This window comes from Lolium perenne, chromosome 7 (assembly GCF_019359855.2).
Source record: "Lolium perenne isolate Kyuss_39 chromosome 7, Kyuss_2.0, whole genome shotgun sequence".
Taxonomy (NCBI): Eukaryota; Viridiplantae; Streptophyta; class Magnoliopsida; order Poales; family Poaceae; genus Lolium; species Lolium perenne.
In genome coordinates, this window is record NC_067250.2 from 99,785,122 (window position 1) to 99,857,210 (window position 72,089).

Here is a 72,089-nt window from a genome sequence, read left to right on the forward strand (position 1 = left end):
TGCTCAATTGAGCTAGACCCTTCTGAGCCATTGAACTTTGAGAACTCAGGGAGCCGATACTTGGGTGGCAGTGGAATCAAATCGTATTCGTTGGGGTACGGCTTGGAATAGCCGATTGTTCTCCTCTTCGGCAGGATGCCAAACTGGTCTCTCAAGATTGTACTGATTTGTTCCACGGTATTAGCTGCAGGGGCTGAGCTTTCATGACTTGTTCCGGTGGCATATTTAGCTAGCCACGCCTGTTTTTCAGCGTCCGCTCCAGAAATTCCTCCTGGCGCAATCTGGTTCGTGCGCGCCAAGTTATTGCAGTCCGGCACGTATGTGCACACGTATCCATGTGGGATTTCTTTAGGCGGCTCTTGCAGGAACTGGTAATCGCCAGGATCGCCTCCAATCTTGTAGACGGCGTATGCCGGTGAACCCGGCGGCTCTGGAGCTGCAAGTGCGAATGGCAGCTGCGGCCTGGTTTGGAATGGTATCTCTCCCTGGTGCGTTCCTAGGGCAGGCCCTGACGGAGAGTACTGATGCTTCATGATTTCCTGAACCACGCGAACCGCAACGCGCTCGAAAGCGTTTACCAGGATCTCAGAATGACGGTGTAGAGAATGAGCCACCATGTAATTAATTTCCTGGCGCAGAGCTCTGGTACGTTCTTCTGAAGGGATAGATAGATCTACCTCGTCGAGAGCGCCTTCGGGTGAGAACCCTTTCCACCTAATGCCATGTGTACGGGTCCTCTCGAAAGAGCCGATGAGATCGGATTCGAAGACAGCTTTAATCTCATCATATTTCTTCCTGTGCTCCTCAGGCAGTTCTTCATACGTGATTGGTGTCTCCGCCATCTCAGCTGCAGATGTTGACGCGTTTGCTGTAGAATGTCCCACCGGGCGTGCCAGAATGTGTTGCCTGCCAAAACCCACCGGCGGGCAGCGACGAGCAACACGAAGAGCCGGGAGGCTCCCAGAACTGCTGGTGGGCCCTGGTCCCTCGGGCAACGGCCCGCAAAACTCCGGCACACGTCCTGGCTGTTGCGAGGGCGTGCCACCTGACCTATACCTGGTCAGGAAGGTGATGGATTGCTTCGATTAATTTCCTGCATGGCAGACACGTAAACATTAAATCCGAGCCTCGATCGGCTCTCAGGTTACCCTGCGAATCGGCTCAAAGAGCCGATCGACCCATGGTTCGTGTTGGATCCACGATAACATAGGAATCCTGCTTCATCAAAACCAAGTTAAAACGACCTACGATGGTCTAGGGTTTTCACCGCATAATCGGAACATCCTACGCGTAGTTGAGCCTGACAGATACGAAAGATAACAGAAAACTAGTCCTGGAAAAGGCCTAAAAACCAACATAAAGTCGATTCCCGGAACAACTCCTCTAGGATCAGCAAACCGTACCTTACGCATTACTGGATCATTCAACCCGTTTGCAAGACCTAATCATGCGGATATCAAACTAATCCTTGGAGAGCAAGGAACAACCATAACAGATCAGATCTACTAAATAAAGACTAAGCAAGTTGCTGTCTTTGCACCGAAGATAGGTGCAACGGCAGCTAGATATGTAGGGGTAGCCTAGCTAAGCAAGCATATCAGAAGAAAATCGATGCTAGCCCTAAAACATCTATGATAACGGTGTTGCTCGCCATCAACAAGGCTTCAGTACGAGCAACACAAAACAACGAATAAACAGATACTGCCTAGATCGCAAGATGCGATCTAGGCAGCATGACGCTTACCCGGAAGAAACCCTCGAAACAAGGGGGTGGCGATGCGCCTGGATGGTGTTTGTTGTGAACGTGATCGTACTCCTTTCTCAATAACCCTAGGTACATATTTATATTCCGTGGACTTTCTATCTTGGGAATAAACCTAACTGTGTACGAGCTAAACTCTATCTCTTAATTCTAACAAAATCTACCATAATGTACAAATACACGGGCAATCTAGCCCAAACTCTCGTACGAGGCCGATTCAGAAATATTTTACGTGCATATCCTCTAAGCCCATCTCAATCACGGCCCATCTCTTGATCCGGTTAAAATCCGGTGATAACAGGTTGTGAGTTGTAATCGTACTTAAGTAGTATCTTAGGGTGTTCTCATAGGACCTGTGAGAATGCCAACTTGTTAAGACAATGTTTGTAATAATTATATGGAGTGTTATGACCTGGAATGTTTCTGTTGTACCACTCTGAGGGATATGGCAATTGTGAAGAAGTCCCTTCACAAAGATCATATCAATGACTTGTATACTACAACATGCAGTGGTATGTTGGGTCTTCGCATTGCGCCAATGCCGCGCCGCCGCGGGCGGCCTCTCCGATGTGGAGGCCGTCGCGGTTTCCTCCGGCCCGCAGCGCCGGCGGAGGACGGCGGGTGCTGCTGGCCTCCTCGTCGTTGGCTCCGGGAGCGAACCGTCGCTTCGGGGCCATGGCGGCGGTTGCGCTCGGGGAGTGGACAGTGGAAAGGGGAGTTGACTGGAGGGACGTTTGAGCTTCCATAGATAGGAAATTGGGAAACTCTAGCACATCGGTCCGACGCAAACTAACCGACATGTCTACGCCGATTCATTTGTGGCCCAAATTTATGCTCGAAATGCGTTGGCGTGTGTGTGCTAGGCCGCCATTACTGGTGACCGGTGTTGTTTCGGTTTTCTGCGCCGCATTAATGGTGGTTGCCCCAGCTTTCGCGCGTGGGTGGCGCTTGGGCATCCCGCCAAACATTGAAGGCGAGGGAGTGCCCCAGCCTTTTAAGAGGAGGAGGCCGCCTTTGTTCTAGCCACTCCTCTGCCAACAGCCAGTGCCACCGCCATCGCAACTCCTCCCGTCCAAAAAAATGTCAAACAATAGCCCCGCCATGGGCAAAGGCTGGCCATTATGCAAGATGAAGAACAGCCACGAGGTCGGATCGTCTCGTGGCGTTAAGAAGAAACCGCGAGAGCGCCGGTATGTCCCAGTGGACTTCGTGCGCCAGCTGTTCGACGAGAACCCGCAGGCGCCCTGGCGGGACGTTAGACTGTCTTGCGGCTGATACCTCAACTTCCAGCGTGTGTTGGTGCCTCCGGTGCCGCACCACAGACCGTGAGCGCCGTGACGAGATCCGACGCCACCCCTTCATCCCGTCGCCAGATATACGCGACGATCCATCCTATCCCTCAACTCCTACAACTTGAACACCTTTTGGACCTAGAAGTTCCACCCGCGCCGCCAAGCGGGTAACCTTGGTGACGTTGACTACTTCAATCGGGAGCTCGGCGTTGGCCTCGACGAGGAGGAGGAGGAAGATCATGAAGGCCACAACAAACGCCGAGGACCATGAGGACGCCATGTTCGACAACGGTGGGTGCCTTCTTGGCTAGTCATTGACTTTGAGATCCAATCGGCGGACTTGACCGAGGAAGAGGCGCTCGAGCTGGCAATCACCCACAGCATGCTCGACGAGCTCGGTCAGTGGCATGGCCTTGCCACGCAGATGCGAACTTCGCACTAGCGCAGGGTAAAGCCGGTCAAGCCGACAGACACTCCTAAGCGGGCCCTCCTCCAGACCTGCATGTAGCAGCAACTGCACTGCCACCATCTCTTCCCGCTATGCCCGCACCAGCATTTGTGCCACCAACACCATAGCCGATGTCATACTGGTTCTGGCCACGGGCGCCTCTGGTCTTCGTGGACCTCCGACGAGCATGAGTAGTTTTCCATGGCGCGGCCCTAGTAAGGGTTTTAGTTTTAAGTTTTCTTTTCTTTTTTTCAGCATTATGTAAATTACTTTCTATTATTGAAAAATTTGTTTTTTCCGTTGTGGCAGATCCAGATCCAAACGAACAACCGCTGAAAACTTGCTATTTTCGTTCCCTTGACCCAACCCAAAAAGATACAAACGGGTATAAATTGTATCTGAAATGCCTCGTCAAGTAGACGAATAACCCACATCATGCAGAGGAACAGCAACATGATGCATCGATGCATGATAACTGCTCCTGCTGCTTGCTTGCCAGTTTTTTTTTTTTTGCAACTGTTATAAATTTAATAATAATAGGATTAAAAGCACGGGCAAGAGTGTCAACGAGAAAATTCAGGTTATGGTTGATCCACAGCCATCTGCTTCTATCACTACTAGCTTATTTAACATATAAATGAGGTCCATCAGCTGGAATTGCCGGCGCACGAGCAGTTCAAGAAAGGCGGCTGGTCATTCTTCATAGGGTATCTCGTTTTCAGCAACGGGTTCCGCTCAAAGAAGTTCGCCGGCCGGAGCTCGAACCCGCCGCTCACCGTCGGCATCACCGGGAAATCATCCTGGTACGGTATGTGGTGGATGCCCACCGTGTACCACAGCACGATGTCCTCGTTCCGTATCCCCCTGTCCCTCCCGCTCCAGGCGGCCAGGCCGTCGTCGCCGGTGCTCTGGTCGGCGTACAGCCCGGGTGCCCACTTCTCGTTCCTGTTGTACGGCGTCACCCACACCTGCTTCTTGCTGTAGCTCGCTCGCCGCTGCGGGTAGTCGTCGTCGTCCAGCACCGACGCTGCCGTCGCGCCGCCCGGGACGACGCGGTACCCGACCTCGTTGCCCATCCTCGTCCTCTTGTTCGGGTTCACGATCAGCAGGTCCGCGGGCGCCGCGTTCACGTCCACCTGCGCATCCCCCTCTGTCTCGGCCACCTCCCGGCGCATCGTCCAATAGCTTTTCCGTGGCGTGCCGGCGGTGTTGCGCCTGGTGGTGATGATGTTCTTGACGAAAGAGTTGTTAGTGCCGTCGACGTCGAGGTCGAGATGGTAAGTGACGTAGTGGTCGTGGTAGACGGCGAGGGTGTTCTCCGCCACCAGCGTGCCATGCGCGTCCTCCCTGATCTGGTCGGCGTGCGTGTAGTCCGTCCCCTTCACCTCTAGGAGACCTGTCAGAGAAAGCTGCAAACCCAGTGTATCAAGCACACAAAATTAGTGCTTCTCTTTAATTCGATATGATTTGCTTCAAATCACTAGCGAGGCATGTATACCACGAATTTGATGGAGCCGCTTGTCTTGAACTCCCAGTCCAATATGTAGTCGTAGTTCCCGCTTGACACCACCATCCTCACCACCAAGCTCACGTCAGGCCGGACTTCCGTGATCTGCATCAACCGAGCAAAACACCTCAGTCCATCATGTGTGTAGAGCGGAAATGCACAAATCGAGGATAGGTGATTGGTTACCAGTCGGTCGGGGAAGGCGGACTCGGTGTGCCGCCACGCGACGTCGCCGGCATACCGCTCGAATACACAGATTATGTTCTTGTTCTCGACGGGCTTGCCGTCCTGGCCGGCGTAGTAGCCGTCGAGGTAGGCGGCGTTGGCCGGACAGTCAGCGCCAGGCTGGAGAGGGAAGGCCGAGAGCCCCAGGCCGTACTCGCCGGCGTCGAGAAACGTGCGGTAGTACCACTCCTCCGCCGGGTCCATGTACGGCACGAAGACCTCCGACACGAACCCGCGATAGAGCACCCGCCGCCGCGCGCCGGCCTCAGCGTCATGGATCGAGGCGAGTGAGATGACCGTGCCGGCACGCATGTCAAAGCCTACGTGAAACTCCCAGTTCGCCCACCTGTGATATTATTTGCAAAAGGCGTCTGCTCCGGTACAACCCCCCACCTCCCAAACTCAATCTAAAATTTAGCAAACTCAAACACAAGGACGGCTGAGATCGCTCGATACCCCTTTACTTTTAATACAAAATTGTTATATGTATCCATATACAAAACCCGTATGGCCCAATTAAATTGTACGAATACGGTATACGAGTAACACACCGTGTCTTGCCTTATCCGCGCCGACTTTGCCGGACGACAGAATTGCTGCCTGGCCGGCGAGAGGCATAGCAACGTGGCGGCGTGCCTGCTATGAGGGACAACGAGTGATGCTGGCCGGTGGGCGGCGGGAGGCACGATAACACAGCGGCATGACGGCTACAAGGAATAGCGATCGGTGCTCGCCGGCATGATCAGTCAAGACGGCGGCGTGCAGAAAGTGTGATGCGGCGGCGCGGTGTGCAGCCGGACAAGCCGGCGGACCTTCTTCCAGACTGTCCGGCATGTTTAGGATGAAAGCAATGACATGCCGGTCGTCACGGCCGGCCAGCCCATCAATGATTCATTGGTACTACAAGGCCGGCGACAAGTCTGGCTACTCCGTTCCTTATTTACTCCTCTGTAACTACAGATTCATTGGTGCTACAAGGCCGGACAGGCCGGCTTAAAGTCTGGTTGTTCTCTGTTATCTGGAACTACATGGACGGACAGGCTGGCGCTCTGGTCCGGTCAGTCCGTCGGTGGCACGGGCGCACGGTTGCCTCGCGACTGGCGGTCACCTCGCCAGTTTGAGCTGCGACACTCACGCCGAAAATGAGTGGGTAGAAGACGGAGACGATGGTGATCGGAGGTGTAGTGGGTGGCGGACTAGATCGCAGCAGCGGCGGACCTAATCGGCACTGACGTCGATCCTGATCGGCAGCGATGGATCGGCTAGAGGAGGATGTTTAGATCGTGGAGGTTTTGATGGAGATCGTTGATGTAGTCTCTATACGTGTACGACGTATGGGTATACCGGGTTTAGATATGGGTTTCGGAGGGCTCACACTTAACCCAAACTGAGTTTGGTTGGGGGGGGGGGGGGGGGGGGTTGTACTGAAGCAAGCCCCTTTGCAAAAAGCATGTGAGCTAGTCGATCTGGTCAGGTATTCCATACAGGGCGGAACGGGCGTGCGAGCTGAGCTCCCGTTGTTTGGGGTCGAGGCATGCATGCATTGAGCAAACAAAATCGTGATCATTAAGCTCTTTTGCAAATCTTAAAATTTAAATGTGTTATCTCTTATAAACCATGCATGAATATGAACGAGGAACGTGATGATTCACTTTTCTTGTCTGTTTTGTCTCTACGAGATCTTTGGAGTGGAACTTCGACGATATACTCTTCGAAGTTGCCAGTTTTTTTAAATTATTACCATCACTTATGCTTAAACTAAAATCTGGTAATAAAAATAGGTTAGCAACTTATATGTTACTGCCGGGCAATACAAATAAGCACGCAATAAATTGTAGAAATGCTCACATGCGAGATCTAAATTCAAAATCATCGCTGATATATGCATCTGATGGTTAAACTTGGTATGAATTAATCGGGCTAACATTTTGAGCTACAAAACATTCTTATATGTGATATCAGACTGCAATGTACCGATGTTATTATTTTCCTTTTGCACCTAGCATCATTCTTTCTATACATGTGATCGAGTGCACTTAGCATTGTACTCAACCATGCATGCACCACAAAATGATTTTCTCGCTAGCTAGGGCCCGTTCAAGGGTGCGACGCCACGTCGAAAACAAATAACTGGCATGTGTCATATTTATCGTAAATTGAACCGACCTAAATCTTCTTTCTTTTTTCTTCTCCCCAACGAACATAGCTAACACTTCTTCCTCTTACGTATTATCGCTACGCTCCTTCGTCTTCTTGTTCCACATTGCCAACTAGTACACTTCACTCACTTTGCGCACGGAAGAATCACTAACCCTTTTATTTTCTGTAACGGCCCCGGGTAATACCCCTATTGGATTTTGTTTGTTATTTTCCTTTTTGCATAATCATGGCATCATGCATATCTTCGAACTCCAAAACTATTTTACTAAACCCTATTTCATTGCTAAAACTAATCCCTCTCTTTTTATCTTAAACCAAAATATATTTCTTCCTTATTTTTCTGCTCTTAAAAATCTGTTTTAAAATGGTTTTAAAATAAACAGGAAAAAAATAAATAAAAGAAAACCGTTTTTTTTTAAAAGAGGGAGAAGACCTCCCAGCCGACCAGGCCAAACCCAGGCCCAGTCGGCGGCCCAGCAAAGGCCATCCGGCCCGTTCGGCAGGAACCCTAGGGTTCCCACCGACAGCCCCTGGCCATTTTGCAAGACGCCCCTCCCGCCGCCGTTTTGTTTCGCCATCGGGTCCTCCCACCATCTCTGCCCGCACACGACCCGCGCCCCCTCTCGACCTCGCTCCCCTCTCTGCACGAACGGCGCGCCGCCTCAGCTCGCCCCGACCTCGTCTCGTCCTTCTGCTCTACCGGGCCGCAGCGCCTCGCTGCGTCGCCAGCCTCGCCCTCCTCAAGCTTCGGCCGCCGCGCCTCCCTCCGGTCGCGGTTCCGCCTCCCGTACGCGCGCCCTTCCTCGTCGTCAGCGTCGCCAGGAGCATCCCTCCGCCGTCTCAAGTTCGTCCGGCGCACGCCCGAGGCCGCCGTTTTCCGCCGCTCCCTGATGCCGCTTTGGCCGCAGTAGGCTCGGGCCTGCGAGCTCCTCATGTCGCCGCTGCAACCAGCCTCCTCCTCATGCATCGATTTTGCATCGGCAGCCAGCAGTTGCATGCGTGCGGCTGCCTCACCATCTGCATGCTTGGTCTCCACCCGCGCTCGTGCTCAACGCCAAGGCCTGCCGACGACAAGTGCTGCCCGTGTGTGTTGCTGCGTTATGACGTGAAGATGTCCCTGTGTGAAAACCTTTGAGTTCTCCTTGGCGAAACCAGGGCAACCAGTCTCTGTTTTGCTTCCAAGTTCTCCGACGCCGGTTGCCAAGTTCTTCGTTACATCGTGTTGATGTTCGTCGACCAGGCTCGTCGCTCTAGTTCGCCATCGACACCGAAGACGGAACTACAAGTTCTCCTTCACGGATTCGAAGACCGAACCTCGACTTTCTTCTTCCTCTCCGAACCCAAATCCGGCGACCACCTTTTGTTCCGATACCGTGAGACCCCGACCCTAAGCCAACCTATTTTATAAATGTGCCATATATAACTTGTTGCATCGAATCATACTCGCATCACATATCTTGTGGGTTCGGGTAAATAGTGAATCACCTAATTAAATATGGAATTGTGCGGGATTGCTTATATCTTGTCCCGGTTCCATTTAAATTTGCGTAGCGCACCCATGCCATGCTTATGCCATGCTAATAACATTTAATATGCGGGGTAGATAAATAACTTGAACCTAATAATTGTTTGTTCGGGGTTCCGATCCCGCTTAAATTGGATAAGTGCATCGCACCATATCTGCCATGTCATGCATATCATATCATGATCATGCCGATTCTTTTGCCGTAGTTGTAAATTGTGCATTCGTTGTTTGTTCTAGTGCCTCGCTTCTTCACGGATAGGGCGTTGAGTTGATGCGAGCAACGACAAGTTCTCCGGATGTTCCTCGTCAAGCTTTAACAGGCAAGCATTTTCCCTTATACTTCTGCCCTGCAGAAGTCGCTTACCTATTTTATTTTGCCTTCTCCCTCATGCTATCCTTAAGTTGCGTTCTTGTCACGTGTCCCTTCCACTTGTTACCTCAAGCAGCCTATATTGCCTCCACCAACCTCCTACAGCTGTTGTTTGGTTATCGGGTCTGCCTTGCGAGTCGTAGTGCATGCTAGTGATGTTTATATCTCGTTACCGTTACTGCTATCTTATCGGTTATCTGTTGGGAATCATGACACATGCTACACGGTTATATCTGTTGAGGGAATCATGGTTACTTGTTAATAGTTGCTAGCGGAGGCATCGGTGGGTCAGTTGCTCGTTTTATGACGGCTCACTTGTGTTTCCATGAAACCTAGGACCCCGAGTTCTTGTTATCTGTTCCGAGACTGAGCGCTCTAACCACACGTGGGTATGTTTCTGGGTCTCCCCTCGACCACTGCCGGAATCTACAGCTTTGTCCAGTGGCCACAACTAGTTTGCAATGTTTTACCATTTGTTGTTGCGTGTATGCCAGCCTGCTACTTATTTATTTTGGGAAGCCCCTGGGTGCCTTGTATCCCTTGTTTCTGGTATGCACGTATAGGTCGTGGAGCCTCTGCGAAGTGGTTTATCGCCCCAGTGTGTGTTTAAACCACCTAGCACGTTGACACACATAGCTAAGTCCGCTTCGGAGATACGGCCGGACTTCGATACGGGTTCAACTTGGTTAGGTGGCTTCCTGGACATTGTTGTCGTGAAGGAGAGTGCGAGTCGTGATTTCCACCTGTCGCAAGTGGTTTGATCGTGCGTGTGGGCACATTTGGGCACCCCTGCAGGGTTAAATCTTATCGATAAGCCGTGTCCGCGGTTATGGACGACTTGGAGCTGTATGACTCGACCATAGACAACTTACACCTGTTGTTTCAATACTAATAACTTGCATAGTAAGACAGAACAACTTAAATAATAACTGGTTAAAACTTGACAACCGTGTGAGTGCCTTTGCCAGTACCTCTTTGCGAAGGGGGAACACATCGGCTGGGTTATGTTTGCAGAGTATAGAACTGCTAGCTTATGCGCGCTCTCATCTTCTCTGATTAGACGAATGTTGTAGAGTGTCTCTATAGGTTTTTTTTAGTGCTTGCGCGCTGCCGCTTAACCCCACCATATTGCCTATGACGTTCCTCTTGCGTCCTCTAAGTCCCCTGCGTGCCTCAAGTACAAAGGACGACTGGTTGACGAATGCTTATACGTCTTGAAGTCTTGTTAAGTACGAACCCGTACTTATTGCTGCTTCTACGGGATATAACCGGGCAGGTATGAAGATGTGTTCGATGAAGACGACGTTAGCAAGGTTACCCTTCCGGCTTGGCCTGGGCAGGGTTATGGACGCCACTGGTTATCTTCAGGACTCTTAGTCCAATTTGTATCTTGTCCGTACTCGGATGTATTTGATCTTTTGTATGATTTGGATCTTTGTATTGTATATTTGTATCTTGACTCGTTTGAGTCGTTGTTGTAATATATATGTATCTTGTGGGCTCTATTGTAATCTTGTTGTAATGTTACCTCTCGTGATTGATTCCACCCGCATCGCGTGCATGCTTCGGCGTGTACGAGGCGCTTGGTGGTGCGTCTCCTAAAATCGATATCGTGCGGATTTCGGCGGATTCGCTGGGATCCTCATGGTACCGGTTTTGGGGCGTCACAAGTTGGTATCAGAGCCTCAGGTTGACGGTACCCCACTAGTCCAGCCTTTAGGATAACCTTGCCAACGGTCGTTGAGTTTAGAGAGTCCAAACTATTTTCCGAAATTCGTTGGATAGTTCTGAATAGCTCTGATTTTTCTCCTTACCTCCATTCTTTCTCCTCTTATCTATGCGAGTTTTGAGTCTTCTCTCTTATCAGAGTTCTCAGAGTCTTAGGTTATGACGCGGGTTGGACGATCTTTGCCTTTATCCTAATAGGTCTGATCTTCGGAGGTTTCAACGGAAGCGCATCATCGATAGCGGAACAACGAATTCTTGTTAGTGGTGTCGCCAGATCAACATGGAGCAAGGAATCTTGTTAGTGGTGTCGAGACGATCGACACGTCGCCTGAAGATTCGATAGTTTAACCAACTTCCCCTTAGGTTGACGTGGAATCTCGGGGCGAGATTCCTTGTTAGTGGTGTCGATTGTAACGGCCCCGGGTAATACCCCTATTGGATTTTGTTTGTTATTTTCCTTTTTGCATAATCATGGCATCATGCATATCTTCGAACTCCAAAACTATTTTACTAAACCCTATTTCATTGCTAAAACTAATCCCTCTCTTTTTATCTTAAACCAAAATATATTTCTTCCTTATTTTTCTGCTCTTAAAAATCTGTTTTAAAATGGTTTTAAAATAAACAGGAAAAAAATAAATAAAAGAAAACCATTTTTTTTAAAAGAGGGAGAAGACCTCCCAGCCGACCAGGCCAAACCCAGGCCCAGTCGGCGGCCCAGCAAAGGCCATCCGGCCCGTTCGGCAGGAACCCTAGGGTTCCCACCGACAGCCCCTGGCCATTTTGCAAGACGCCCCTCCCGCCGCCGTTTTGTTTCGCCATCGGGTCCTCCCACCATCTCTGCCCGCACACGACCCGCGCCCCCTCTCGACCTCGCTCCCCTCTCTGCACGAACGGCGCGCCGCCTCAGCTCGCCCCGACCTCGTCTCGTCCTTCTGCTCTACCGGGCCGCAGCGCCTCGCTGCGTCGCCAGCCTCGCCCTCCTCAAGCTTCGGCCGCCGCGCCTCCCTCCGGTCGCGGTTCCGCCTCCCGTACGCGCGCCCTTCCTCGTCGTCAGCGTCGCCAGGAGCATCCCTCCGCCGTCTCAAGTTCGTCCGGCGCACGCCCGAGGCCGCCGTTTTCCGCCGCTCCCTGATGCCGCTTTGGCCGCAGTAGGCTCGGGCCTGCGAGCTCCTCATGTCGACGCTGCAACCAGCCTCCTCCTCATGCATCGATTTTGCATCGGCAGCCAGCAGTTGCATGCGTGCGGCTGCCTCACCATCTGCATGCTTGGTCTCCACCCGCGCTCGTGCTCAACGCCAAGGCCTGCCGACGACAAGTGCTGCCCGTGTGTGTTGCTGCGTTATGACGTGAAGATGTCCCTGTGTGAAAACCTTTGAGTTCTCCTTGGCGAAACCAGGGCAACCAGTCTCTGTTTTGCTTCCAAGTTCTCCGACGCCGGTTGCCAAGTTCTTCGTTACATCGTGTTGATGTTCGTCGACCAGGCTCGTCGCTCTAGTTCGCCATCGACACCAAAGACGGAACTACAAGTTCTCCTTCACGGATTCGAAGACCGAACCTCGACTTTCTTCTTCCTCTCCGAACCCAAATCCGGCGACCACCTTTTGTTCCGATACCGTGAGACCCCGACCCTAAGCCAACCTATTTTATAAATGTGCCATATATAACTTGTTGCATCGAATCATACTCGCATCACATATCTTGTGGGTTCGGGTAAATAGTGAATCACCTAATTAAATATGGAATTGTGCGGGATTTCTTATCTCTTGTCCCGGTTCCATTTAAATTTGCGTAGCGCACCCATGCCATGCTTATGCCATGCTAATAACATTTAATATGCGGGATAGATAAATAACTTGAACCTAATAATTGTTTGTTCGGGGTTCCGATCCCGCTTAAATTGGATAAGTGCATCGCACCATATCTGCCATGTCATGCATATCATATCATGATCATGCCGATTCTTTTGCCGTAGTTGTAAATTGTGCATTCGTTGTTTGTTCTAGTGCCTCGCTTCTTCACGGATAGGGCGTTGAGTTGATGCGAGCAACGACAAGTTCTCCGGATGTTCCTCGGCAAGCTTTAACAGGCAAGCATTTTCCCTTATACTTCTGCCCTGCAGAAGTCGCTTACCTATTTTATTTTGCCTTCTCCCTCATGCTATCCTTAAGTTGCGTTCTTGTCATGTGTCCCTTCCACTTGTTACCTCAAGCAGCCTATATTGCCTCCACCAACCTCCTACAGCTGTTGTTTGGTTATCGGGTCTGCCTTGCGAGTCGTAGTGCATGCTAGTGATGTTTATATCTCGTTATCACATCGCTATCTTATCGGTTATCTGTTGGGAATCATGACACATGCTACACGGTTATATCTGTTGAGGGAATCATGGTTACTTGTTAATAGTTGCTAGCGGAGGCATCGGTGGGTCAGTTGCTCGTTTTATGACGGCTCACTTGTGTTTCCATGAAACCTAGGACTCCGAGTTCTTGTTATCTGTTCCGAGACTGAGCGCTCTAACCACACGTGGGTATGTTTCTGGGTCTCCCCTCGACCACTGCCGGAATCTACAGCTTTGTCCAGTGGCCACAACTAGTTTGCAATGTTTTACCATTTGTTGTTGCGTGCATGCCAGCCTGCTACTTATTTATTTTGGGAAGCCCCTGGGTGCCTTGTATCCCTTGTTTCTGGTATGCACGTATAGGTCGTGGAGCCTCTGCGAAGTGGTTTATCGCCCCAGTGTGTGTTTAAACCACCTAGCACGTTGACACACATAGCTAAGTCCGCTTCGGAGATACGGCCGGACTTCGATACGGGTTCAACTTGGTTAGGTGGCTTCCTGGACATTGTTGTCGTGAAGGAGAGTGCGAGTCGTGATTTCCACCTGTCGCAAGTGGTTTGATCGTGCGTGTGGGCACATTTGGGCACCCCTGCAGGGTTAAATCTTATCGATAAGCCGTGTCCGCGGTTATGGACGACTTGGAGCTGTATGACTCGACCATAGACAACTTACACCTGTTGTTTCAATACTAATAACTTGCATAGTAAGACAGAACAACTTAAATAATAACTGGTTAAAACTTGACAACCGTGTGAGTGCCTTTGCCAGTACCTCTTTGCGAAGGGGGAACACATCGGCTGGGTTATGTTTGCAGAGTATAGAACTGCTAGCTTATGCGCGCTCTCATCTTCTCTGATTAGACGAATGTTGTAGAGTGTCTCTATAGGTTTTTTTTAGTGCTTGCGCGCTGCCGCTTAACCCCACCATATTGCCTATGACGTTCCTCTTGCGTCCTCTAAGTCCCCTGCGTGCCTCAAGTACAAAGGACGACTGGTTGACGAATGCTTATACGTCTTGAAGTCTTGTTAAGTACGAACCCGTACTTATTGCTGCTTCTACGGGATATAACCGGGCAGGTATGAAGATGTGTTCGATGAAGACGACGTTAACAAGGTTACCCTTCCGGCTTGGCCTGGGCAGGGTTATGGACGCCACTGGTTATCTTCAGGACTCTTAGTACAATTTGTATCTTGTCCGTACTCGGATGTATTTGATCTTTTGTATGATTTGGATCTTTGTATTGTATATTTGTATCTTGACTCGTTTGAGTCGTTGTTGTAATATATATGTATCTTGTGGGCTCTATTGTAATCTTGTTGTAATGTTACCTCTCGTGATTGATTCCACCCGCATCGCGTGCATGCTTCGGCGTGTACGAGGCGCTTGGTGGTGCGTCTCCTAAAATCGATATCGTGCGGATTTCGGCGGATTCGCTGGGATCCTCATGGTACCGGTTTTGGGGCGTCACATTTTCCTTCGTATGGTGCCACGTAAGTATCAAAATTAAATGCCCCGATCATGCATTCTTCTAAGCACACATAGGGCATCAGTTAACCTTCAATGGTGGTGAATTTCACGGCCATTATCTTATTCATTTGCGATCAAGGTTTGATGAAGTTGTTGCCATCTAGGTTAGCAACTAGACACCCATTCCCATATTGTGTACCGACACACCCATCCCCCTCCTCTCTCTACACTACTAGATTTAGATGTGCGCCTTGGCGCACGATCCCGTGAAATTTGTGCCTATGTACACTTTATATACCATTGCTAAAAAAAATAGGTGAAAACTGTTCTTCGGTTTCAGAAAATGAATCGATCGGATGATCTAAGGATAAAGCAAACGAAATTATAAATGAAGTAGAAACATTTATATACAACCAAGGAAACAAAAGGAATATATTATAGTTCACTCCAAAAAAAAGGAATATATTATAGTAGCAAAACACTCAATGACAATGTCAAGATCAACATAAACAAGCAAGGAACAACAAAAGCAACATCTACATAAGTCGGACCATCTATAAAAGGAATAATTTTGATGTTGGTAAATTTGATTTAATGAAATCTGCAAGAGCAATGACATCATGATCCTTCACCCATGTTTTATCTGGGATTTTCATCCACTTCAGAGATATCAATGTAGCTAGTGAATGTATATATCTAAAATACTAACCATGTGCACTCTTATCCAAAAATAGATATAAACATATTTTCCGCTGCAGAAAGTCCTACCCTTTATCACTGCGGCTACTCTTCCGAACCGACTTTTTGTAACTTCACATAATTACTCTCAAGAATGACCCTGACTTGAAGATGGCATATTGGCTCAATCTTTACAAAAGAAGACCATAAAATGGAGTGCAATCTCCATTTATCAGTGCAAGTAACCTGGAATAACCATTTTAGTCTCAGGATAAACACCAGAAAATGCAAGTAGATCAGAATGTTGATTAAAAGTAAGATGAACCTTGACATGGTTTATAAGAAACAAATAGTTGGAACAACTCATCTATGGCCTAGGTTGTCGGAGCGAGGGATCACACATGCTGCCCCTTCTCACAGTCTATGTATCCTCTGATGCCTAGCGATAGATAATTGTATGCTTTGAAATCAAGTAATTATACGTCATTGAGGTTTCGTTTGGAATGATGTAAAATTAGTACACCCACTCCTGAGTGAAATAAGTTCTTAATATCAAAATGATCTAAAAAAAATTACACATGTCCCATGTGTGTACATGCAAACTTTAGTGAAGATAACTTTTCTATCCTATACTGAAAAATATTTTTGTTTCCAAAATTGCAGTTTCGGGGCACCCATCTTTATTTTTTCTCCGAGGGCACAATATATGTCTTTCATGAAACCTTCCATTCAGATAAAAGAAGGGACATAGTTTTTGTAAAAGAAATGATTATCATTTACTTTTCAAACATTTTAAATAATTTTACTATTCAAGGAGGAGCTTGCGCTCACGGGAGTTGCCAGTATAAAGTTAATAATCCTAGCTGATGGGGTTTCTTGCAATTTGGAGTCACGTATTGCAAAAGCCATACATACACCCCAGCTTGTGCCCTATTATTCTTTTATCAAGGCTTAAGCCGTCACCTATAAGCCGTGGAAGTGAGGATCCTTTAAATATTTTTTTTACATTTACCCTTTATTCAGAAATGTGCTCCCTAGAGTAACTATCGGGTGCGTGTCCTTGCAGCAAGGGCCCTGATTGGTTTGATATCTAATGAGCGACTGCAATATGATGTTATTGATATACTGGATCCTCCTGTATCAGCTAAGACGGGAAATGAAAATTTACCTCGGCATGCAAAGTCTTCTACATTCAATTCAATTCATGGCCTTCTGCTACAGCTATGTTCTCTTCTCGATAACAAATTTAGAGGTCAGCCACACAGAAATAAGGAGAATCAAATTCTTGGCCATCTAATTAAGGTTCTCTCAAAGTGCTCTTGGCTTGGTTACCGTAAATTATGCAGACACGTTGTTGTAAGTAATCCTAGATCATACTTGTTGGTTTTGGATCAGATGCTTGATGTTGCAAGAACAGGGAAAAGAAACCATACTGATGTCATCCGGTCACTGCTATAGTTGACCTTCGTGTTATATACTATCTCCTCCTCACCCAAAATCAAAAGCGGAGCTCTTCCAACTGAGTTATATACTCCAACATTTGTTGAAGATTTGCTAAGCCTATTTTGTATGTTTGACACGGATGGCTACCATCCAGGTTTATCACCGGATATCAATGACTATAGTAGTGTTGTGTTGTGTTGTCTGGACTGACAACTTCAGTTATAATTGTGTACGCGGCACAAATAACATATGTTGTTCCAGTGAGACACGCCTATAAAACATGTATTGGACCTGAAGTGCAAGAGTAGCAAGACAACATGTGATTGCTAAAGCTAGAGGTATTCACAAAGAATGCACAGTGAAATGCTTCATCAGGCCTTGTTCGTATTTTGAAGTGTATTCCAGCTAGCGGACATGTATATATGCTACTGTTTCTATGTTCATCTGTTAAGAGTGTTGATTTGAACATTAGGTGCCCTGGGCTGCTTAGCCTTACTATTTGTTAGGGATTATATCTTATGTACTTTGCTATATCAGTGGTACCAAAAGGTTTCTACCTTGCATTAATTGATGTACAAGTCTGCACGAACATCTCTTAAAACACGATAACAAATTATTCCTGGGAGTTTGCGACTAATTCACTGATAGAAAAACAAAAGATCAAAGGGAGAAAATGTGCTTACTGCCTATTATCAAGATTCTGCTAGCTCGGTTAATTTCTACCATTCTTTGTTTTTGATACACTTATGGCATAAACTGTGTCACCCGGTGTAAAATATCATCTATTCTCCTAAAATACTGAGATCCAATATTTGAGACATTCGGTACCAGTAATTATTATTTCGAAATAGAGTGATATTTCACATTGTGCATATTCATTATTGCATTTGTTCAGACACCTTGCTAATGGTCCCATATACCAACACTTAGATCTTTCTAGCTGCTAGGAGTGACTTGTTCAAGTCAACGGTTTTAATATTCATTCTTATGTTCTCTCTATAGTCTCTTACATTATGAGAACCTGCTCCTATATTAAGTTGTGAAAACTGATGAGAAAAAATTAAGGTATAAAACATCTGGGTATAACATGAAGGTGGAAGTGTTAATTATCTAAGAGCAGAAAACACAGGTTCAATTTATTTATTCCATTTTCAATTCCCATAATAGTAACAATTTTTGTAGTGCGAACAATATCTTAATGCATCATTAAGTGTCAAGCTTGTGTTATGAGATCAGAATTGATAAAATGTAGTTGGCATTACTTCATTGCATTAAAAAATAGCAAGAATATATAAGACAAGTGTTGTAAATAGGTTGATGGTGATAGCACCAAAGAATATATATTGGTAGTGAAAATAAATATCACTAAACAAAAGCTGTATACCAGAGCTTATTACACTATGATATCCACAAGGAAATGACAAATCAATACATACTCTATTGCTACCATAGGTCTAATCTTTCACTGGCCCAACCGGATCCTTTTCTTATCAAGTTAAGTATCTTAAATAAACACCATTATAGTGTTTCAAATGCAGAAATAAGCACATCAGAACAGATACAATTCCATCACACTAACCTTTTCACCGAAGCCTATCTTCAAAATATTGTCATAGAAGGTGGCGAGTAACTCATCACTCGAACTGACAGAGACACCCTTACTGTAAACGACCTCAATGGCTTCTTTAAGTGCCTGAACAAAGAGAAGTTTGAGAATGAGGCAGCAATTTTAATTATTATAAAGAAAAAATGGCATACGACTGTATCAACCAGCTGAACACGTGGAAGAGTGTATGGCTCTGAAAATAATCTGTCACATATGCTACATGCTTGTCATTCAGCTCAATGATTTTTCAGACGAAAATCTAAAAGGAAAATAACACATTTGCACAAATTGAAGATCAAGTTACACACCTGTTCCTGCATTCCAACCATCTGCAGAAACAAGAAGTGCATAAAGGATGCATTGGCTGGCGTAAATAATGTACCTACTTTAGCAGAATCTTCTGTTTAATGATTAAACATCTGCCCTAATTCATAACCTGTTGCAAAGGTGTATAATTCAATTATAATTATAGCTATCTGAAAGGAATATAACTGTAGTCGATGCTGTTTTAAACATTATAAACAAGTTCCTGACTACGAGTGATTTTTGAGAAGAGCCTGAACAATATCTCTATGTCTGAGTTTCATCGCCACAATAAATCAAAAAGAAAGCACGTACTTCAGGAACATACAAATAGTATTATAGTAGAATGGCTATTGATATGAATCAGGAGGAGGAGAGTATCGACATAATTTTTTCTATATCTACACCACCTACTAAAATCCAAGACAGAAAAATTACGTTGAGTGTACATAGTCCAGAAATTCACTTCAACCACACCATTAAGTCTGAACCTAGCCAGATTTGCATACCTATGCATTACACATAGGAAGCAAATCAACAGACATCACACCCCGACCAAGCACAATAGGATCAGCACCCCTCACACATAACAACAAACACGTAGAGCACATGGTCCACACACGAACAGTGTTTCTCCCTAAATACTAAAGCCTTGACATACTTTTCCTCTATATTCACCAAACAGAATATGAATGTACCTGAATTTTTTCTGCAACTTCCAGTATGAGAAACCTATGCTCCCTTCATGAGTAGTACATGGAAAGAAGCAAATTTTACCGGTGTCAGGCGCTGCCTCGGCCTGCAACAATTTGTGTACCCTCTCTCTCTCTTATCAAAGCATCGGATTTCTCAACTGTTGAACCATTTAGCAGATTAAAAATAACATCCTGTCAAAAAAACTGCACTAATTTGGTCAGATTTCTGAAGTATATGCATTCTTTCATGAACAACAACAGGGCACAACAGCAGGTTTACAAAAAAAACAAAGAGCTGCAAATATGCACTCTAGTTTCAATTAGCCGGAGCATCATAAGTATTGTCATTGATCATCTAAGAGAATTATGTTTCTTCACAAAACTAAGAACTTCACATGATTATAATGTTATATATGATCGCAGGTCTATCCGCTCCCACCGATTGAATGGTTTTATAGTTTCTGCAACTTGCAACTTGAAAAATATGTATACTGAAATCAGTAGTAGCATGGCCAAATTTCACACCCAATAGAGTAGAAATGAAAATAGTGTACAAACTAATGCAAGATTGTATGTGCCAGTGCCAAACGAAGCTATACTTTTTAGTTTTTACTGAACATTACAAACTGAATACAAATAGACTATTAAGAAAGCCACTGAAAAGCTGTTCAGACAGAATTATAGTTTATAAAATTGAATGCCAACCTGATAAGCAAAATTTCATATAATCAGATCCTCGACATGTAGCCCCCATGCTATTGGTCAGCAAACCAGGTGTCATGGCCGGTCTCAAGGTAGATGAAAGCCAAACCTAAATCTGAACATCGAAAAGCAGAACCGACAAATAAATATGTATACTGAAATTAGAACTGCACAAAGCAAAGGTGCCAATGAATCCGTACGACCAAGGAGCAGTACAATTAAGTTTTAAAACTGGATAATTATCTATTTAAACCAAGAGAGTGCACCATGTCCTACAGACAATAAAATGTTAGAAGGGGTTGTAGCTTCAGATCCTTCTCTTTATCTTAATAATACAAAATCTAGGGGACCAATTCTGATATCCTCAACAACACGGAGACTCTTCTCTTTAGTTCTTACCCTGAACATAGCAAAGGAAGAATCAGTCGTATGGCAAAAACTTAAATATACACTATAAGGGAAATTAAAATAAGCACGCTTCTGGTCCTTATAAGGGACAAATAAGATGCATACTTCGTTTTAGAAAACATCAATTCTCATAATAAGATGATTAATTGCTCGAAAGACATATGTATTTTCATACGCACAACTGATCATTTGTTTTACACCAAACTGAAGCAAAATAAAACTTTATGTACTCGGAAAAAATAGCTTATGCATTGGGGACACTATTTTGATCTGAACAACTAACTATAAGTTTACCATATTTACGTATCAAACAAATTTCCACACATAACCTATTTCACAGATAAATATATAAGAGAACAAAGTACAATTAAGGCATTACAACCATTCCTTTGTAGATAGAGCTAACATCAATGGAAACTTAAAAATAATAAGCAAAAGATCCTCAGATATAGAAGGCAAAACACGTGAGCATCACCTTCCATGATTTCCATAGTGTATCTACATGTTTCATATATCCGTACGACAAACCTGCACATCATGAGTGGTGAGAAATAAGAAAGGGATGATCAATTACATACCGATCAAAACCGAGATTAATCAAATTAGCAGTGTAAGCACACACAGAGATAACTCGTCCGCTCCTGGCATCATTGGCGTTACTTCCAAACATGTGCTAATCCTTTTGATCACCAAGCAGGATGAAGGGGAGGAGGGCAGCATCGCCTAACAAACCTTGTATTCAGCCTAGGGGAGGAGGGCGAGGTGGCGGCTCGAGTGGGGCTGCAACGTTGGGCTGCTGCGCCCACAAATCAGAGGAGATACGGTGGTGGACGAGCTCCCCGAGGTGCCGCACCGCCGGACCTCGTCCCTCCCGCGTTCTTGCTGCACTTCCTCCCTCCTTTGCTGAGCAGGATGAAGGGGGGGAGGGCAGAAGCGCCTCAGAAACCTTAGGGGAGGAGGGCGAGGCGGCGGCTGGAGTGGGGCTGCAACGCTGGGCTGCTGTGTCCACAAATCGGAGGAGATAAGGTCCTCTGCACATCGCTGCCTCGTCATACCATGAGGAGGTCCTGCTGTCGTACGACTGCTGCCGCACCCGGAGTGGGAAGACGCGGCTGATGGCGCCCGCCGGAGAGGAGACCGGCGACGGCTCGTCGGATAGAAGATGGGCGGCGGGAGCGGGAGCAAGGAAGGAGGAGGCGGCGGGAGATGGAGCTTCGGGGTGAGGAACACCAGCTATCCACGATTGGCGGATTGGGGGAGGAGAAGGCAACGAGCAGAGCAGGGATTGGAGAGAGGGAGTGCGCGGCGATTGGGGAGAGACGGCTAGGGCACGACGCGCCAACGCCGGGCCGAGCGGGCTTCATCGACCCGTGGATACAAAACGGGTTCGCGCGAGGGCCTCGTACTGGACTACTCCACCAGTGAAAAAATAGACGGACAAGATTGCCAGATGGGGAAGATTCAACGGCTACGAGCAGCTAATCTCTGTGAGGCCCCCTATGGGGGGCATCATATATACCTTTAGATACCACTGAGTTTTCGGCCCCTCGGAGTTGAAATTGAATACATGTAATGTACCATTTCCTTATTCATAATCTGATAAATAAAATGCTTCTTTTAATTTCTTCAGTAATGGCCCAATTGTATTCACTGGTATTTCATGAATCCAGATTTATTACATTTCACTTTTTTTCTATAGAAATGTGTTTGGTTGATGTAACTAGATCATCGAAGTTTCTATGACCTTACATGAGATTCGTAGAAGTGTAAGCTCATGAAAAAACTGAGTTCCTACCACGATGTAGATTATGTTTCCTTGATTACACAGTCACATGCAAAATTCACGTGATACATTTAAAGAGTCATGTTTGCATATATTTCTATATTTTATATGTCTTACATTAATTCCAAAGAGGCCTTTTCTATCCAATTCGATAATTGACAGCTTGGATCTTGGAGACGTTTCTATGATTGAAAGATAATTTACTTGGGCAAATAGTTTTCCAGAACCTACTTACGAGAAATACTCATGGATACTGATTGGGAATCTAAATTGCCTATGATTCCTTACGAGCTCTACCACGTATTGTAGGTTTATCAAACCATGCTCCCATCTTATTGACTACTGGATTGTCTAGACTAGTACCACCTCGTAAGTTCAGACCAGTTGTCGGTTTGAATTCAATACAAAGGTGGAATAATAAGATGCATGCTTTACGCAAACACCTATCGGGTTGGGTGCGTCATACAACAAGGTTACTTAATAAAGAAAAGGTACGACTTTCATCTATTATCGATGAACTCGAGGTATTGGAAGAAGTTCGTCCGCTAACCGCATCTGAAATTGAGCGTAAGAGCCAATCAAATGCGGATATAGCAATACTTTTGCGTGAGGAGGAACTCAAATGGTACCAACAATCTAAAGCCTAATTCATGCTTGATGGTAATTTGAATAAAAGGTACTTCCAATGTCTTGCCAATGGCAGACATAGGGAAAAACGTACTCGGTTGCTATTTCAAGAGGAGGGTATGATTGAGGGCCATGAGCACCTAAAGTCCGAGATCACGAATTATTATAAGGGCTTTTTCGGTGCTCCAGAGGAAGGCAATTTCTCATTGGATGAAATCTAGCACCGATGATATCCCCCAAGTGTCCCAGGAGGAAAATATCTTACTTACTGCACCTTACACTGAGGATGAATTACATAAAGCAGTTTTCCAAATGGAGCATAATAAGACTTCATCTCCAGGTGGCTTCCCAGTTAAGTTCTATCAGTCTTCATGGGATGTTGTTAAGCCTGATCTTCTTGCTTTTATTTGGTGACCTCCATACCGGATAATTAGAGTTGTTCCGCCTAAACTTTGTTGAAATCATTTGATTGCCTAAAATTAATGAAGCAGAAAGGATCCAATAATACCAGCCTATATGTATACTTAATATCATATTCAAAATGTTTACTAAAGTTGCTACGATTAGGCTGAACACTGTGGCTGACCATGTGGTTCGACCTTCACATACTATTTTTATGCAAGGGCGTAACATCCTGGACGGGGTGGTTATCCTTTATGAAATCGTTCATGAATTGCATGAAAAAACATGAATGCGGTGATTTTAAAGATTGACTTTGAAAAGGCCTATGATAAGATGAAGTGGTCTTTCCTGCAGCTGACCCTCGGAATGAAAGGTTTTTCTGATGAGTAGCGTGTTTTAATCTGTAGTGTTGTCTCGGGAGGAAGTGTTGCTATTGAAGTCTATGATGACGTTGGCAAGTACTTACAAACCAAGAAAGGGCTTAGATAGGGTTATCCATTATCACCAATGCCATTTAACATAGTCGCCATCACGATTGAACGCGTGAAATCTGATGGCCAAATTGAAGGTGTGTTTCCTCAACTAGTTGATCATGGACTGTATATTCTTCAGTATGCTGATGATATAATTCTTTTTATGGAACATGACATCGAAAAAACCCTCAAGTTAATACTTTTAGTGTTTGAGCAATTATCAGGTCTAAAGAAAAACTTCCATAAAAGTGAGTTGTTTTGTTTCGGCGAAGGTAAGGATCATGCTAGCATGTATTCTGATTTATTTGGTTGCGGGCAAGGCTGGTTTCCTATTTGGTATTTGGCAATCCCGATTCATTATCGGAGACACACCCTAGCCGAATAGAAAATGGTGGAGGAACAATGACGAGTTCAATTAAGTAGCTGGCAAGGAAAATTACTATTCTTGGGAGGAAGATTAGTCCTTATCAATTCAGTACTAAGTAATATGGTGTTGTACATGATATGTTTCTTCCAACTTTCTAGGAAAGTCTTAAAAAAATTGGAGTATTTCTGGTCAATATTCTTTTGGCTAGGGGATAGTAAGAAGCGGAAATATATGGCAAAGTGGAGTGTGGTTTTCCTCCCTAAAGATTCAAGGAGGTCTTGGTATTCAAGACCTCAAGATCAAAATAGGGCCATTCTAGGTAAGTGGTTATTAAAACTATTTACTGAGGAAGGAATTTGGCAAACCCTCCATGGGAGAAAGTACATCGGCTCAAATGCGTTGTCTTAGTTTACTTGGAAACCTGGAGATTTCCATTTTTCAGCGGGTCTTATGGCGATGAAGAAGTTCTTCTTCCCATATGGATTTTCATTAAGGACAGATCGAAGATTAGGTTTTGGGAGGATAAATGGAAGGGGAATGCCACGCTCCGAGAACAGTATCCGATATTTTACAATATTATGCGGCACAAGAATGATACAATCGCTAAGATGTTGGAAACATGCCTACCGATTGTGTGATTTCGACGAAGGCTCATTGGAACGAGACAAGCATCATGGTATGACTTGTTATATCGTATGGATTTCTATCAGTTGGTGCAGGGGTTCGATTTTTCAGTTGAATCTTACTCAGAACAGTGTATTCTCAGTGGGATCTATGTACAACGCTTTAAGTCAACCAGATATACCAGTCGATAGTAATTTCAAAATTTTGTAGATGAAGATCCCACTGAAAACTAAGATTTTTGTGTGGTATATTGGTCGTGGGGTGATCCTCACGGAAGATAACCTTGCAAAACGCAATTGACGAGGAAGGAAAAAATGTGATTGTTGTCATCAGGACGAGACTACAAAACATCTTTTCTTCCAATGTTTATTTTCTAGATCTATATGGTCAACCATCCAAATATGTTATACCTTATATCCACCTCGTATTGTTGCGAATATTTTCGGAAAGTTGCTCAATGGTGTGGATCCTAGGTTAAAGTTACTTATTAGGGTGGGAGCGATTGCTATTATTTGGTCTCTATGAAAATGTAGAAATGATAAGATTTTTAATAATAAATGTTCTTATGTTTTACATGTCATATACTGATGCACATCTATGCTCCATTTGTGATCGCCTCTACAACATCTGGAGCATCGAGACCTCTTTACAAAGGTGTCTACACGGTTGGAGGATATGACGAGGGATATTTTTTCCCAACATGGATGGCAGCGTGATCTGCGGTTTGGTCCTCCCTTCGTCTTATTCGTGTTTTTTCTATGTTATTGAACTTTTTGTTGAGAATTTTCTTCATTAGTTGATTTGTAATAACTAGATATTTACGTATGTGTGCATACTAGCTATGTAGAGGCTTGGTGTAATGCTTCTTATGAGTGATAAATCGCTCATTATCAAAAAAAAATCCAAAGAGGCCCTCAATTCGATCAAGTTTGATGGGCTGATGTCTGACTCTAATCGAACTTTAAGATAATGCACACATTTGGTTGAGACTTCATAGACGATGAGAGCATACATCTCACTTTCTCGCTTTTTTAGGGAACGCGTGCGGTTTATTAGTCACCGAGACATAATATCGATACAAAGAGTTTACCGCATATAATCCGGTGGCACACCACACTACACACTAGACAAATAAAACTCACTAGAACGAGCTAAAAAATGTGGCGCCGCATTCAGCTCGCGACAAACTTGAACAACGAAACATACTTAGAATGTAGCAAGAAGGTACTTGATATCTTGGACAACCGTCCCTAATTGAACAATCCATCTCACCGGCGTTGATGCGTTGAACCATGGAGAGGTAGTCAGTAGCTAGAGACACACGATTGAGCCTCACATCCTTAGCAAAGATTAAATCCCTCCTCATCTCCAGGGCTTCAACTAGTTCAGGGATGGTAACCTCCTGGTAAGAGTCGCTGCAAGCAGCAAAAAAAAGCTCCATTATGGTCCGAGATAACCACTCCCGCTCCCATACGACGAGAAGAAGCAACATCAACATTGATCAGAACCATTTCAGTAGGCGGCGGATGCCAACGAGAAAGTGAAGAGGGTTCGCGACTGTCAGCATGCTTGGTTCTGAATAAGTGCTCAAATATCATGTCAACATAAGCTTCTATCTTTGAGGCTACTATTGTCGGAAACATCATCATATGTTTTTCTCTAAGCATATTACGGGCATCCCAAATATGCCAACATGTCACCGCTAGGACTGTAGCTTCAAGGTCACCTCCTCTAGCTACGCCTCCTCTAACCAGGTAATCAAAGATCCAAATATTGGAAGATGTAAAAGTCTTACGGTTTAGGTGAATACCATAGAAATCTTTAACTTCAGACCACACCTCGCGTGCATAAGGATAGAATATGAGTGCATGCTCGATGCACTCGTCCATTGAGCAATGCACACATACAGTGGATGCAGGAACGTGGCGTTGCTCTAGTTGCTCCCCCGGTGGAAGATAATTATGTGCAAAATGCCATAGTGTGATCTTCATCTTGTCTGGCTCCATGATGGCCCAGAGTTCTTTCCACAACTGAGCCTCACCCTATGTGTCTGAAGTCGCGCCACGACTAGGGCCACTACGCACACTCACAACAAACATTGTCATTGCAAGATGGTATGTAGAGCGCACTGTGTAAATTCCATATCGATTGTGAAGCCAGGAAATGAAGTCTGCACCGTGATGACTGATTGGAACTTGGAGAACCTGATTTGTAACGTCATCTTCAAAAATAGACGTGACCAAAGCCGCATTCCATGACTTCTGATCCTCTTCAAAGAGACAATCCAAAGTATTCTCCTTAGCTAGGGGCGTCAGACTCCGAAGGAAACCAGGGCGGCATCAGGGAACCAACTATTAGTCTCAATCTCTATCCTCGATCCATCAACAACACCCCATGTGACTCCTTTTTTTGATTAACTCCCGACCATGCAGAATACTACGTCAGGTGTAAGAAGAAGGCCGGGGACATGTTGCATCCCAAAAATCACCATTGGGAATTGTCGACCTTTAAGAACACGAGTGTATAAGGAGAAAGGACCACTGAGCGACCGCCAACACTGTCTACCCAACATGGCTTGACTGAAAATCTCCAAGTCACTAGATCCAAGTCCCCCTTGCTTTAGGTGCTGAAAGCCATTTCCCAAAAGCGCAAGTGAATCTTCCTTTTTCCATTAGCCGAACCCCACCATTGGGGCAATTGCTCTTCTCATTTGATGTTGTCACTGGAAGTTGGAAACAACTCATCACAACCGTCGGAATTGCGTGAATGATAGCCTTAAGGAAAAGTTTAGTTCCTGCTCTTGATACTGGTCTATCCGACACCCCATTGATACGTTTCCACATCTTATCATACATATACCGGAAGGTAAGAGTAGGAGATCGTCCACTTTCTCGCTTAGATCTACATTGTGCTCATCTCTCCACAGGAATTCACCAACCGCAAATAGGAACACACTTTGGAGTTGGCTGGAAATTTGTTTTCCATAAAGCGTACGTGTTCTGCTTTTTTGCCTATCCGACAACATATATAGGAAAGTTACAAAAAGTGTATTTGGCTATCGAGCTTCCATGGTCCCTTAATTTTAGAAATGCAAAATCGTTTATCTAAGTTTTATAAAATTATGAAAACAAATCTGGACATAATCAATGATGTAACCTACAAGCATAAAAAAAATTCAACACGGAATTCTTTGTTTCGCGGGCTACACAAAAATGAAAAATCTGATAAAACTTGTAGATATGAATATATGCACTCAGATCTGGACGTTTGTGATTTTGGTGTAGCTCAAGAATACAGAGCATTTAAAATTGTTATTTTGCTTGTTTGTGGAATAAATAGTTGGCTACACCCAAATATGTTCTTCCTTCTTTTTAGAACTCATAAATGTGATTTTAGTTTGGATCATTGTGAACGCGTATGGTTTATTCTTTATTCTTTTTCATATGGAAGTGCCTATTTGTGACCCGACTAAAAAATTCTCATTTCCAACTCAAGGATGCTCAACGTTGTTTTCTATCAAAACAAAATTAATTCACAGAATTTTACTCGTTGTAGTTTGTTTGTGCCAGTCTTTTTATTACTTTGAAAAATCTAATTGGTTATTTCCTGTGCCTCAGGTGGGCGCCGGGATGAGGCGCGGCAGGCTCGGCTGGCGCCATGGAGGAACGAGGAAGGGGGGGGGGGGGGGGGGGGCGGTGGGCGGCTAGGGTTGGACGGGACCGGTGATGGCTATGGTTGGGAGAGGAGGGACACACGTAAGCGGTTTAGGAAATTGTGGATCATAACATGTGAGAAGATTGATCATACTTGAGCCATTTACATTGCATGTATATATAGATAAATATTACAATCCTAACCATAAATGGGAGATCATACAAATAAGGATTCTCCACGATTTAGTGGGATTAGCTTGACATTTCTGTCTAACATTCAGTTATGTATTTTCTTACTCCTGCATTTTCGAATTTATGCAATTCAAAGAGCCCCTTAGTTTTTTCCCTTTCGTCCCAGCCGGACAAGGCATCAGCTATCTTGAATTATTTCATACAAAGGTTTGTCTAGAGGGCCTAAAGAGGAATGGTGGAAAAAAATAGCGCGCTATTTCGGCGCTAATAGCACGCTATAGCGTTTTTAGACAGCTCACGCTACATCATTTCGGCGCTATAGCGTGCTATAGCGCGCTATTAGCACGCTATAGCATGCTAATAGCATATTTTTCGGTCGGCGCTATTTTGTTATAGCGCGCTATTTTTTTCCTTGTCTATACCAGGCACTTGCACCGTATTCCATCTGTTATTGTCGTCGTCGTAGTCTCGTGCAATATGAGAACATAGTCATACACGACGTATTTTTGGTTTGTCTGTGTGCGTTTGGTTTTTGGCCTCATTTGAGTTTTTCAGATTCGAATCAGCAACAACGGATCTTTTTCCGCTGGTTAGAGAAAATAAAAAGCAATGTCGCATTCGCACAAGCTGCATGGTCTCCAGATGGCGGGTTTTGTGTATGTGCAACAGTCCATTCAGTAAAACGGGGCCACGGGGGTAAGTCTGTTACCTGACGAAGTGGCCGTCAATGTGAAACCCCCTGCCCTCCGGCTGCAACACCACGCCGGGCGCCGCCTCGTGTCCGGCATATGGATATGGCGCCCCGGCCTTGCCGGCCCGGTAGTCCGTCCCTTCGGCCTTGGGCACTGGGTAGAGCACCCTGTCCCTGTACTCGACGATGGCCATCCGGTCGAGGTCCGCCACCAGCGTCACGCCCTCCAGCGGCCGCGCGTAGAAGTTGGCCGTCGCGCCGGCCACGAAGCACAGCAGCTTCACCACCCTCCGCTGCTGCACCTTCTCCTCCGAGCCGGAGCGATCGACGTCGCCGAACCACCCGACGAGGAACGCGCCGCAGAGGACGTCGTCCATGTCCACGCCGCGCCGGCGAACGGACTCCACGAACGGCGCGTGCCTGGGCGGCAGCGCCGCCGCCGCGAACTCCTCTTCCAGCGTGAGCATCGGGAACCCCGCGCCGTTGTAGACACCGTGTGAGAGGACGGAGGGCGCGGTGGCATCGGTGATGTCGACGCGGAGCTCGTGGGACTGGCCGCCGGCGCGGGCGATGACGAAGGCGCGGCGCGGCAGGGCGGCGCGGGAGGAGGAGTGTGCCTCGGCGTAGGACAAGACTTCCGGCTTGTCGGGCTCGTCGAGGCCGACGTAGTGGAAATTGAGGGGGCGAGCGGGGACGAGCGGCGAGGCGAGCACGGCCGCGCGGACGGCCGTGAGCTCCACAGGTGAGAGGGGGTCGAGTGGGTGCGGATGTGTAGATGCTCCTGTGGTCAGGATGGAGAGCGCGACGAAGATGAAAGGAAACATTGCGAGGGGCCTCGTCACGAGCTGAGATCGTATTATGAAGTGATTTAGACGGATCATCTACGGATAATATAGGCATGCCTGATTACCGTGGTGCGGCCTTGTTTCAAAAAAAAAAAAAAAAAAGATTACCGTGGTGCGGTGCTATAGTGTAAACAAGAGTTGGACAGACCAACCACTAGATATTCCATTTCGTCTTATATCATCTTTCTTACGAAAAGTCTATGGATCTACTGTATTTATAACTTTGAACAGTAGTACTTCGAACACAAAAGTAATACATATTACAAACATATTTTTAGATCACCTAGGGACGCACGCACTCGAATGAGCTGAATGCGCACTGCCATCTTCAATCCTCCCTCATTGTAGCCAGACAAAGCTTGTCGACTATATAAATTCATGTGGCGTTTGACTTACTAGACATAGTCTCCGCTACTTGTTCATATTTTCAACTGGACTAGACCATGATAGCAGGCCTTGCCATGCCCGTCCTTAGTATTCAAATGTATCGCCCCAGATCTTCCGGCGATCGGGTCTTGTTCAGATCGCACCACCAAAACAGGCAAGATCGCACCCACAACCAACGTTTATCGATCTCCTCCATCTCAGCAGGGTAGACCAAGGATTCACAGCAACCAGCTATCCATCCAACTGGAGCAGGACATGGAAGCGACATCATCGAGTTGCCCATCCAATAGATCGACACATCGGGTAGCCCAAAAACGTGTTGTATTACAAGTTGGCCATCCAACTGAAGAATTTTTTTTTTTTTTTGAACAAGGAGTGCCCCAAAGGGCCCGGAAGCTTCTCATTAAAACCAAACGTTGGAGGTACAAGTTATTACAAAGGACCCCATAAGATCAGAAAAAACATATAGGTCCCTATTATTTGCCGAAAAGACCTCACTAAGAAATAGGAAAAAGCAATCCGATCCTTCTCTTGCTCCACCGCCGAGCCGGAGGTCAGCGACGCCGCCGTCATGCGCAGAGGCGGGGACGAAACCACTTGCTTCTACGCAGCCGTAGTATGCGGTTGCAGACCTCCAGATAGGCCTCACAAAGGAGGTTGAGTAATCACCGGATCCCTGCGCCGGCTGTTGGATAGGCCATGGATTGGCCTTGGAAGTCAGGCGGCAAGCCGCCGCCGAGAAGATGCTCAAGAAGATAGCTTTCCAACTCCCCTGCTGGCTGGCGCTTCTGCTCACCCAATCTACCCCTCCATCCTTCACCACCTCGGTGCATGGTAGAGGGCTAAAAGTGGATGAAAAGAAGCTCCTTGCAGCAGAGGATTCTTCAGCAACGCCGACGATGCAAAGCTGCCCGCCTTCAGACTCACCAATCCTGCCACGGATAGGAGGAGGCAGGCGGAGAAGATGGGGTTGAAGAAGAACCCGAAGAACTCGCTTATTTAAGAGGACCTCAACTGGAGGCCCGAGCCCACCACTGAACGCCAGGGTCACCCAAGGACTGCTTCGCCTCTCCTCGCCACCATGGCCGGCCAGAGGCTCCAAAGGTCCTGGATCTATGGCGCTCCACCATCCCTCCTCCTCGCTGATACGTCTCCGACGTATCGATAATTTCTTATGTTCCATGCCACATTATTGATGTTATCTACATGTTTTATGCACACTTTATGTCATATTCGTGCATTTTCTGGAACTAACCTATTAACAAGATGCCGAAGTGCCGATTCTTGTTTTCTGCTGTTTTTGGTTTCAGAAATCCTAGTAAGGAAATATTCTCGGAATTGGACGAAATCAAAGCCCAGGGGCCTATTTTCTCACGAAGCTTCCAGAAGTCCGAAGGAGAGACGAAGAGGGGCCACGGAGGGGCCACACTATAGGGCGGCGCGGCCCCCCCCCTTGGCCGCGCCGGCCTGTAGTGTGGGGCCCCCGTGCCGCCTCTTGACCTGCCCTTCCGCCTATAAAAAGTCTCCGTGACGAAACCCCCAGTACCGAGAGCCACGATACGGAAAACCTTCCCGGAGACGCCGCCGCCGCCGATCCCATCTCGGGGGATCCAGAGATCGCCTCCGGCACCCTGCCGGAGAGGGGAATCATCTCCCGGAGGACTCTACGCCGCCATGGTCGCCTCCGGTGTGATGTGTGAGTAGTCTACCCCTGGACTATGGGTCCATAGCAGTAGCTAGATGGTTGTCTTCTCCCCATTGTGCTATCATTGTCGGATCTTGTGAGCTGCCTAACATGATCAAGATCATCTATCTGTAATTCTATATGTTGCGTTTGTTGGGATCCGATGAATAGAGAATACTTGTTATGTTGATTATCAAAGTTATGCTTATGTGTTGTTTATGATCTTGCATGCTCTCCGTTACTAGTAGATGCTCTGGCCAAGTAGATGCTTGTAACTCCAAGAGGGAGTACTTATGCTCGATAGTGGGTTCATGCACGCATTGACACAGGACGATGTGACAGAAAGTTCTAAGGTTGTGTTGTGCTGTTGCCACTAGGGATAAAACATTAGTGCTATATTCAAGGATGTAGTCACTAGTTACATTACGCACCATACTTAATGCAATTGTCTGTTGTTTGCAACTTAATACTTGGAGGGTTCGGATGATAACTTTGAAGGTGGACTTTTTAGGCATAGATGCAGTTGGATGGCGGTCTATGTACTTTGTCGTAATGCCCAATTAAATCTCACTATACTCATCATGATATGTATGTGCATGGTCATGCTCTCTTTATTTGTCAATTGTCCAACTGTAATTTGTTCACCCAACATGCTGTTCGTCTTATGGGAGAGACACCTCTAGTGAACTGTGGACCCCGGTCCAATTCTCTTTACTGAAATACAATCTACTGCAATACTTGTTCTCTTGTTTTCTGCAAACAATCATCTTCCACACAATACGGTTAACTCTTTGTTACAGCAAGCCGGTGAGATTGACAACCTCACTGTTTCGTTGGGGCAAAGTACTTTGGTTGTGTTGTGCAGGTTCCACGTTGGCGCCGGAATCCCTGGTGTTGCGCCGCACTACATCCCGCCGCCATCAACCTTCAACGTGCTTCTTGGCTCCTCCTGGTTCGATAAACCTTGGTTTCTTTACGAGGAAAACTTGCTGCTGTGCGCATCATACCTTCCTCTTGGGGTTGCCCAACGAACGTGTGAAATACACGCCATCAAGCACATTTTACGGCGCCGTTGCCGGGGAGATCAAGACACGCTGCAAGGGGAGTCTCCACTTCTCAATCTCTTTACTTTGTTTTTGTCTTGCTTAGTTTTATTTACTACTTTGTTTGCTGCACTAAATCAAAATAAAAAAAAATTAGTTGCTAGTTTTACTTTATTTGCTATCTTGTTTGCTATATCTAAAACACAAAAAAATTAGTTTACTTGCATTTACTTTATCTAGTTTGTTTTATTTACTGTTGCTAAAATGGCCAACGCTGAAAACACTAAGTTGTGTGACTTCACAACCACAAATAATAATGATTTCTTATGCACACCTATTGCTCCACCTGCTACTACAGCAGAATTCTTTGAAATTAAACCTGCTTCTTGAATCTTGTTATGCGAGAGCAATTTTAAGTGTTAGTTACGATGATGCTGCTGCCCATCTTAATAATTTTGTTGAACTATGTGAAATGCAAAAATATAAAGATGTAGATGGTGATATTATTAAATTAAAATTGTTCCCTTTCTCATTAAGAGGAAGAGCTAAAGATTGGTTGCTATCTCTGCCTAAGAATAGTATTGATTCATGGACTAAATGCAAGGATGCTTTTATTGGTAGATATTATCCCCCTGCTAAAATTATATCTTTGAGGAGTAGCATAATGAATTTTAAACAATTAGATACTGAACATGTTGCTCAAGCTTGGGAAAGAATGAAATCTTTGGTTAAAAATTGCCCAACCCATGGACTGACTACTTGGATGATCATCCAAACCTTCTATGCAGGACTAAATTTTTCTTCACGGAATTTATTGGATTCAGCTGCTGGAGGTACCTTTATGTCCATCACTCTTGGTGAAGCAACAAAGCTTCTTGATAATATGATGATCAACTACTCTGAATGGCACACAGAAAGAGCTCCACAAGGTAAGAAGGTAAATTCTGTCGAAGAAACCTCTTCCTTGAGTGATAAGATTGATGCTATTATGTCTATGCTTGTGAATGGTAGGCCTAATGTTAATTCTAATAATATTCCGCTAGCGTCATTAGTTGCTCAAAAAGAATATGTTGATGTGAATTTCATTAAAAATAACAATCACAATGATTCTAGGCCATACCCTGCTAATGGTAATTTTTATGGTAGATATGCTTCATCTAATGAAGAAAAGATGCTAGAAATTGAAAGATCCACCAAGAGCTTTATGCAATCACAATATGAGCAAAATAAATTGTTTACTAAAACTATGAATGAGCAATCTACCTTGTTGAAGAATATAGGGAATCAACTTGAAAATCTGAATAGGGAGATCTCTGGGTTGCAAACTAAACTTGCTAGTGCTGAAACCCGAATCTCATATATGTCTGCATCACAATCTTCTTTAATTAATAAAATGGCTGCTAAACCTGAGGATTTAGATGATAAAATTACTACTACAGCAAATGCCATTCAAGTTAGAATTAATGAGAATATAAGATTAATGGCTGAACTGCGTGCTAGGTGGGATAGAGAAGAAAATGAAAAACTAGCTAAAGAAAAGAATATAGCTAAAGTTTGGACTATTACCACCACTAGTAATGCTAATGCTACACATGTTGCTGCACCTCCTACTCATACTAATAAAAGAATTGGTGTTAGCAATGTTTCCACTTCTAATGCAAAGCGCGAAAAAGCTGCACAGCTGCTAAAGCTCATTTGAAGCACTGTGATAAAGGCTGCTGAAATTTTTTCCAACATTGGGGATGATGATCCCATTGCTTTAGATTATAATGGTTTGAATTTTGATGATTGCCACATCTCTGAAGTTATAAAGTTCTTGCAAAAACTTGCTAAAAGTCCTAATGCTAGTGCTATAAATTTGGCTTTTACACATCATATTACAAATGCTCTTATAAAAGCTAGAGAAGAGAAACTAGAGCGCTAAGCCTCTATTCCTAAAAAGCTAGAGGATGGTTGGGAGCCCATCATTAAGATGAAGATTAAAGATTTTGATTGTAATGCTTTATGTGATCTTGGTGCAAGTATTTCTGTTATGCCTAAGAAAATTTATAATATGCTTGACTTGCCACCGCTGAAAAATTGTTATTTGGATGTTAATCTTGCTGATCATTCTACAAAGAAACCTTTGGGGAAAGTTGATAATGTTCGCATTACCGTTAACAATAACCTTGTTCCCGTTGATTTTGTTGTCTTGGATATTGAATGCAATGCATCTTGTCCCATTATATTGGGAAGACCTTTTCTTGAACTGTTGGTGCTATTATTGATATGAAGGAAGGTAATATAAAATATCAATTTCCTCTCAAGAAAGGTATGGAACACTTCCCTAGAAAGAGAATGAAGGTACCTTTTGATTCTATTATGAGAACAAATTATGATGTTGACACTTCGTCTCTTGATAATACTTGATACACACTTTCTGCGCCTAGCTGAAAGGCGTTAAAGAAAAGCGCTTATGGGAGACAACCCATGTTTTTACCTACAGTACTTTGTTTTTATTTTGTGTCTTGGAAGTTGTTTACTACTGTAGCAACCTCTCCTTATCTTAGTTTTGTGTTTTGTTGTGCCAAGTTAAGCCGTTGATAGAAAAGTAAGTACTAGATTTGGATTACTGCACAGTTCCAGATTTCTTTGCTGTCACGAATCTGAGTCCACCTCCCTGTAGGTAGCTCAGAAAATTAAGCCAATTTACGTGCATGATCCTCAGATATGTACGCAACTTTCATTCAATTTGAGCATTTTCATTTGAGCAAGTCTGGTGCCATTTTAAAATTCGTTAATACGAACTGTTCTGTTTTGACAGATTCTGCCTTTTATTTCGCATTGCCTCTTTCGCTATGTTGGATGAATTTCTTTGATCCATTAATGTCCAGTAGCATTATGCAATGTCCAGAAGTGTTAAGAATGATTGTGTCACCTCTGAATATGTCAATTTATATTGTGCACTAACCCTCTAATGAGTTGTTTCGAGTTTGGTGTGGAGGAAGTTTTCAAGGATCAAGAGAGGAGTATGATGCAACATGATCAAGGAGAGTGAAAGCTCTAAGCTTGGGGATGCACCCGGTGGTTCACCCCTGCATATATCAAGAAGACTCAAGCGTCTAAGCTTGGGGATGCCCAAGGCATCCCCTTCTTCATCGACAACATTATCAGGTTCCTCCCCTGAAACTATATTTTTATTCCATCACATCTTATGTGCTTTTTCTTGGAGCGTCGATTTGTTTTTGTTTTTTGTTTTGTTTGAATAAAATGGATCCTAGCATTCACTTTATGGGAGAGAGACACGCTCCGCTGTAGCATATGGACAAGTATGTCCTTGGTTTCTACTCATAGTATTCATGGCGAAGTTTCTCCTTCGTTAAATTGTTATATGGTTGGAATTGGAAAATGATACATGTAGTAATTGCTATAAATGTCTTGGGTAATGTGATACTTGGCAATTGTTGTGCTCATGATTAAGCTCTTGCATCATATGCTTTGCACCCATTAATGAAGAAATACATAGAGCATGCTAAAATTTGGTTTGCATATTTGGTTTCTCTAAGGTCTAGATAATTTCTAGTTTTGAGTTTGAACAACAAGGAAGACGGTGTAGAGTCTTATAATGTTTTCAATATGTCTTTTATGTGAGTTTTGCTGCACCGGTTCATCCTTGTGTTTGTTTCAAATAAGTCTTGCTAGCCTAAACCTTGTATCGAGAGGGAATACTTCTCATGCATCCAAAATACTTGAGCCAACCACTATGCCATTTGTGTCCACCATACCTACCTATACTACATGGTATTTTTCCGCCATTCCAAAGTAAATTGCTTGAGTGCTACCTTTAAAATTCCATCATTCACCTTTGCAATATATAGCTCATGGGACAAATAGCTTAAAAACTATTGTGGTATTGAATATGTAATTATGCACTTTATCTCTTATTAAGTTGCTTGTTGTGCGATAACCATGTTCACTGGGGACGCCATCAACTTTTCATTGTTGAATTTCATGTGAGTTGCTATGCATGTTCGTCTTGTCTGAAGCAAGAGAGATCTACCACCATATGGTTAAGCATGCATATGTTAGAGAAGAACATCGGGCCGCTAACTAAAGCCATGCTCCATGGTGGAAGTTTCAGTTTTGGACAACAATCCTCAAATCTCAAATGAGAAAATTATTAATTGTTGGTATATGCTTATGCATAAAAGAGGAGTCCATTATCTGTTGTCTATGTTGTCCCGGTATGGATGTCTAAGTTGAAGAATAATCAATAGCGAGAAATCCAATGCGAGCTTTCTCCTTAGACCTTTGTACATGCGGCATAGAGGTACCCCTTTGTGACACTTGGTAAAAACAATGCATTGTGATGACCCGGTAGTCCAAGCTAATTAGGACAAGGTGCGGGCACTATTAGTACGCTATGCATGAGGCTTGCAACTTATAAGATATAATTTACATGATGCATATGCTTTATTACTACCGTTGACAAAATTGTTTCATGTTTTCAAAATCAAAGCTCTAGCACAAATATAGCAATCGATGCTTTTCCTCTATGGAGGACCATTCTTTTACTTTCAATGTTGAGTCAGTTCACCTATTTCTCTCCACCTCAAGAAGCAAACACTTGTGTGAACTGTGCATTGATTCCTACATACTTGCTTATTGCACTTATTATATTACTCTATGTTGACAATATCCATGAGATATACATGTTACAAGTTGAAAGCAACCGCTGAAACTTAATCTTCTTTTGTGTTGCTTCAATGCCTTTACTTTGAATTATTGCTTTATGAGTTAACTCTTATGCAAGACTCTTGTCTTGAAGTGCTATTCATGAAAAGTCTTTGCTATATGATTCACTTGTTTACTCATGTCATATACATTGTTTCGATCGCTGCATTCACTACATATGCTTTACAAATAGTATGATCAAGATTATGATGGCATGTCACTCCAGAAATTATCTGTGTTATCGTTTTACAAGCTCGGGAATAGCAGAAATAAGATATTGGATGATGATACGTCTCAGACGTATAGATAATTTCTTATGTTCCATGCCACATTATTGATGTTATCTACATGTTTTATGCACACTTTATGTCATATTCGTGCATTTTCTGGAACTAACCTATTAACAAGATGCCGAAGTGCCAGTTGTTGTTTTCTGCTGTTTTTGGTTTCAGAAATCCTAGTAAGGAAATATTCTCGGAATTGGACGAAATCAAAGCCCAGGGGCCTATTTTCTCACGAAGCTTCCAGAAGTCCGAAGGAGAGACGAAGAGGGGCCACGGAGGGGCCACACTATAGGGCGGCGCGGCCCCCCCCTTGGCCGCGCCGACCTGTAGTGTGGGGCCCCCGTGCCGCCTCTTGACCTGCCCTTCCGCCTATAAAAAGTCTCCGTGACGAAACCCCCAGTACCGAGAGCCACGATACGGAAAACCTTCCAGAGACGCCGCCGCCGCCGATCCCATCTCGGGGGATCCAGGAGATCGCCTCCGGCACCCTGCCGGAGAGGGGAATCATCTCCCGGAGGACTCTACGCCGCCATGGTCGCCTCCGGTGTGATGTGTGAGTAGTCTACCCCTGGACTATGGGTCCATAGCAGTAGCTAGATGGTTGTCTTCTCCCCATTGTGCTATCATTGTCGGATCTTGTGAGCTGCCTAACATGATCAAGATCATCTATCTGTAATTCTATATGTTGCGTTTGTTGGGATCCGATGAATAGAGAATACTTGTTATGTTGATTATCAAAGTTATGCTTATGTGTTGTTTATGATCTTGCATGCTCTCCGTTACTAGTAGATGCTCTGGCCAAGTAGATGCTTGTAACTCCAAGAGGGAGTACTTATGCTCGATAGTGGGTTCATGCCTGCATTGACACAGGGACGTGTGAGAAAGTTCTAAGGTTGTGTTGTGCTGTTGCCACTAGGGATAAAACATTAGTGATATGTTCAAGGATGTAGTCACTAGTTACATTACGCACCATACTTAATGCAATTGTCTGTTGTTTGCAACTTAATACTGGAGGGGGTTCGGATGATAACCTGAAGGTGGACTTTTTAGGCATAGATGCAGTTGGATGGCGGTCTATGTACTTTGTCGTAATGCCCAATTAAATCTCACTATACTCATCATGATATGTATGTGCATGGTCATGCTCTCTTTATTTGTCAATTGCCCAACTGTAATTTGTTCACCCAACATGCTGTTCGTCTTATGGGAGAGACACCTCTAGTGAACTGTGGACCCCGGTCCAATTCTCTTTACTGAAATACAATCTCTTGCAATCTTTGTTCTCTGTTTTCTGCAAACAATCATCTTCCACACAATACGGTTAACTCTTTGTTACAGCAAGCCGGTGAGATTGACAACCTCACTGTTTCGTTGGGGCAAAGTACTTTGGTTGTGTTGTGCAGGTTCCACGTTGGCACCGGAATCCCTGGTGTTGCGCCGCACTACATCCCGCCGCCATCAACCTTCAACGTGCTTCTTGGCTCCTCCTGGTTCGATAAACCTTGGTTTCTTTCTGAGGGAAAACTTGCTGCTGTGCGCATCATACCTTCCTCTTGGGGTTGCCCAACGAACGTGTGAAATACACGCCATCACTCGCCACCTCGGCCGGCCAGGAAGAACAGAGGAGCTTCACACCCCAACGCTAGAAGGTGACCAGCAGCCACTTTCTTATTCAAGGAGACGGTGATTCCCCTCCGCCTCTCCAGCTCCCGCCATCGGAGCAAGCAGAGACGAGAGAGGGATCCTAGAACAACCAAGATCTGGGCGCCGAGATCTGCTGCTCGCCTCCAACTACCGGGCAAGAAGCCCACTACTGGCACATGGCCAAGACTACTCCGGCGCCCCCCTTCTCCATCTCCGGCCGGCAGCGCCGCCGGATCGGAGTCGGGGGGGGCCCGGCAGGGAGGGTGTGTCTACCAAAGGGAAAGAGCGAGAGCGGTGGGAGGGGAGGGGAAAGTGAGAGCTTTTTTTTCTGTTAACTGAAGATTGTTAGAAGTGCATGCATGTTTCATATGTAAAGATAATTAACCATATAGTCAAGGATTGTCGTGAGAGGAAGAAAGCCCACAAAACTGCAAGATATCTAGGGTGTGCTCCTGCATGCTTAGCTTTTACCACATTCAGATTCTTGGTGCAAATGATCAGAACTTACATGTCACTAAATTTTTTTTTAAATGGGGGCATAGCATCGGCTTCTACATCAATAGATGCACACAATTTTTTATTAAAAGAAACAAAAATCAGACTTTATATAGCTCACGGATCACAAAAAGTGTACACAAAGATTAACCAAAAGAAAATAAACAGAATGAGTCTCTTAAGCATCTTGCAATCTTGTAGTAAGTTGCCAGCCACTCAGGTTGTAAATAACTCGAGCTACCATCTGCAGAAGATTGCATCCAGAATTTATATGTGTACGTTGTGACTCGGCAGAAGGTAAGACCATTCGTGGATCCAGTGTGTAACCATAAGGATAACCTGTAAAAAAATGAGAATCCGTCCTCTTATTAAAAACGTTATCATTATGATAGCTCCATATAGCCCACTTCAAAGCACAAAGAGCTATCTGGATTTGTTCTTTGGATTTTTTAAACTCTATTTAGCCAATTTCCGAACATATTTGTAATATTGGCAGGTGTAGAGATATTAAAAGTAAATTGAATGGTTCTCCAAATAATCTTAGCGAAGGGGCAATCGAAAAATAGATGATCTATAGATTCATTAGTATAACAGAAAGCACATTTCTTATAGCCATTCCAGTTTCTTTTACCAAGTTTGTCTTTCGTAAGAATCACCTTTTTATAAAGGAACTACATGAAAATCTTAATCTTCTGTGGCATTTTTATTTTCCAAATATATTTCTATAAGAAAATTGTATGACCGTTCATTATATCCGTATACATAGACTTGACCGAAAAAATACCGGAGGTCATTAAATTCCACACTCAGGCATCCGGATCTCCTGACAAGTTTATCCTAATTAGGCATTGTAAAAGAAGTAGCCAAATATCCATTCTATCATTAGATAACTTCCTTCTGAATTCGATATTCAGTGGATTACTTGTTAAAACTTGTGATGCCAGAACGTTTCTCCGGCGTACAATGTTATATGGCGAAGGAAATAGTTCAGCTAACGATCAGTCACCTAATCATGTGTCTTCCCAGAAACGTGTACTTTGACCATTACCAACCTTTAAAAAACCCCGAGAGAAAAAGTCGTCTTTAACTCCCATAATCCCTTTCCAGAATGGAGAATAAGTGGGTTTAGCTGAAGCGTTTGAGTACGAAGGTATTTATTATGTCAAATCTCCTGCCATACCTCTTCCTCATTTAAACAACCACTTTCAGAGCAGACATCTATTTTTAATATCTAATACCTCCAAACTAAGGCCCCCTTGATCTTTAGGTTAGAAAATAATAGTCCATCTAGTTAACAGATATTTACGCTTATGGTCATCATTTCGCTAGAAAAATCTTGACCTATCAAAATCTATTTTTTTCTAACCCCTTTTGGTATTTCTAGAAAAGATAGCATAAACATCTTTAGACTGGTCAGGATGGAATTAATAAGTACAAGTCGGTCTCCGTATGAGAGCAACTTGCTTTGCCAGCAACCCAACTTTCGCTCTAAGCAGGTTTCCACTGGATTCCACTCCTTATTAAGAAGCCTTCTGTAGTGGACTGGAACATCTAGATATTGAAAGGGTAGATAACCCACTTAACAACCAAAGATTTTTATATATTGATCCTCTTGACCCTTAGCCTCTCCAAAACAGAAAGTTGATCTTAAGGCCAGATAATTGTTCGAGTATGCAAATAATTAATTCCATGTTGACGGCCTTGTGAAGGTCATGTTCCGTGACAATAATATTATCATCTGCATATTATATAATGGAAACCCCCCCTCAACCAGATGTGGGCCACCTACTTGACCATCCTATTTTGCCCTTGCAATAAAGATAGCCAACATATCAGCCACTATATTAAACATGATAGTTGATAGAGGGTCTCCTTGCCTCACTCCCTTCCTGGTTTGAAAATAATGGTCAATATCGTCATTGACCTATACTCTCACTGACCCTCCCTGGAAAAAAAAACTTACAGCTAATCCGCAGCATTGGGGTGAAAATCCTTTCATGCGCAAAGTTTGTTGAAGAAAAGGCCACTTGACATTATCATACACTTTATCAAAATCTATTTTGAAAAGGACCCCATCTATTTTCTTCCTATGAAGTTCATGAATGGTCTCATGCAAGACGACTAGTCCTTCAAGTATATGTTGCCCAGGCATGAAAGCAGTTTGTGTAGGCTTAATAATTTTATGGGCAATCCCGGTTATTCTATTAGTACCTACCTTAGTGAATATCTTAAAACTCACATTCAGTAGGCATATAGGCCGGTAGTACTGGATTTGGACAACGTCTTCCTTCTTCAGAAGTAAGGTAATTACCTGAAGTTAATCTTATATAACTGGAGATCACCTTGATATAATTCGGAGAAAAGATTCATAAGATCATGTTTAATGGAGCCCCAAAATTGTTTATAAAACTCAGCTGGAAACCCGTCTAGTCCAGGAGATTTATTATGTTTCATTTGAGAAATAGCCTCGAAAACTTGTTCCTCAGTGAACAAGGTTGTGAGAATGCCATTCCCATCGGGAGAAAGTTGAGGGATATCCTCAACCCTATCTTCTCTCATTGAAAAGTTATTTTTAGTTAACTCTTCAAAAAGCTTTTTATAGTACTCCGTGATAAAACCTTTCTTATTTTCCCACGATTGTCCCTTCGTCTTGCTCTAATTGAAAAATTCTCTTTTTTCTGTGCTTACCATTTGCAATAAGGTGAAAATATATCATATTATTTCCTCTTCTTGCACATGCTTAACTTTCGCATGCTGAGCCCATTTGCCTTCCTCCTCATGAAGAAGCTTAGCAAGACCATCATTAGCCTTTCGTAAGGCCTCACGTTCCACTGTTAGAAGGGGAATGGCTTCCGCCGTAATTTCAAGTGCATCAATAATAGATAATAATCTGTATTTCTCTTTTTTATAAACCCACTACGGTTCTTAACCCATCCCCGCAAGAAACATCGCAAGTGTCTAATTTTGTTCTGCTACGTTCCAATGGGACTATTTCCAGAAACAAATGCATTCCATTCTCTCATACTTATATCATGAAAACCATCCTCCCGAAACCAAGATAATTCAAAACAAAACTAAGCCTTATAGCTTGTTCACCAGAATCAATAAGTAAAGGAATGTGATCGGACACTGAGCGCGAGAGAGCATGAACAGAAACAAGAGAATATTTCTGCTCCCAATCGACACTAGCTAGTACTCGGTCAAGTTTCTCGTATGTTCGGGTTTCTCTCCTTCTGGCCAACGTGTATTGTCGCCCTGAGAGAATGATTTCTCGCAGGTTTAGACTTCCGATGATCGCAGTGAAAACGAAAGGCCAATGAGCATTGTAACTATTGTTATTCTTCTCTTGGGGTGATCTAATAGTGTTGAAATCACCCTCAGCAAGCATCGACAAAGTTTGATTCTCGCACATGTGCGCACCAGTTCCGCAAGAAAAGTAGGTTTTTGAGCATCGTGAGAAGCGTCGTATATTGTCATGATGGACCATTCAAAACTATTCATTTTAGAATGCAGGTGCAGCTTAACATAAAACTCTCCAGCGTCAACGTTTCTGTGAGAGCTTCACGCCAACGTGGATGCCACCGAACCTCCCATGTGGCAGCAAACAGAACCAAACAAAATTGCGCCCACCGGCTAAATATCTTAAGAAAAGTTTAGCAAAGTTAGATCTTCCTGTCCCCCAAAAGGCAACAAGATCTAATTGTTGCTCTCTTATAGTCTCTTTAATAAATAGGTGCTTACCTCGCTGTTCCAAATTAAAGCTTTCATTTCACAACCTTTTCTTTTGATTCGTACTGATTCTTGCACTCGGTCTTACCTTAGTTATTTCAAATTTAATTGCTTTCTTATTCCGCCCACGGCACGATTTAACCTCTTGGCTAATGTGATCTGTATGATCATCCAGACTAAATTAAGCCATCTTCTTCGGTTAAGTCGGCACAGAGACCAGAAACCTTCGAAACAAAAATATTGTGCGGGTGGTGCTCACTTAATTTTTTGTTGTGCTCTAAGATTGCAAGTTCCATTTGTTTCTCGATATATTTTAGGTTCTTAATAGTAGTAGCTATCTCATTAGCAGATTTACCTAGGGAAAAACCTAATTTACGTGCCCGCGATACTATCACATCATCCGAAATATAGGAAATGGAAAGTTTTGATGTTGAAATAGTACGCATTGCTCTCTCCATGTGAGAGTCATCAGCATTCGGTTGAGCGCGAACCCGGTCGCTGGAACATATCCCATTGATTGACGCCTCAGAATAACCACCAAAAGAGAGCAGCTCCTCCCTTGTTGGCGAGTTGGGCACCTTTGCCGCATTAGCTATCACAGAAGAAGAAGGCAAAGATATGTAAATTATTACATCACTCCCGTGTGGAGTTAAATGCAAAGAATTAACATTACCATGAAGAGAAGGCCCATAAGTCTTAGCATTCGGAAATGAAAGATTTCCTTTAGCACTGACTGACCTAGAGAAAGACGTGGCACATCAGTAGGAGAAACCGTGAGTCTTGTAGTCGGAACCTTGTCCCGAATATCATCCTCAACGGACGGTAACAGAACCACCCACACCCATGCGAGCAAGTACAAAATCCACTCTCCCATGCCTAAAGGAGGATACAAAATGGCAACAAATGTCAGTAAATAACTTTTTTTAGAATCATTAGGACCTAATGATTAGGTATTTAGGTGGACACCCAACTATGGAGTGCCAATGAGCTTGCCAACCTGATCTTTGACATGTTCAAATTGTTGATCCTCAGAGTTGCAGAAGTTAATAGCGACAAGAGAGTAGCTCTGCTAGGAGAGGTGTTGATGGTGTTATCGATCTGAGGGTAGGAATATGCTATGGAATATGTGTTTGGTGTTGGTTTAATGCACTACCATAGTTGTGAGCAACGGTAGTTAGTGTCATAATCTTGTAACTATTGCCTTTTATATAAGTGTCGTCGGCGGCCACGCCCGCTTCGCTTCTCTAAATCGGGCTGCTCATTTGGGACTAACTAGTTACTAGATTCGATTCGGACAAACTAGCTCCTATTTGACATAGCTAATATTCGTTCCTTGATCTAATTCTTGCGTACACTACTGAAATTTGTGGTGCTTGCATTCGAGGAGAAGACCCAGTGGACCTGATTGCTTTTCCCCCATTTTTATAGGATCTATCTTGTAAAAATTAGAGACCTATTTTGTTGCATATATGTTGGAAAATTATGTTTGTGGTGCCTTATTTTATGGAAGCAATTGAATATTTGGAAGTGCTTGTGATGGAGATGTGTTTTTGCCAAAACTGCATTTCCATATGTAGTTCACTAGTTCGTATATTATTTATTACAGTACATCCGCAATAATACAGATTTTAATTACTCCCTGGGTATTTTCGACAATTCCCCGGTTCACAGCTAAACAACTAGCCAAGTTGCCAAAGACTAAAGCTGAAAAATATCAGTTTTTTTCTGCACAGCAACACAACTAGCTGCAACCAGCCACAACCAGCCCAAACAAAGAAGGCCAGAGTCGGAGACAGCTTCGCTTTACATCTTGGGTCTACCTATTACTTTCTGCTAATATTTCGGCCCACCAACTAGGAGTCTAACTTAGACACAGTGAACTGGCATGCAAGATCTATTATATATTTATATATTTACTAAAAGCAAAATAAAGATGTTTAATAGAACCACCACGTTAAGCCACATCATCTAAATTATATTAGCAGTTAGACCTAAAATCTGTGGCTATAATTTTAAATAAATATAAATAGTTACGTAACGGAAAATTAGTCCAGTTGACACGATCAATTAAAAAGTAGAGGGCATATTTAGATAACCGTACTATTGATGGGAAGGCAAATCTGATCGTGAAATTTAGGGTCTCCTCATACAACAATGTTTCTTTGCTTAATAACGTGTCAACCTGCACCTTCAAAGTATCTATCTTGGTTCTTACAAAAAAAGTACACGTAAATTAGCTAGAACCGTGGGTGTACTTCATTCGCAAAAAAATCTCGTGGGTGTACTTCCAGTTTGACACGTTAATATATGGAAGATTAAGTTTTGATGGACTCCCATATTTTTTTAATTTGGACGCACTTAATATTTTTGTACTTCTACATGGAAAGTAAATTTTCAAGGGGAAGAGAGACCACGTACACGTTATTGGTCCGGAAGATCTTAGAGTTGTTAATCAACCTTACGGGTATTATTAGGATCTACTAAATATACGTTCCAATATTTGATATGACTATATGAGTAATGATCAATACAGTTCAGATGTTTCATAGTACTATAATAATAAAATGTTGTCATAAAATGTTTATAATAAATGTTGTCATTTAGAAATATTTATCTAAGAAATTGTGTATTTCTCAATGATGTAGGAGGTAAATAGGATGAAAGAGTATGTAAAACAATTTTAAAGTAATACAAGTGATGCCCTCGCATTTGCGAGGACCCCTGTGCTAGTTCTCCAAAAAAAAAACTAGCATGGAAGCATAGCATGAGCTTTGTGTGTAGCATAAATGTACGCGACGAAACGGACTTGATCCTGATTATGAGTTTCGTGGCCGCAAGTGGATCCAAGATTTCAACATGCAAATAGGGTGATCACCTTTGCGGACATAAACCCACAAAACAGCTCTGGAGTTGTCACCCGCTCCAGCGGTCCAGCCCCTCTCTTCTCCAGCTCACGTAACCCATAGATCATTTCTAACCTCTTCTGCTGTCATGCAACGCAGAAAAAAAAAGATACTCGCCACATTCAACTCATGATCATCTGTGACTTGATGTCTACTCTACTCTTATCACCCAAACGCATAGCCCGGAGCCATGGTTAGCAAGAACCCGAGGAGTTAGAGGAATGAAATATAATGTTTTGTTTCGGGATTTTTCTTTCTAGTTTAATTGATGAAAGCTGGTTTTCAAGAACACGGGTTTAATTCTGTTAAGTTGATTCCGTAAATTTCGAAAGCTATGACTTCACCTTTTCCTAAAACTTGTTTTGTTCAGTTGAAATCTTTACTGTATGATATTTAGTTGAAATCATCCTCAAGTTTGGTCATTACCTTGACGAATTCTAGTTAAAATCTTTCTCAAATTTAATTGAGAGCTCTTTCGGAATATGGTCAGCGTAGTTGAGAGTTGTGCGATTCCTTCTGAAAACTTAGTTTTCTCTTGGCACTTCCAAGTAATTTAGAGGTGGAAGGGGCGGTGAACAGGCCAGCCCGCCCGAGTTTGAGTCTCGGTACTCGTATTCTCGATGTTATGCACACAATTACCTCTATAAATAACACAGCGCTCCTGGCAGTACGTCCAATCAAAAGGAGGCCCATGAGGAAGCTCCGGTAAAACAATGAGACAAGGACCGCAAGCTCAGAATAATTTCGGTTACTTTTCTTGCTATATTAATTTACTCAGACGACTGAAACAGGATGGCATAGCAAAACAACGTCGCGTAACAAGCGACGTGATTTCAGGTGACGAAGAGCAGGTCGATGAGTAGGGCGGCGACGTCGCACCGCTGATTCATCCTCTCGTCGAGCGCGGCCACGACGGAGGCGAGCTCCCTGTCGGAGAAGGCCTGCTCGCACCTGTCCCCGGCTTCCTCCGCCTCCCCAGCCCCATCCATTGCTTCGCGGTACGCGCCCTTATCAAAGCTCTCGCGCGCGTCCTCGAGTGGCTGCTCGGCATAGGCGTAGTAGCTGGCGCAGTCGATCAGGGCCTCCCCGATCGGGGAGCGCTCGTCGTGCTGGCTCGCCTCGTCGTCGATGCCCTTGGCGATGTCCCTCCGGGTGGAGGTGGCGATGTCGAGGCTGATGCTGGCGAGGTCGCGCGTCGACGTCGCGTTGAAGCTCCGCGGGTCGCTTCTCAGCACCTCCACGCAGTGGCCGTTGGTCTCCTCGATGTTCTTGCATACCCGCGCGATGAACTTGGCGTCTGCCACAACGGCGACGGAGAAGGAGGAGACGATGATGAGGATGAGGACGAGCATGACGACGGCCATGGTGGTGTTGGTGCCGGAGGCTAGCGTTGCCATGGCAGCTGGCTGGACACTTGGGTACTCTCCTTTGCTCTTTGTTCTTGTATGTATACGTCGTTCCCCTGGAATCTGTGAAAGGTGTACACTCCCTCCGTTTGTGTCTTATATATATACTAATAATAATAGAATACTCACTTACGTAAAAGTTTGTATCAATGGAATATATTTCAATTGCACACAATTAACTCGATATTGATTACCCGTGAAACAAAATAATACTTGAAATCTCCCATAATTATTTTGAAATCATAAAAATATCTTATACTGCAAAATTCATTTTTTCTTGAATTTTTATATTAAGTTGAAATCCTATGTGATATTTAGTTGAAATCATCCTCGGATTTAGTTAATAGCTCTGCAAATTTTTGTTTAACTTTCTCAAATTTCATTGAAAGCTCACTGAAATTTAGTTGGAAGCTATTGGGAATTATTATAATAAAAAGTTCATCATAATACTTGAGTCATCTATGATTTCTTAGTAGATCTAGAAATATAAACTTTTTTCTTGGCTCTTGCAAAGAATTCATATGTGGAAGAGGAAATTGGGAAGAGGCTGGGTGTGCGCTTGGGACACCCTGATCATGCAAAAAGGATGAACGCGATTACTTACACAAGTACACTACTCATACGGGTCTCTTTTACGATAGAGGTTTTTCTCAGTTGATATATTTATGCACTAAATAGTATCTAGATATATCCAAGTTTAGATAAATTTAAAACATTCTTTTATACGCATATATAATATATAGGCCATCCACGACTTTATGGGCTCATAAAGGATAGAGGAGAGTCCTAGAAAGGTTCTAGAGGTGCCCAAAAGCCCTTGAATCAAAGAGGCATGAATCTCATGGTATAGATTGTATCTCCACCTCTATATATTGAGGCAGGCCCTATTTTTCGGGAAAGACACCCATAGCCACGAAAATCCTCCTCCTTGGGAGCCGCAAGGAGGGGGAGAAGCTCCCCAAGATCAGCATATGGCCAAGGAAGAAGAAGGGGCAATGGGCCGCCACCCTAGGAGGGGCACCAGGGCGCTAACGCCGCCTCTCCCCCTTGGGGAGGCTCTTCTCCATTACCATCTACAGCAACTCCTCATCACCCCATACTGTAATCTCTCGGCAAACATGATGTATGATGAAATATACTGTTTTTCCATGATCTATTGTATCTCTATGTTGATGTTTGAGTAGTGGCTTGTTTATGGTAATTATGATATAGTTTGTTGTTGCTTGCATACAAGTATATGTTATCTTCTATGATGATCTTGTTGTACTAACATATAAGTGCACACATATGTTGGGGATGCACAAGGTTATCAACGTTGCATGTTGATAGTATGAAGGATAGCCGAAGTTCGACAGAAACCGAATCCGAAGTCTTAGAGCTACATGATATATTAATTCATGGTTAATCAACGGAGGTATTATCCTGGGGACCTTAGATCTAAATGGAATGGTTGGACTTTATGTATTAATAATTTCCTTGTTTGCTCTTAATTGGTCTTGGGATCAATCACTAGGGGTGTATTTGTTCATGTATATGACCGCACCTATTCATGGCTCCTCCTTAGAACAAAGAGTAAAAAGACTATATTTGTCCATCACTAATTGTGACAACCAATAAAATGAAATAGCAATTTTCCTAAGCACTTGCTTCCTTGGGTTATCCACCTTCACTTCACTACCTCCATTTTACTTGCACTGGTTTACCTATAGTATTTGATTCCAGAAGGTCATATAAGTGGGTTATACGACTTCAGAGAATAGATAGTTTAACTCCAGCTTCTCATGGGTTCGACACTCGAATACTTATCGAATTTTACTACGGTGGTCCCTTGCACTTGAGGGTTCTCACCACTCTATGGAATTCGTAGCAGAAAAAAAATTATAACTAACACAACCTAGTTGTCTAGATCTATCTAGGAGTAATGTAGTAACGGTAAAGGTTTCGATGATGTACCCTCATAGACCGATAGCGGTTAAGGTTTTGCTAGAACATGGTTGATGTAGTCGTACTTCATCGCCGACCTCAGGGTCGAGTAGAAGTCCTCTCGTATGACATCCAACACCGCAAGTAAATCACCTCGTAGTTTCGCACACATACGATGCTCAACGACGCTCCCGGCCTCGGATCCAGCTAAGGTTGCGGAAGTAGATCTTTTGGATCCGAATCCTGGCAGCGCTACCAAGTACCAGGTGGACTACTTCCTCCGTGTGCAGCTCTCCGAGGAACCACGTGTGGAGATAGAACTAGAGAGAGAGGGGGGAGCCAAATGGGCTCTCCTTTTTCCTCAACCCTAATTGTGTGTCCTCCTCTCCTCCAAATCCCTATACTATACATAGGGGGAGGGAAGAGGAGGGGTGGAGGCTCATGCATTTGCAATGTGGGACAAAAGGGGGCATGGGAGAGGGGTGCTCGGCTGACCCCCCTAGGGGTGTCCGGATGGGCCCAAGCAAGGCCCATGTGCCCCCTATTTTCCAAACCCTAGTGGCCCCCCAAATTCATGGGGGATTGGCCGACCACTTAATGGGCCCCCCACATGGAGGGAGCCATTAAAGTTGCCTACACCTTTTTATTATTAAATAAATATATATTTGATATTAAGCATTTAAATAATATATAATACATACTATTTAACTCCCAATGATCCGAGACACCTCTCGTACCACTCCTAACATCCTTCGTATTCTCCCGGAACCCTTTTCGGTTCTCTCTTCTCTATTCTTCGGTGTTTCCAATGAATCTAAAACCATCTTAAGTTTCGTTGAACCATTAAGTGTGTTTCCCTTCGGTTCGAGAATTACACAAACATGATCGAGACGATCTCCGATCAATGATCATCAGAGTGTTCTAGAGAACCCATATGCATTCTACGAAGATGTGAACATCGTTAGAACCATTACGTCGTATACCATTCCCTTTGTCACTTTAATACTGGCACTCATCCGAGACTTGATCACCGGTATTGTTACCGACAAGGCTATTCAGCTCGTTCTGTTCGATTTCATCCTCATGACCTAGTCATGTGCTGCAACTTGGATGTAACCTCACTGAGTGGGTCCATAGTATCTTCCCGCCACGCGGATGAACAAATACCGCTCTTTCCTCATTCGCCTCAACACATCCCATTGGAATACCCAACTATACCTTTATGATCACCCTGTTATGGTGTGATGGTTGATGCAGTCATAGCAGCCTCCGGTGACAGTGATTAGATATGATCTCATGGTCTAAGGATTTGGTCACTACACTTTTATAAACATCATAACATTGAAATTGATGTGACTTGATAGCGTTACAATACTTATAATTGGGAATGTCCATCATATCATTCGCTCAATGATATGACTCCATTGTCAATGACATGTGTGTCCATGATCGGGAAACCTCGATCATCGAATCACAATGAAGTACTAGTTTGTGAATGTTCACTAGGGACCCTTGGTTTGTTTACAATACCACACATGTATCAATGTTTCCGATTAATACAATTATAACATGGCACGAAACTATTATGAACTATTGATATATAATAATAAACACTATTTATTAATTGCCTCTAGGGCACTATATCCAACACCAATATGATGTTTAACAAACTTATTACATTCAAATAAATAATAAAGTTTACAAGCATTGTCATGCATGAAAAATAAAAGAGCAAATAAAATGAGATGAGATTGACTACTCCTCATTCTCTTCATAGCCTGCCAATGCCCATATGTGATCAATCAAATCCGTTTGCTGGCGTTTGGATATATGGTTGTAAGAGACTTCAACTTTCATATGCAGAAACTCCTCCCATGTTCCTGCACCAGGCTCTGGCTGAACCAAGTCACCATAAAATTCCCATCTGTGGTCATTGAGGACATTAGGACGCTCTGTCTCAACAATCATGTTGTGCATGATCACGCAACAAGTCACCACTTCACGCAGGGTCTTCATATACCATGTTATAGTTGGGTGACGAACAACAGCCCACCGAGCTTGGAGCACACCAAATGCCCGCTCCACATCTTTCATGCAAGCCTCTTTCCTCTAGGAAAACCTCTTCGGGTTTTCTGTATCAGGGTTGGGGACTCTCTTCATAAGTGTGGCCCAGTCAGGATATATTCCATCAGGAAGATAGTATGTCTTGTCGTATGCATTTCCATTGATCTCATAGTTCACCACAGGAGTGCCTTTTAGAAGCCAGTCGGCTACCAGAGAGCGGTGGAGCACATTACTTAGTATCATTGTGGGAACCGGAAATGCCAAAGAATTCCAAATCCACAAATCATGTGATGCCACTTCATCAACAATGACAGTGCATGCATCCCTCGGCATGGTTGTTGTACTGACTCTGCCATCCAAATGGATAGTTTCTTCCACTCCTAGAGCATGCAGTCTATGCTACCGATCATCCCCGGGAATCATCTTGCCTCGTTGATCAACAACAGACGTGGTGTATCCTCAACTATTGGCTCACTCAAGTAAAGTTTGTCGAACACTGCAATCATGGCTTGACAAAACATGTACAAGGATTCAAGGCATGTGCTCTCACTCATTCGCAGGTACTCATCAAAGATATAGCCAGACACTCCGTACGATGGCATGCGAATAGTTGAAGAACACTTATGGTAAGAGGCGAAGCCTAGATTACCAGTGGCATTGGCCCTACATCGGAAGTATGGGTCATAGTCTCTGACGCACCGTAAAATTATCAAGAAAGGTCTCTTGACATCCGATACCAGCGCCGGAGCATGACTTCCTTGAAAACCAGATCGGTGAGGTAGAAGTAGTCTGTATAGAGCCGGTTGTGCCACCCATTCGGTTGCGCTTCACGTTGCCCAAGCAGCCCCTCTTCAAGCCCTGATACATTGGCATCTTCCTGGCACTGTGCTTGTGGATGAGGGAGGTCGTGCAACCATGAGATGCGGCATCTCATCAAAGGTCCTCGTCAAACGATGTTTCAAAGACTTCCCTATGGAGCATCTTGAGAGACTTCCTAAAATCCATCTGTGGGGAAACAACAATGGATAAATGGCTAGCATAGTTGGCACGAATGGCTAAACAATTCATCAGTATCGTACCACGTAATTGACCGAAGAGGCTATGTGCGTCGATGTTGGTGGGGGTCTGAATAGATGGTCAGACAACAAGGATGCGAGCGATGCAGGCAAGGGCTCTTTCTACCCAGCACAGAGCGTGGAGTCTGGCTACTCATGGCCCAAACAGAGCTTAGCTACTACGGCCATGGGTTAGCGGGTTGCGACAGGGTGGCGGCGTCGCCCTAGGGCTGCAAAGAAGGGGAGGTGCACGACTTTGGTCTGCTGGATTTCGCTGTCCTTGGTGGGTGGTGCTGGGTAGGTCACACGAGCTGCCTGCGTCGTGTCCGCGCGGACGCACTCGCAGTCCAAATTTGGATCAGTGATGCGTCTCCGCTAATATTCCAGTCAGTTTGCGTCGGGCCGCTGGGCTGGGTAGACCCAAATTTTGACCATGCGAATGCAAACAGTTATTTTACATTCGTTTGCGTCGGGCCGCTGGACTAGTGCAATGGTGCACTACTAGGAATATTCGTATAGGTGGAATCCTCTTACTAGTGGTGCATCAAAAATGTCTACGCCATTGCTATTCATAGTGGCGGAGGTAAAAAAAAAGGTGTGCCACTAGTACCGCAGGTCAAAGTGGGGTACACCACTACTAACTGGGCCCCACCAATCCCCGGTACCAGCAACTACTAATAGCGCACCCTGCAACGTGTACGCTGAGGCCCTACGCCACTACTACTCGTGGTCTGGGTGGTCACAAAATGCTTTCCATGCCTAGGTGTGTAGATGAGCCATAGCCAAAATTATTTCCTTGTCAAAGTTAGAGAAAGAACCGGCATGATCCAAACAACCCATTACAAGAAGCAAGGTAGTGGCAGTCTCACTAAAGCAGCCATTGAGCTCCACTTGCAAAACATCAATAACAACATGCATGCCACTTTTGTTGTCATTCTCACTTGACAAGCCATGAGTTTTAGCTCCGCACTTTGATTTTGACCCTCGAGAACCATAGCATCCATATCAGGAAGTTGAAGATCATGGTTCATGCAAAAGTCAACAACTAGCTGACGAAGGGGGTAACCTTGTCAATGCCCATATTGATGGATCTGGGTTTCTAGAAAGAAGAACGCTGGTGAATCAATAAACCGGCCAGCCAAACTAGATAGCCAACAAAATGTATGGTCAAGGCCAAATCATCGAGATTGTATTATTCAATCTATGATTACAGGGTGTCGCGAGTAGTTGAATCTATCCCTCGGTGGTTCCTCCTAAGCCTTTATATACTAGGCTAGGTCTCACAGTCCACCTCGAGATCTAATTACATCGTGTAAGTCGTTCACCTGATATGGGCATAAGAGCACCTCCAGCCGTCTCCCTAACGAGGCCCTCGACAGCCCTTTTTCATCCGGATGGTGAAAAATGACCCAGTCACGCCTCCGGATCCTCGTTTTCGCCCGCATTTGGGCTTTCATCCATCCGGCGAGCCCATGCCATCCTCGCCCCGCACCCCCGGGCGCGCTCAGGGAGTCCAGAGGAAACAAACGCGCGGGAAACGTCCAGGAAAGTTCCCGTGCGCCTGGTGGCCCCACCTTGTCGGCGAGAAAGGCCGATCGCCGTCGTCGTCGCATCGTCTTTTGCGCGATGTAAAAGCCTGCCGCCGATCAGTCTTCGCCGGAACCGTAGCTTCCACGCGGAGAGTTAATGTCGTCGCCTCGAATTCACGCGTGGTCCCTCTATTTATCGCGGACTTACCGTGTATGGCCGCATTCACCACCACCGTCTCCCTTCTCTCCCCAGTCTTCTCTCCCCAATACTCCTCGAGCAATGGCGGGCTACATCGACGGCGCGGCGAACAACAGCTTCGGCCGGCAGTCGCTGCACCAATGGGAGGCGAGACTGCTGCACATGGTGGGGTACCCGGCGCCGCCAGACTTCCGCGCGCCCGGAGGCTGGCGCCTGAGCGTGTGGGGCATCCCGATCCCGCCGCCGCCAGTGGGAGGCGACGCCCTCGACGCTGAGATCGACGCAGTGATCAAGACACTCAGCGATGAGCAGCGTGCTAAGCCGAGGTTCTTCCCCGACAACTACGTCGCGTGGAACGACTTCTTCCGGCACATGTACGAACGTGAGCTCGCCACCTACGACGGACCGCCACCTCCTCCCGCGCGCAACAACACCACCGGCCGCCACCGCTGGAGGAGCACGCCGGGCCGCACCCTCGAGAACGTGCTTGAGCACATCGAGGGCGGCAAATACCCCGTCCTCGGGATGCCGCCGGCGGCGGCGGTGCCTTCCGTGTCGCGCCGACACGGAAGCTCCTGGATGCCATGGTGAATGGCATCGTCCTCCTCGTCGGGCTCGGCGTCAAGGTCTGTCGCGCGTTCCGGCGGATTGGCTTCTCCAGCAGCGAGGTCGATGAGGATGGTAAATAAGGAGTCGACATCGCCACCGCCGACCAGAGGGCGTAGCAGCGGAGCCCTTGTCATCCGTGAGGGGGGCGCGCGGGCCTCATCGTGACCGGCACGGGGCCGCAAGAGGAAGCCGAAGAAGGAGGATGCAACGGCCGCAGCTGCATCTGACCTCACCACCGAGGAGGCCGTGCAGGCCGAGGACACAGCGGTCCGCGAGGTGATCGTGAGGTCCCTCCAAGACCTCGTCCCAACCGACAACGCCGTGCCGATGGATGTGGCGCTCGCCTGGTCCAGGCAGGAATGGGAGAGGGAGAAGGCGAAGCAGCAGCGGCGGCTGCTGGACCTGGCGGCCGTGCGACGCCGCTTTGCCGCCACACCCACCAGAGGCGGGTCGCTCATCAAGCTGGAGGACTCCATTGACGATGAGTGGTACCGGCTGATGCCGTCGCCGGCACGCGTCGGCGACCCTGGGGTCCAGCCGTTGGGCCCCCGGCCAGAGCAGCCAGCACAGTGACGACGGTGACTACACGGAGTTCTACCGCCATTTTGGCATGTAGAACACCGTGTTTTAAGTTTACTTTATGTTTCCCCGGCCGAATTCAAATATATTACGAATTCGGCCTATATATCTAAGAACTCGCCTATATATTAAATATCTCTAAATTTCGTCTAAGTTTGAACCTTTTTCGTTTATTTATGTTTAAATTCGTGTATATTTATTTTTTTCCCTTGACTCCCCACCGGAAAAACGGACCTCCCCAAACCGAATTTTACATCCATCCGGCGCTAAATAGCGCTAGATTTCGGCCTGGGGAGCCCAACGACTGGAGATGCTCTAATTTTCCTATTTACATAGAGAGCTCGCCTCTCTTCGGTTTGCTGATCAGATCTCGAGTCGAGAGCGCCCTCTGCACGCGGCGAGTTCTGCTCCGGCGGTGAGAATGCGAGTGCAGCAACAGCACCAGAGCACAAATGTGTCTTGGGTGCAAGCCACAAGGGATTATGAATGGGCCGACAAATGGTGAAGAACCAACGGAAGGCTATCGACAGAGCAAGTCGGTAACAATTGATGATTCATCGGCGGTGGCGGCCTCCTTCGACATGATGTATTTAGGGGGCCAAGAGATGGAGGCGCAAATACATGAGTTTCAGCAAGCATTACATTACATGACTAAGCAAGCTCTTGATTGAAACATTAGCAAAAGAAGAAAAAAAATAGGCCAGCCATACAATCATTGAGCGAATGAAGGAGCAAGGAAGAAGAGAGGCGAATGTTTTCCTTCCAAATTAACCGCAGAACTGAATTTCCAACAAAGTAGAGTGGTACAACTCATCTGAAGACTAAACAAACTTATCAATCGAGCCCTAATTAAGCACGATCCCTTCTTGATAGTACGACTTACTAATAGCTAGGTTCACTGGTTGCTGGCGTCAACGAAGAACACGAGCTGATCGCCTCTAGTTCGCGCACACGGCGTCCCGCGCTGCGCTGCCGTGCAGGAGCGTCATGCCCACCGTCAGGACCACGCTCAGGGGAGTCCCCGTGCCGTACCCGGCGTGGTCGGCGTCGCAGCCGTTCGCGTACAGGTACCCGTCCTCGACGGAGACGACGAAGAGGAAGGACGCGGCGGCGGAGAGGGCCACGGCGGCGAGGAGCAGCGCGCGCAGCGCCGCCCTGCGCCACTTGCCCGCGATGCAGCCGACCCCCTTCGCGGCGGCGACCGCGGCCTCGTGCTTGGCGTCGAAGTCCTTCTTGCCTCCGGTGGCGGCACGGGCGGCGGCGGCCACGGAGGCGGCCTCCGCGCTGCTGACGGCGACGCGCACCGACTGGAGGAGCACGGCGGCGGCGAAGACGGCGAGGATGAGGAAGTGGTGGGCGAGGACGACGCGGAGGTGGAGGTCCACCCCGCAGGCGTTGGCCGTGCTGGCCGGGAGCACGCGGAAGACGCTGCCCATCAGGAGGAGGATGTACAGCAGCCTGAGCTGCTCCGTCGCAACGATCTTGAACATCGCCATGGCGCTCTCTGCTCTCGCCGGCTCTGGCTGGCTGCTTGGATGGAGCTCAACGAGTCCAACGGCCGGCTTTGGGATGCTTGTTATGTAGGCATAGCTGGTACTCGGCGCTCGACTGGCTAGATAGGGAGGGAGGAGAGATTTGAATAGTATTTGAATTTGAAGTTGGCCTGACGTATTTTGCCACCGTAGCTCTCTGCTCCATTGTACTGTAAAGCTGGCTTGCTTTTCTTGTGTAGGAGCAGAATGACCGAGTTAATTGCGCCTCCACCGTATGCTTGTGAGACAACGGCAGGCAAGATTTGGACTCCCGGTCAAAAGGCCGAACACTCCAATGTACTGTACGCTAGGGCCATTTCTTTTGGGCTTATGCTTATAGAGAAGCCAGCTTATAGATTTCGGCGGGGAGAAACTCCAGTGGGGAGAAGCTCCTAGAAACACTTCGTCCCCTTCTTTTGGGCTTATGAAATATAGACTTGTTTGTTGTGCAATGTCCATGCTGCCCCTAAATTTAATGTGCAACTGATTATTGGTTCCATAGTGAGATTTTCTATTTTAGTTAATACATAGAATACACACCATTAGAAAAACAATTATTATACAACAGGTTAGCCTCCAAACAGCACATGAACAGTTCGTCATGTTCTTCCAAATACACAGTAAAGGAACAATTCGTTCCCTTCTTCCAAAAACAGTACAGAGGATGAGAGGAACAGCAGGTGCGGGGGCGGGGGCGGCAGCGCCGGCGAGCGGCGGCTGCTAGCGGCGGGGGCGGGGGAGGCAGCGCCGGCGAGCGGTGGTCGAGCGGCAGGGCGGGGGCGGCTGCGCCGGCAGCGGCGGCGCGCTAGCGGCGGGGCGGGGGAGGCAGCGCGGGCGGCGGTGGTGGAGCGGCAGGGGCGGGGCGGCTGCGCGCGAGCGGCGGCTGTGAGCGGCGCGGCGAGGGAGGCAGCGCCGGCGGGTAGCCGGCGAGCGGCGGGGGCGGGGGAGGCAACGCCGGCGGGAGCAGCGGGCGACCGCTTCCAGTTTTCTCGATGCGGGAGAGGGTGCTCGATGGATTTTTTTTCGTGGTCAACCGTTTTCTCACGTGGAGGGGCAATCTGTCGTAAATTATACCAAACTAGAGGGCAAGTTGATGTACCGGTTCGGTTCTCTCAGCAGAAGCTCGGGAAACTGCTCCCCATCAGTTTCTAGAATTGCACTGAAAGTTGGCTTCTCGGTGGAAATAAGCCCAGGTTAAGCCAGAGAGTTTTTTTGGGCTTCTCCTATTTGGCACCTAGAAGCAGCTCTAGAAGCCCAAAAGAAGTGGCCCGTAGTGACATAATCCACAGGTTTGTCTTCACATCGCAGCTACGGAGGAGAGAGAGCCAGCTAGACAGTACACATCGATAGGGCATGGACGTACATGGTTCCGTCGAGTGGTTGAATATTTTATAGACATGGAATAAACAATCACAATCCCAATGCCAACATATTTTAGAAGTTTTTGTACATTTTAATTAAATTTATGTCTTAGAGCATCCCATACAGGTTTGCTTAATAGAAACTTCTTGACAGAGCTAGAGAGAACCGTTTACTGAAATGATTATCATTTTTCCTTCCTTAATAGGTATATCGGGGGATTAAGAACCTCTATCAAAACGGATACGATCTCAATAAAAGCGCAGACGGATAATTCCAGAACCAGGAACATATCTATAAGGAGTCCACTAGAACGTTTTCTCGCTCCCTTGCAGATCAAACAAGAGATCTCGAACCGTTCCCTTCTGCTCTTATTGTGAAAAATGGGATCGACACATATATTGGGAAGTCTACTATGTTATATCTATTTGAAAGACGGCGTTTCGCCCTGGATCTGGAATCCAGAGTCGTGTGCTCCAAACGCCCTCCAACCCTATTATACAGTTCCAGACTAAAAATTAGTTTCCAGCAACGTCTTTTAAACGAATATCGTGTCCGAGCCAGCCATATATATTGTCTAGCGTTCCCACCCGATACCCACTGCACCTGAGCTCAAATGGGGACGTCCGACACAAGTTCTATATTCGGCACGAGGCTGCATGCGTGGCCTTGCCTGCCTGCAGCCACACGTGCATTTGCTCAAAGACTCAAAGTCATCTTTTTTTCCTTTCACTTTTGTTCGGCGGTCTTCAAAGTCGTCTCTATGGCTCACTGTCATACATTGTCATACATCTTTTGAAAGGTACGACTCTTAGGGCATCTCCAGCGGACCGACTCATTTTGGACAAGAAAAATGTCTAATTTTATCTTTTTAGGTTGAATCGCGGACACCAAATTAATCTTATTGCCTCATATGCTTGTTTGGGTCGGCCGGTATCCCGAGCGGTCCGACGCATTTTTGTCCGCCCGACCTAAATAATAGTTGGGCAAGTTGTAAAAGGGGCACACAAGTACGAATGGAATGAATCAAAGTAGGATAGATGTGGGCAATCACGGCGTCACGTTCAAGGATGATAGCTTGTTCCTTCTCGGACCATACTCTTTTTAGTCTGGATCCATGATGCTCAAGTTGGCGGATGATGGCTCCCAAGTGCAAGAGAACAATTGTAGTACTTTTTAATAAAGAAAGGTTGTCGAACCCACGAGTAGTGGAAGGTATTGGTTAGCAAAATAACAAAAAAGCAATAATAATAAAGTGACGGTTATTTGTGTTTTGGTTATATAGTTTGCAATAAAAATAAAGTGTGAAAAGTAAATATCAAATAAGTAAATGCTCTAAATGAGATAAAAATCAAATCCTCTATTCAGCAAGATAACAGGCTCAAGTGTGTGTACTTATATGAGACAAAGTTTTTCGAGAGAGGCATGGATTCACTAGTATCTGAGTTCTAAACAACATGGTAAATATCTTGTCAAGTTTTATTTAATTAGGGGTGGATTCTTAATTAGGTGTAGCCATAAGCATGAGCAAATACACCCCTTTATGATGGGTCCTAGAGACATTTTCATGTGCATAAAGGAATCACTAAGACATAAATGTTCCAGCATAGCAATAAGATTTAGGGTTCCCGACATAAACCCCTCTCATGCAACCCATAGTGTTGGAAGACGTTTTCTGTCATTCCGACCCCTCCAACACTAACGCATTATATCAAAGTGCGGCTCTATGAGCCCATATAGGTGAAGTAATATGCACTCGACATTCGCATAAAACCATCATAGAACAACATAAAAGATAAAAAAAACTTGACCAAATACTCATTGTACATCATATAGAATCATAGCTGGATCATCCTATGCCCTTAGAAACGTGGGGAACTACTCACAAGTGACAAACATAATATGGACCAGAGTCATAATGGTTCCAACACAATATGAATATATAATCTCCCCACCAAATAATGACAAAGTACCAATCACAAACATGAAACAACACTAATAACAGCATCCATGGTTCAATTCAACACAAACTATAAGGGGTATGACGTCGATCTCGTAGATGGCGGTGATGGTGATGATGATGGTGTTCGTGGAAATGTTGATGGAGATGCCTCCTCCCAAGCCAAGGACGAGTGGGGATGTTGATGGCATCCCCTTCATCGGAGGCACCGGTGCAGCAGGATTTGCCTTCTCCCGGAGTAGGAGAGGACTTTCGCCTCTACCGCCGCCTCAATAAATCTCAGAAAAAATATGGCTTAGGTTTTTCAGCGAAACGGAGCGTCTGGGATAAAAGGGGGACATAAACAATGTCCAAAATGCGAACGGGAGTGTAGGTTGCGCGGCCAGGAAGTTGGGCCGCGCCACTTGTGCTCGTTTGCACCTTGTGGTCCTTCTCGCTTGCTTCTTTCGCTCACGGTCTTCCTTCGGGTGAAAAACTGATCAGGTAATTTTTCCTCGAATTTTTGCGATTCAGAAAGTCCTGAAACAAATAAAATACAAAAAAAGAGATTTTCTGCCTCCAAGGAATTAAATACCAATGAAGGAGACTTTGTAGAAAGTCCTCGAAATCATCTTAAAATGCATAAAAACTATGTATAAAGGCAAATAACAATGAAAACTAACCCTATATGTAGCAATAATGATGATACAATAAACTCCCCAAAGTTTAAACTTTTGCTCCTTCTTGAGCAAATAAGAATAGATCATGTCATGCATCAATGAGCTTATGGTTGATAAAATAAATATGATCATTGTATCATTAACCTATGCATATTCAATTGTATATAAAGAAATATTTCTGAACCAACAATCATACAAATATGAACTTCATAATTAGAAACTCTAGAAATTACCTCTTGCCGTTTGAACAAGACATGCTTCATGTGTGTCTATGAATATAGACCATTTCTTTGCTTGGCCTTTTACCAGCTTGTTCTTCATTTACTCTGCCTTTGTTCAATCCTTAGTAGATATCCCGGGGGATTAAGAACCTCTATCAAAATGGATACGATCTCAGTAAAAGCGCAGACGGGTAATTCCAGAACCAGGAACATATCTGTAAGGAAAGTCCACTAGAGCGTTTTCTCGCACCCTTGCAGATCAAATAAGAGATCTTGAACCGTTCCCTTCTTCTCTTATTGTGAAAAATGGGATCAACACATATATTGGGAAGTCGACTATGTTCCTATTTAAAAGACGGCAGTTCGTCCTAGGAGTGGAATCCACGGTCGTGTGCTCCAAACGGCCTCCAACGCTATTATACAGTACCAGACTAAAAATTAGTTTCCAGCAACGTCTGTTAAACGAGTATCGTGTCCAAGCCAGCCATATATATCATCTGCCATTCTCACCTGATACCCACTACACCTGAGCTCTCACGGGGACGTTGAACACAAGTTCTATGTTGGGCGCGAGGCTGCATGCTTGTGTTGTTGTACATAAAGACCCAAGGGAAGGAACTTGACAGACAGAGCAAGTCAGCACCAATTGATGATTAATACTATTCAACAGACATTAGCTGATATTGGGAAGTCGACTATGTTCCTATCTAAAAGACGGCGGTTCGTCCTAGGAGTGGAATCCACAGTCGTGTGCTCCAAACGGCCTCCAACGTACCAGACTAAAAATTAGTTTCCAGCAACATGTTAAACGAGTATCGTGTCCGAGCCAGCCATATATATCATATGCGTTCTCACCTGATACCCACTACACCTGAGCTCTCACGGGGACGTCGAACACAAGTTCTATGCTGGGCGCGAGGCTGCATGCTTGTGTTGTTGTACATAAAGACCCAAGGGAAGGAACTTGACATACAGAGCAAGTCAGCACCAATTGATGTGGCAAACCATCATCTGTCAGACAAGTTGAACCCTCGTCCCGCTCCTAACCCTCGCCCCGACGCGGCGGCGCCGCGCCGCGCTCGGGCGCTCCGGCAGCCCCTCCTCTCGCCTCCCCTCGTGCCTTCTCTCCCTGCCGTCGCCGGAGGCGCTGCCGGGCAAAGCCTCGGTGGCGTGGCGGCGGCGGCGGAGGTTCTCGTCCACGACTCGGCCGGGGCGCATCTTGCGCTGGCGGCGGCGACCGCACCGGCCAGGTCGACGGGGCATCGTGGCATGGCGGCGACTGGAGGACATCGGCGACCCTGCTGTCGACGGCAACGGGTGGCGGCGGTGGTCTGGGCCCCGATCTGGGCCCAGATGGGCCTGGACGGGACTGGGGCATGGCTCTGCTCCGTGAGGTCCCCGATGGCGGTTCGCGGAGGAAATCTTGGGCTATTCTTACGACGCGAGGAATCCAGCGTAACTACCCTGGGCATGGCGGTGGTGTCCATCTTCTCCGTCGGAGGTGGTCGGCCAGGCTGGTAGTCCTGTGTGGGGATCATGGGATCTCACACAGGTCTCCGGTAATGGTGATCTAGTCTGGGGTGTCATGGCGGCCGGTGAAAACTGAGCCTCGACCTCGTTCTTGGCGGATGATGGCGGCGTCGGTCGACGTCGTTACCTTGTCGAGGCGTCATCTTTGCCCGTCTTGGCACTACACTCGGCGAGTTGGGGATGCGCGGCTGCCGGTGAAAACCATGCTCCGACTTCGGTTGGCGGACGATGGCGACGTGTCGCGCCACTACCTTCTTGAAGGCATCATCGTCGAGTCTGCGGTCTCTCACTTGTGCTGCTCCGGGGGAAACCCTAGGTCCGGGTCTCCTGGATCGGACGATGGCGGCGCACCCTGCATCGTTCTACCTCCCGGGACATCGTTTTTGGAGCAGCTGCTGGATGTTGGCGGTTCTCGGTGGAGTGGTGTTCATCTACCACATTGTTGGCGTTGTGTCTTAGCGGCATGGTGCTGCAGGGTACCAACGACAGATGCGGGATGATGTATAGGTGTAGGTTGGTGGAGCTGTCTGGCGTCATGGTGGCATCGACGGCAGGTCTTGCAAGGTTAATGCGATGATCTCTCTTGAAGATGGAGTCGAGGAAGACGGCGGAAGCAACTCCTGTGGCGTGGGCGTTGGCGTACGCTGAGAGTTTGCTTGACTGGATGTGCTTCTCACCTGTTATTGGCGGTTTGGGAAGGTATTTAGTTTTGGTTGATGTGAGTTGGTGTATTGTCACCCTCTTCATCCCACTGTAGGTATAGTTAGGTTGCTTCGAGATTGGTCTTTTGTATTGTTTCTTGTAAGATTCATGAATAATCTAATAAAAAAAAAGAAGCTGGGCCGATATTTTCCCCATTTCGAAAAAAAAATAGACATTAGCTAGCTCTTGATTGCAACATTAGCATAAGAAAAACATGGGCCAGCCACAAACATTACATTGAGTGAATCTAGGAGCAGAGAAGAGAAGCGACTGATTTAATTTCAACCACTGATCCGAATTAGTAGCAACAAACGGTGGTGATACAGTGGCACAAACGCAGGCGCAGATGTCTTGTCCAGGCGGAGAGCCGGGGCAGATCATTTGAAGACTAAACAGACCTAACAATCAATCCCTAATTAAGCACGACGAACACACTACTAGGCTAGTAGCTAGCTAGATCCTCCGTCTTCTGGCGCCAACGAGCTCATCGGGGCCTCTAGTTCTCGCAGACGGCGACCCGCAGGGCGCGGCCGTGCACGAGCATCATGACGACCATGAGGGCCACTCCCACGGGCGAGCCCATGCCGTGGCCGACGCTGTTGGCGTCGCAGCCGATCATGTACAGGTACACGTCCTCGATGGTGACGACGGCGAGGATGGACGCGGCGACGCAGAGGAGCTCGGCGACGAGCAGCAGCGCGCGCAGCGACACCCTGCGCCACTTGGCCCCGATGCAGCCGAGCCCCCTCGTGGCGGCGGCCGCGGCCTCGTGGCCGGCGTCGAAGGCCTTGGCTCCGGCAGCGGCGCGGGCGGCGGCGACGGAGGCGGCCTCGGCGCTGTTGACCGCCACCCGCACCAGCTGGAGGAGCACGGCGGCGGCGAGGACGGCGAGGATGAGGCGGTGGTGGTCGAGGACGACGCGGACGTAGAGGTCCGTCCCGCAGGCGTTGGCCGTGGTGGCCGCGAGCACGCGGAAGAAGCTGCCCGCCAGGAGGAGGAGGTAGAGCAGCCTGAGATGCTCCGTCGCAACTGCCTTGAACAACGCCATGGCGTTCGCTGCTCTGCGTGGCGCTCTGCTCTCACCGGCTCTGGCTGCTTGCTAGGTACACGGGGGAGAATGGATGGAGCGCAGCGTCCAACGGCTGGTTATATGTAGCCAGAGAGGGAAAAAGGATCAATGGGCTTGAGAGAGTGGAAAAGATTGAATTTTTGAATTTGAAGTTGATCTGATGACTATCTCTCTGCTCCATGCCTCCATGTTAAAGATATCCAATTCTTCTTCTTTCTTTGTGCAGCCAGGAGAATTGCGGCCTCCGTCGTATGCATGTGCAACGGCAGGCAAGCCTTGGACTGCCGGTCAAAAGGTGAAATGTTCCTTGGAGCAGAGTGACATGATCCACAGGTTTGTTTTCACATCACAGCTAGGGGGGAGAAAGGCAGCTAGCCAGTACAACACCACAGCCTATAGCTTCCGAGAGAAGTGCTACGCTATGTTCTCTCCCTCCATTCCGAAACCCTTGTTTTCAAGATTTTTGTTTGATTAAGATTTTTTTTTTGAATTAGGGGTATTCCCCGGCTTCTGCATCATGACGATCCACAAGGCTATTTATTAGAAATAGGTTCAAAGTAGTATTGTTTACAACTCACGCATCATCAAGGATTGATACAAAATTCAACCGTTGAAAAAAAACACATACTATAACTACATATCAACATAGCCTTCTAGTATGTCGCCAACTAACCTAACACAAGATATCCTGAGCGACTATTAGCAGCCGTGTGCATCCAGAAACCATGACATACCGTGGCCCCTCCGGAGAGAGTAGGGCCCAAAGCTGAACCCAATGGAAAACCATATGGATAACCTGCAAGAAATAAAAAGAGGATTTTTTATTACAAATTATATCATTCCTGATCCTCCAAATAGACCAACATAAAGCAGAAACCCCAATCCGGATATAAGCCTTAGATTGTCTATCTACTCCATTTAACCAATTACCAAACATATTAGTAATATTGGTGGGAGGTGGAAGATCGTAAGTAAAATTAATCGTACGCCATAAGAGCTTAGCTAAAGGGCATTCAATAAAAATGTGCTGAATGGTCTCCTGTTCCCCACAGAAGACACATTTTGTACACTCATTCTAATGACGTTTAGCTAGATTGTCCTTAGTTAAGAACACCTTATTACTCAAGAACCACATGAAAATCTTAATTTTTTGCGAAATTTTAACCTTTCATAGATATTTTCTTAGAAAGGGGGTATGGTCACACATAAGATCTTCATACATCGACTTCACTGTAAACAAACCATTTGATGTTAAATTCCAGACAAAACGATCATCCTCTTCATTCAACTGTAGCACCATGAGTATCCGATATAATTGCAACCATGAAGTCCATTTATTACCATTTAACACTCTACGAAACGTAATATTCAGCGGCGATTGGCCTAGCACCTGTGCAACTATGACATTCTTATGATGGACAATATTATATAGAGACGGATACTGTTGAGCCAAATAAGTCTTGCCTAACCAGGTATCTTCCCAGAAGCGGATACTCAAACCATTACCCACTTTGAAAAAACCCCTAGAAAAAAACTCCTCTTTGACCTCCATTAGACCTTTCCAGAATGGGGAGTCAATAGGTCTCGCTTGAACCTCCGATAATGTCTTCTGTCTTAGGTATTTATTATGTAGCAATTTCTGGCACACCCCATCGTCATTAAGAAGTTTGAAAAGCCATTTACTCAATAAACATCTATTTTTGATTTCAAGAACCTCGATACCTAAGCCCCTTGATCTTTGGGTCTACAGATAATGTTCCATTTTGTAAGCCGGTATTTTCTTTTGTTTTTGTTGGACTGCCAAAAGAATCTAGATCTACAGAAGTCCAAACGTTTCCTTACCCCAACATGTATTTGCAGGAAAGACAACATAAACATCGGTAAGCTAGTTAACACTGAATTAATAAGAACTAACCTATCACCATAGGATAGTAACTTCTCTTTCCAGCATCCCAATTTACTCTCAAACCGTGTTTCTACCGGATACCAATCTGCATTCTTGAGTTTTTTGTAATGGATTGGAATACCTAAGTATCTAAAGGGAAGTTGTCCAGCATCACATCCAAAGATCTGCTTATACTGGTCCTCCTCCTCCTCCTTTGCCTTTCCAAAACAAAAAATCTCACTCTTATGAAAGTTAATCTTGAGTCCCGATAATTCTTCAAAGAGACACAAAATTAGTTTCATGTTAACAGCTTTGTTGAGGTCATGTTCCAAAAAAAGGATAGTATCATCAGCGTATTGTAATATAGAGAGACCTCCCTCAACTAAATGTGGAATTAATCCTCCGACTTGACCATCCTCTTTTGTTCGTTCAATTAAGATGGCAAGCATATCCACTACAATATTAAAAAGCATTGGAGACAGAGGGTCCCCTTGCCTTAGACCTTTTTTGTCTGGAAATAATGACCAATATCATCATTCACCTTCACCCCAACACTACCTCCTTGAACGAATTGCTGGACTAATCTACCCCATTCTGGAGCAAATCCTTTCATTCTTAATGTTTGTTGTAAAAAAGGCCATTTCACCTTGTCGTATGCTTTCTCGAAATCGATCTTAAATAACACCCCATCCATCTTCTTAGTATGTAGCTCATGAATTGTTTCATGAAGTATGACTACCCCTTCCAAAATATTCCTACCTAGCATGAAGGCTGATTGAGTTGGCTTTATAACTCTCGGGGCAATCCCCGATATGCGATTAGTACCAACTTTAGTGAATATCTTAAAACAGACATTTAGTAAACAAATAGGTCTATATTATTGTATCTGAACAACATTCTCTTTCTTGGCTAGTAATGTGATAACTCCAAAATTCGGGCAAATCCCCATTGGTGAAGTGTGAAAACAAGGCCATCAGATCACCCTTTATTACTTCCCAATTTTTTTGATAGAACTCAGCTGGAAAGCCATCTGGCCCAGGAGCTTTATTCAGTTCCATCTGAGAAGTTTCTTGAAAAACCTCCTCTTCAGTAAAAGGGGCCATCAAGATCTCATTCTCAATTGTTGAAATTTGCGTGATATCGTGGATCTCCTCTTCAACTAAAGAAATATTTGTTGGTGCTGGTGCTCCAAATAATTTCTTATAGAATTCAGTAATATAGACCTTTAAATTATCTTCCCCAACAATAGTCCCCTCTTGTTGCTCAAGTTGGAAAATTTTCTTCTTTCGGTGTTTACCATTTGCTATTAAGTGAAAATATCTCGTATGATTACTCCCTTCCTGAATATGTTTAACCTTCGCTCTCTGGGCCCATTTGGACTCCTCTTCTCTTCTTAATTTATTTAGACTACCATTTGCCTTTTTTAATTCCTCCCTTTCATTTGTATTCAAAATATTTGTTTTCGCTTTCAAATCCAGATGATCAATGATATTTAATAATCTCTCTTTTTCTTTCTTGTACTTTCCACTCTGATTTTTTGCCCATCCCCTAAGGAATCTTCTTATATGTGTTAGCTTATTCAACCAAACCTCCATCGGACTAGCTCCACCTATAGCTGAGTTCCACTCCCTTACTACCATATCAAAAAAACCTTGTCGTCGCAACCAATGTAACTCAATAGAGAATTTTGCTTGGTTACCCAGGTGTGCTTTCACTCCTGAATCAATTAGTATTGGAGTATGATCAGAATCAGCTCTAGTTAAAGCTTTAACAGTCACCAAAGAAATTTTTTGTTCCCACAAGATTGATGCTAGAAATCTATCTAGCTTCTCATATGTAGGTTCATTTCTCCTACTTGCCCATGTAAATTGTCTCCTAGTGAGAGAAATTTCACGCAAGTTCAGGTGCTCAATAATTGCATTAAAAACAAAGAGCCAACGCTCTTTGAAATTATCATTATTTTTCTCCTCTCTTTTACGAATAATATTGAAATCACCCCCTACCAACATAGGTAGTGTTTCAGATTCACAAGTTCTCACTAATTTAGCCAAAAATTATGCTTTGTGCACGTCTTGGGCAGCCCCATAGACCGGCACCAGAATCCATTCAAATCCATCTCTCTTACATTTGATATGAAGCTTAACACAAAAATCTACCGTACTTACTTTTAACACTTGTAGCGTATCGTAGTTTATTCCCACTAGAATACCTCCTGAGTGACCATGTGGTGGTAAGCAAAACCAAGAGAAATTATATCCCGCCGCTAATTGGTTCAAAAAAGGGATCGAGAAATTAGATCTCCCAGTTTCCAACAAAGCTATGAAGTCTAATTTATGTACCCTAATCACCTCTTTGACAAATAAATGCTTAGCAATATCTACAAAACCTCCTGAATTCCAGTTAATACCTTTTAGATTCTGCATTATGAAAATTGTTTCTTAATTCTTTTCCTAGTACTTTTGCGGATATTGCTAGTATCATAGACTTTCCTTTGCCTAATTTTCTTTACCTTCGTCACTGGTTTAAGATGTTCCAGGTGATCATCTAAATCCAGTGGGGTATCATCATCATCAATCAAATCCTCACAAAGGGTGGATACTTTTGACAATACAAGAGTCTCCAGACCTTCCTCCATATTTTTTTCTCTAAAATCGTTAAAATACGTTCCTCTTCCACCATTTTAAGCCCTTTAACAGATTTACCTATCTCTCCAGCTGAATTGCCTAAGGATATACCTGAGCGTTCCGCTCTCTTAACTATCTCAGAATCTGGAATATGAATAATAGAGTGCATGGGGATTGCCAACTAACCTGAAGTGAAGGACTCATCACGCAACTGCGCCTTCTTCATTGCCTTTTCCAGTTGAGGCATGTCTGCATTAGGCTGGCCACCCAGCTGGGTACTCGACCTCACACCAATAGTGGGCTTTGGAATTCCCCCAAATGCGATTACCTCCTCTATAGAAGGACAATGCGATACAGAATCATTCTCAACTAAGGATAAAGATCGAGTGTGCATAGCATTTTTAGATGAATTCTCAAAAGGGATAGGTGACTCACCAACAATCTTAATAGGTGAGGCATTCCTCATCGTACCCTGAAGATCAACTGTAATCTTCTCCCCTTTCTTCTGAACCAAAGTACTTCCCATAGCATTTTCCATATGTTTGTCAACGGATTCCAATGAAGTAGCTGCATCATTAACAACACTTCCATGAGATACACAACGTAAAAAACTACTTGACATGCATAGCCCCGAATCAGCAGATGTATCATTAAAATTCGGATTATGAAAACACACCAGTGCCCACACCATTACCATGCGCAATCAATCCCCCCAGATCTTCCACCACCGGCCTCATCATTGGCACATCATGTGCCCAATGATTGGCACGGTCCCCATGGACAACAGCTTTAGCAGCGTCAGCAGGTGGTAGGATCTTCTGTGCCAAGGTAGGAGAAACCAGCGGCCTGGAATCCCTGTGCGTGTCCACGGCCGATCCCTCCTTGGTTGCGGTGCCACTGCGCCGCTTGTCCCCTGCAGGTCCGACCAGCTCGGTCCCCTACTCATCGTTGGCCATCAGTGGCCCCGCCACGGTCCTGGCAGCAGCACGCTGCGGCTCCTGGACAGCTGGCGGCCCGACACTGGCTGCCACGGCAATAGCAGGCTCCTCTGGTTGGCCATGCTGCTGTCCGACGCTGTCGGCCGCATCTTCGCAGCTACGGGTGTTGTGCAGGTGCCGGCTGTCAGCTGACAGCTCAACAGCCGATGCCACTGGCGCCCCGCCCCTCGGCAATCCCGAGGAGGATCGGACTGATGCCATATCAGCATGGGAATCAACATGTTTTTTGTTGCTTAGTGACATATTTTGAGCATGCAATATAGGCTTGTAAATTTTTTTTCAGCCAAATTTGAAACAAATGAAGAATTACCTATCGGGGATAACAACACCTTCAGTGTCCTAATATTAATTTCCTCCACTTGTTGACATTTCTCTTGCATCCCCTCTACACCACTTTTTGCAATATTTCTGTCTTGACCATTGTTGTTTTAAGTTGCCTCATCCTCCGCTCCTTTAGCATCCATCTCCATATCATTATCCCCATCTATATTCCCCGTACCATTGTTTGGATCACCTCCCCCATCCTTGTCATTATTTCCCCTCACCCATATTCACCTCTTGAGCAACATGTCCTGTCTCCACCTCAAAATAAAGTTTGTAGAAACCCCTCCTAATGAAAACATCACTATCCACAGGAATAAGATTGCGGTCCAAACACCCAATCTTGATCCTAAGCAACTTATTCTTGCAAGTAAAAGGCATGTATACATCCAATGTTTTCCCAAAAAGAGAACCAATCCCCCATAGGGACAAATAATCAGCTCTCATGTTAGATGGTACCCCAGCTACACGTACCCACACCTCTGGCAACATATATAATGGATCCTCCACTGAAGACCAAAGATCAAAAAACAAAATAGTGTCCTTCTGTGGGCATACATAAGAGCCAAAATTCTTGTGCCTCTGCACTTCTTGTTTGCTTGGTAACTTCACTCTGTAGATATTATCCTTGTAATGAAAAACTTTCCAATGAAATTTCTCATAGGACAC

The 72,089-nt window shown here is 45.2% G+C and overlaps 2 protein-coding genes and 2 long non-coding RNA genes across 6 annotated transcripts; 1 reads left to right on the plus strand and 3 right to left on the minus strand.

Moving 5' to 3' along the window:
- Window positions 1-4,149: 4,149 nt before the first annotated feature.
- On the minus strand, window positions 4,150-30,311 carry LOC127315802 (amine oxidase [copper-containing] alpha 3, peroxisomal-like). The gene is made up of 4 exons (XM_051346254.1): window positions 29,488-30,311; window positions 5,196-5,580; window positions 5,001-5,114; window positions 4,150-4,911 (listed from the first exon to the last, which is right to left on the minus strand). The coding sequence occupies exons 1-4, from the start codon at window positions 30,291-30,293 to the stop codon at window positions 4,150-4,152; spliced, it is 2,067 nt and encodes a 688-aa protein (XP_051202214.1). The 5' UTR covers window positions 30,294-30,311.
- Window positions 12,890-14,658, plus strand: LOC139833481 (uncharacterized). Its single transcript, XR_011749305.1, has 2 exons — window positions 12,890-13,106; window positions 14,432-14,658. It is a non-coding gene; the product is annotated as an uncharacterized lncRNA (long non-coding RNA).
- On the minus strand, window positions 15,258-21,990 carry LOC127316498 (uncharacterized). Of its 3 annotated transcripts, none has more exons than XR_007860459.2 (7): window positions 21,390-21,990; window positions 21,133-21,185; window positions 20,253-20,649; window positions 19,551-19,751; window positions 18,858-18,985; window positions 18,523-18,636; window positions 15,258-15,746 (listed from the first exon to the last, which is right to left on the minus strand). It is a non-coding gene; the product is annotated as an uncharacterized lncRNA (long non-coding RNA). The 3 variants fall into 3 exon arrangements; XR_007860461.2 differs by lacking the exon at window positions 21,390-21,990 and adding an exon at window positions 21,280-21,368; XR_007860460.2 differs by lacking the exon at window positions 18,858-18,985.
- A 17,686-nt stretch (window positions 30,312-47,997) lies between the features above and the next one.
- Window positions 47,998-48,644, minus strand: LOC127315801 (uncharacterized). The gene has a single exon (XM_051346253.2). The coding sequence runs from the start codon at window positions 48,591-48,593 to the stop codon at window positions 48,030-48,032; it is 564 nt and encodes a 187-aa protein (XP_051202213.1). The 5' UTR covers window positions 48,594-48,644; the 3' UTR covers window positions 47,998-48,029.
- Window positions 48,645-72,089: the final 23,445 nt, after the last annotated feature.

What these genes read in the sequence shown, in the direction of transcription:
- LOC127315802 (XM_051346254.1), bottom strand. Translation starts at nt 30,293, where the DNA reads ATGTTTCCTTTCATCTTCGTCGCGCTCTCCATCCTGACCACAGGAGCA. An exon ending in ATTGACGGCCACTTCGTCAG is followed by an intron (nt 5,581 to 29,487) that starts GTAACAGACTTA and finishes ATAATATCACAG; the next exon opens with GTGGGCGAACTGGGAGTTTC. An exon ending in CCGCCTTCCCCGACCGACTG is followed by an intron (nt 5,115 to 5,195) that starts GTAACCAATCAC and finishes CGGTTGATGCAG; the next exon opens with ATCACGGAAGTCCGGCCTGA.
- LOC127315801 (XM_051346253.2), bottom strand. Translation starts at nt 48,593, where the DNA reads ATGGCAACGCTAGCCTCCGGCACCAACACCACCATGGCCGTCGTCATG.